This window comes from Triturus cristatus, chromosome 2_2, assembly GCF_964204655.1.
Source record: "Triturus cristatus chromosome 2_2, aTriCri1.1, whole genome shotgun sequence".
Taxonomy (NCBI): domain Eukaryota; kingdom Metazoa; phylum Chordata; class Amphibia; order Caudata; family Salamandridae; genus Triturus; species Triturus cristatus.
The window spans coordinates 893,024,707-893,096,795 of record NC_140582.1 but is presented as its reverse complement, the minus strand read 5'-3'; positions in this window follow the sequence as shown (position 1 = coordinate 893,096,795).

The following is a 72,089-nucleotide window of genomic DNA, read 5'->3' as shown; positions in this document are numbered from 1 at the left end:
GGCCAATCCTGACCTCAAGGAAGCCATTGATATAGCGGTAGGGATTGAGCACACAGCTGATTGTATTAGATATAAATGGCCGCACACTGCTCGTCATACCAGCAAGTTGCCCCATGGAACTATGGGCGATGTAGTAGCGACGGCGAGTACGCCTATGCTACGAAGTGTAAGAGTAAGTATGTGTCGCATTAGCCATCCCTGGACACGTGTTTCGAGGTAGTTGCCTCTCGTCAGCAGGGAGTAGGTAAGTGTAGAGGGGTGCCGTGTAGACTGCCTGCAATTAAAAGTAGGTAAAGTACCTTTCAAGGCGCGCAGGTGCCGGTCAAAGACTCGTCAGTCCGGTAGCTCAGGAGAGCCGTAATGAATTAGATATAAATGGCCGCACACTGCTCGTCATACCAGCAAGTTGCCCCAGCTGATTGTATGGTTGAAATGAAGGGAGAAGGGGGAAAAACCATGGAGGTCAATGCCATAAGCAAAGATCACAAAAATAAGATAGCTAACACCTTACCTCAGAGCAATAAACTCAAGTGTTTTAGGTGTGGGAGCCCAACACACCTAGCCAACAACCCGATATGCCAAGCACGTTCTGTTGTATGCCACAAATGTGGGAAAAAAGGACATTTGTCCAGGGTTTGTCACGATCAGCGCTCGAAATCGGTGCTGGAGATCGAGCCCCAATCATTTCCTGATCCCAAGTTGTGTTTTCAACTAAAAGACACAAACAACACGGACAAATTTCCTTCTTGCAACATCACTCTTGATAACAAAACCCTAACGGTCTTTGCCGATTCTTGTTCCCCATACACCCTTGTTGATGTCCAGGTATTTTCTCAAATGTTTCCCTCATGGGAAGAAACTGTACAGCCCCCTGACATTCAACCAGGAGGCTACAATGGGGACCCCATACCCCTAGTGGGCATGACCACCAAGGAAATAGGGTTAAAAGGGAGGAACACGGTGGGCAAAATTTACATTACCCAGGAGGGGTCCAACTTGTTGGGATGGAAACACCAGAGAGAACTCAGGATCAAGTTAGATCCCAACAGTCCAGATCAGGTCCTATTAGTGGATCCCTCAGTTGGAGGGAAGGATGTTTGCAATGACTTCCCTAAGGTGTTTTCAGATGACCTAGGACTACTTAAGAATTATCAACATTCCATTAAATTAAAATACAATGCTAAGCCGGTAGCACACAAAGCCAGACCCATACCACATTTAATGCACGAGCCCCTTCGTAAGGAGTTAGACAGATTGCTGTCTTTTGGGGTGATTGAACCCATAAAGTGTTCACAATGGTTGGCCCCCATTGTTCTTACCACCAAGGCTACCAGTAAGGATATCAGGCTATGTGTAGACCTCAGGGACCTTAACCAGAACATATGGGTAGACAGGCACCCTCTTCCACGTATCCATGAGGTACTTACCCTTATTAATGGGGCGAGTTGTTTCAGCGTTCTTGACCTATCCTCTGCCTATCACCAGGTGGAGCTTCATCCCAACTCACGGCATCTCACCTCCTTTGAGACACCCCTGGGGGCATTCCAATTCCTTCGCATGTCTTTCGGGTTGGCTTCCGCTGCGGCTGCCTTCCAGAGGATCATGCAGCATGTTTTGAAAGACCTTCCCAGAACTCTCTGTTTCCAAGATGATATACTAATCTACGGGAAGGACTTGACTGAGCATAATGCCACTCTCAGGATGGTGTTGACCAACTTGGAAAAATCTGGCCTCACTCTTAAAAAGGAGAAATGTCGCATTGGAGTGGGATCGGTTGAGTACCTGGGGCACACCATCTCTCAAGATGGTATCAAACCTAAATTAGACCTAGTTGAGGCGATTCGCGACACTGTGTTTCCCAAATGTGTACAAGATCTCAAGTCATTTTTGGGCCTTTCTGAATATTATTCTAAATTTGTGCGTAATTATTCCTCCATAGTTGAGCCTTTACGCAAATTGCTCAAATCCAGAACTTCATTTGTCTGGTCTGATGCCTGTCAGAGGGCCTTTGAATTTGTTAAAGAAAGCATAATTGCTGCCCCATCGCTGGGTAGGTTTGACCCTCACAAACCCACAATCCTGTGCACAGGTGCTAGCAATAAAGGGTTGGGGGCCAGTCTCACCCAAGTGGGGGATGGTAAAGAACACATTGTAGCTTTTGCCTCTCGAGCTCTAAAGGGTGCTGAAATCAACTACTCGGTGGTGGAGAAAGAAGCATTAGCTTGTTTCTGGGCAAACAAACACTTTCACTTCTTTCTGTGGGGTATTCCTTTTACGGTGAAAACGGACCACAAACCACTGATGTTTGCTTTCACTACCAAGGGAGCTAACAAAACCACCCCCAGAATTACAAGATGGATATTGGGTCTAGAAGGCTACAATTTTAGTGTGAAGTACATGCCAGGTCCTCAAGACACAGTTACTGATTTTCTGTCACGTTCTCCATCAGAGGGAGAGAGTTTTCCTGTTAGTTGTGAATGTGATGATGTAATACTGCAACTTACCTGCTTAAAAAAAGAAGAATGGAATGACAGTATGCAAGCTGATGCAGAAATGTGTTCGATCAAAGAGTTCATCAAGAATGGTTGGCCTGGAAACAAGAATGACATTCCAACAAATTTATGTAAATTCTGGGATGTAAGAGTAGAACTGAATATACAATGAAATGTGGTTTGCAGAGGGGAGAAGGTGATTCCACCGGAGAACTTAAGAGAGAAGATTGTGGGACTGGCACACGTAGGACACTTAGGGCGAAGTCTAACCAAGAACAAAATCAGACTGGAATATTGGTGGCCAGGAATGGACGCCATGACGCAACAGGTTGTGAGAAATTGCTTAGACTGTAGCCGGAGTGACAAAACTCACCAGACCCGTAAGCCCCCCCTCTCCCCCATCGAAGTGCCGGATCGACCATGGTCAAAGTTAGCCTTAGACATCATAGGTCCTCTCAACCAGAAAACATTGAATGAACGCTTCATTTTGGTGCTGGTGGACTATCACTCACGGTGGGTGGTCTACAAATGTGTCCATCAAATCGACACAAGAATCCTCATACAGTTCTTAGAAAATGTATTATTGGAGGAAGGGTTACCTGACACCCTCATAACAGACAATGGAGTACAATTCACTTCGGACAGTATGAAAGAGTTTCTATATCACAGGGGCATCAATCATCTCAAATCTGCATTGTATTGTCCCCGTGCAAATGGGTTAGTGGAAAGGATCAACCGGTTGTTCAAAGAGTGTCTGCAGAGGGCAGAAGTAATGGGACACCAGCAATCTCGGCATTAATGGACATGGTTTGGGCCTACCGTACTTCTCCCAATAGCGTTACTGGGGTTTCCCCGTTCACCTCCCTCAAAGGAAGGATCCCGAAAACGAATCTCACTCCTCCTGCAGGGTCAAGAAAGGCCACTTGTGAAGTAAATAGAAGTGAAATCTCAAGAAGAGTAAAAGAACACCAAGTCAAATACAAGGTCAGATATGACCAGACCAAGCATGTAAAAAACAAATGTTCAAAGAGGGAGATTGGGTCCGGGTGGATATACCTAAAGCACGCAGGAAAGAGGCGTCCAGATTTTCGGATCCGTGCAGAATATCAAGAGTAGGAGAGAATGTTGTCCATCTCGACAATGGCCAAACTTGGAGCATGGACAGAATCATCCCTCACGGACAAGGTGGTGTTCTTGACAATGGGAGTAACCCAGAGACAGAGTCAGAAACTCTTGGTCCCAGAAGATCTCTGAGAACAAGGAGCTCACCTACCTGGACCAGAGACTATTGTGTTAAATGAGAGTTATGCTAACTTTCCTCCTTTTTCCCCTACAGGTTTTGTTATTCCACCGTATTGCATTGTGTTACTGCTTTGACTGTGTCTCTCCCCTCTATCCTGTTTTACCCCTTGGGCTTCCGGTCCTCATGTATCCCTCCCTCCGCCTCTCTCTCTTTCGCCCTATGCAGGGAGGTGTGTTGTAATCTCATTCACTTGGTACGTTCCGTTCCCCCCTCTCCTTCTCACCCCCTTGGTTCCACCCCCTCCCTGTCACGAACATTCCAATGTGCCCTCCAAGTGTTCTGCTGGAACCTGTGGTGGTGTATGGACCATTAAAGAAGAGTTACCTCCTTACCTGCTTTTGGTCTTCATTATAACAGGAAACCTACCAAACCCACACATTTCTGAAAACTAGAAACCCGGGGGCTTCCAGGGAGTTATGGCTTGCATGGATCCCCCAACATTTCCTTACCCAGAATCCCCTACAAACCAAACTTTTAGGTGAAGAAATCACTTTTTTCACACATTTTTTTGTGGGAAAGTTGTGGCATCACCGGGCTCACACAAAACCAGGTGGTTTTGAGATAGGCAATTTTGATGTCGCCTCACTACGTTTTGGGCCCTTGCCTGTCGCGGGTACTTGGGCCTCCCACACAAGTGAAGCACCATTTTTATTGGGAGACCTGGGGGAACGTTGGGTGGTGGGAAATTTGTGTGAGCCCGGTGATGCCACAGCTTTCCCACACAAAAATGTGTGAAAAAAGTGATTTTTTTCAGCTAAAATTGAGGATTGCAGGGGATTCTGGGTAAGGAAACTTTGGGGGATCCACGCAAGCCATATCTCCCTGGAAGCCGCCACAAGTCTAGTTTTCAGAAATGTGTGGGTTTGGTAGGTTTCCCTGGATGGCCACCGAGCACTGGGCCAAAAACCCAGGGGACCCCCCATGCAAAACCAGGTGGATTTGAGATAGAGTATTTCGATGTCGCCTCACTATGTTTTGGGCCCTTGCCTGTCGCGGGTACTTGGGCCTTCCACACAAGTGAGGCACCATTTTTATCGGGAGACCTGGGGGAACGCTGGGTGGTGTGAAATTTGTGTGAGCCCGGTGATGCCACAGCTTTCCCACACAAAAATGTGTGAAAAAAGTTACTTTTTCAGCTAAAATTTAGATTTGTAGGGGATTCTGGGTAAGGAAACTTTGGGGGATCCACGCAAGCCATGCCTTCCTGGAAGCCCATGGGAGTCTAGGTTTCAGAAATGTGTGGGTTTGGTAGGTTTCAATAGATGGCCGCCAAACTCGAGGCCACAAGCCCAGGTGACCACCCCTTGCAAAACCAGATCATTTGAGATAATTAGTTGTTTATTTCTGCAGCGTGAAAATTTTGGCACAATATTGCAAGGAAAATGTGACAGACATTTTGAGGTTTGCAGGACATTGTGGATAAAATAACTTGTTGGGATTCACAAGAGAGACATCACCATGTACTCCCATGGGTTTACAACAATATCTGCAGTTGGTAGGTTATTCTTAGATGGAATGTACACCTTGGCAGAGAGACTAAAAAGACAAAGATTCCTGTACAGCCATCCATTCCTCAAACACACACACATACTGGTTGGATTTGGCACGAGGGCGAGTGATGGTTCAGTATATAAAATTTTATTAACAAGAGATTTCGCAAAAATGAAATGTACTGTCATTAATGAAATGGACAAAAAACTGAACCAGTGACTCACAGCTCGTGAGCTGTAAAGCCACGGCAAGGCACCAACCGCTTTTTCAGGCCATTCACACCCTTTTTAAACGTGATACACACAAGACCATTCACACCACCAGGCACAAAACCAACACATCACCACCTTCACAAAAAGGGACAAGGTACACCCTGCTTCAGAAAGTCAAAAAAGACAAATATTACTGCACAGCCATCCAATACTTAAGCACACACTCATACTGGTTGGATTTGGCACGAGGGTGAGTTATGGTTCAGTATATACAATTGTATTCACAAGGGATTTCACAAAAATGAAATGCACTGTTAATAATTGAAAGGATGAAAAACTGAACCTTTGACTCACAGCTCGTGAGCTGTAAAGCCACGACAAGGCACCAACCTCTTTACAGGCCATTCATACACCTTTCATACCTGTGACACATACAAAACCATTCACACCGCCAGCCGCGGGCCCATCACATTACAACACTCACACCAGCAGACAGCACCATTCAAGGGCTCATCACTTTCACATGCCCACATTCCTGACACAGCAACCACACAAGCTGATGGATTGCGTGGAGTGGCGCTCAGCTAGCAGAGTGTGTAGTGACCAGCAGCAAGTCACTACTCACACACCGCCTGCCGAGTGCCAGTCCACGCACACTGCCAGCCAAGCATCAGTCCACGCACACGGACAGCCAAGCGCCAGTCCATGCACACAGCCAGCCAAGCGCCATTCCAAGTACACTGTCAGCCAAGCACCAGTCCACGCACAACGCCAGCCAAGTGCCAGTCCACGCACACCACCAGTCAAGCGCCAGTCCACGCACACCACCAGTCAAGCACCAGTCCACGCACAACACCAGCCAAGTGCCAATCCATGCACACCGCCAGCCAAGCACCATTCCACGCACACCACCAGCCAAGCACCAGTCCACGCACAACACCAACCAGGCACCAGCCTACACACTCCGCCATCACATTTAGGATTTTTTTAAACAAGAAAGAAAACACAAACAAATTGCAAATAGATACAAATCTACTAACACAAAATCTGAAACTAAATACATTGCACTAATGCCAACCTTGAAACAGAATAATTTTTTTTAAACAGTACAGACCAGGCAGGTCACTTTACCACTCATGGCATGATCCCAAAAATTATTTTGCATGTGGTACGCTCTAAAACAAGCAGGCACACACAGCCCAGGGTTAGAAGGACACTCGGGTAGAAAAGACGAGTCTCCTTCCGCAAACCTCATCGCCAACAGAGTCTACATCTCCTAGTGGGAAAGTCTTTTGAAGATGTGGGAGGAATGTAATCAGGAAAGTGGCGATCTTTCATCAAGCCACGTCCTCCACCACTCCAACTCTAGGAACACTTGCCTGTTCCACAACAACAAGGCTGCCTATCACAGAGTGCTGAAACTGAACAAATACCAACTCTGATACACGAGAACACTCCTTGAACACAACAAAAGCATTGAAAGTTGCTAAGTTGAAGAGATGGATGGCCAACTTCTTATACCAAACGTAAGCCTTGCAAATAGCAGTGTAAAGTTCCAACGTCTGATCAACACCACCCATGTGCTTATTGTAGTCTAAAATACACACAGGTTTGTGCACTTCAGCAATCGTACCCCAAAGAGGCACAGGTGAAGTATTCTCATCATGGATGGTAGTCAGCATGTACACATCCCTCCTGTCCACAAATTTCACAGCTAGTAGTTCATCACTACGCAAGGAACTGCACTGTCCCATCTGAAGTTTTTTGCAAACAAGCTCTTTTGGATAACTTTTACGGTTAGAGCGGATTGTGCCACGTGCAAAAGTGTCCACTTTAAACAATTCCTTAAACAATTGCACATCAGTGTAGAAGTTATCAAGGTATAAATGGTGGCCTCTGTTAAACAATCTTCTAGCAAGATCCCACACAATTTTCTCTGAAACTCCAAAAGTGGACGGACAACCAGGGGGTCAATAGTGAAATCCCTAGCAGTGTACACACGGAAATTAGAAACACATCCAGTCCTACTCTAAGACAACATGTACAACTTAATTCCATAGCGTACCCTCTTGCTAGGGATGTACTGCCTAAAAACCAAACTTTCCCTGGAGTATAGATCTCTGAAAATCGATCTAAAAAGTGATCAAGAACAGGCTGAATCTTAAAAAGACGGTCACAGTCAGGGTGAATACGTGGCAACGCCAAAGAATTATCAACAAAATGCAGTATACATAGCAAAAGTAAATACTGCTTGCGAGTCATAACTGCAGGAAATATGGCTGTTGCCATCAAGGGACTGGTAGACCAATATGAAGCCAGGGACGGCTTCCTTCTCAAACCCTTCAATAAAGTCAAACCCAAAAACTTCTTAATCTCTTCCAGATTTGTGGGAGTTCACTGGGTAGCTCTAGAGTGGGGCCTAAGTTTGTCACTGTTGTCCCTCAAAAACTGTTCAGCATACAAATTAGTCTGCTCAACAATCTCACCCAAAAATACATCATTCATAAACAACTGACAAACTGTATAGGCAGAACATTTTCACAATCTACTCTACACCCTGCATCACCGCTAAAGGCAGGCAACACAGGCTGCACCATGTTTGGATCAACCCAGAGTCCAGCACTTCCAGTAGGAATCCTAGCAGCCTCAGGCTGCAATCCAGATGCCTCTTGCACCATCGGCACAGCAGTATCTTCCTCTAAAACAGGCACTTCATCCGCACTGAGAGTAGGTTCATCCACAACAAGAGTAGCTTCATCTGCTCTGAGAGAACCTTCATCCTCTGATGATTCCATGTGGAGAGAAAACTCACTGCCAATATCTTCCCCTCCCTCCTCTCCCTCAGATGCACTGTCAGTCTCATAATCCTGCTCAGAGGAAGATTCAAGAAGCATACCAACCACCTGCTGAGCAGTCATTCTACGGCTAGCCATAATGCTTACTAATAAATGTAACTTGTCAAACAAGTCAACAACAACAACCACTTTGTAAAATAAGTAATAAACAAAATGCGCCTTTATCAGAAACACATATATACTCCAAAACGATACCACTCACTTGCCAGAAGCAGCTAAACTCACCACCACCGACTCTCCACAGACACAGTATGGATCAACAATATCCCACTAAAAAAGAAAGAGAAAAGAAAATTACACGTAAGACCATGCAAAACACATTGCAAAGAATTTCATGCTCAAAACACTAACTAAATATGCTGCCATAATGACACCACTTACAAAACAATTCATTCATACATTACAATATTACTCATTTGGAGTAAATACAAGAAAAATGTTTTTCTTACCAAAAAAATGCAACTACGCAAAGCTGCAGAACAACCACTGTCGAAACCGCAAACAGGAATCAAAAGCTTTACACTAGAATAAAAAGGAGAAAAAAACATTTCAATCACATATGCAAATAATGCACCAGTCCACACACAATCCACCAGCCAAGCTAAGGGGTAGGTGGACCTAAGAGTATAAATTAAATATTCACCCCCGTAAACGGGGAGCAACCCTTGTCCTTGAAGCCACTCCCCAACACAAAATTTAAAAAACCCTGGTGTCTAGTAGCTTCTGCCCCCCTTGGGGGCAGATGGGCCTAAAAACATACTGCTATTCTGCCACCCAAAGAGGGCAGATATGGCCACAATCATCCTCCCATAAAGGGGAGCGACCCTTGCCCAAGGGGCCACTTCCCACAAACAAATCCCTGGTGATATAGTGGGTCCACTTTTAAAAAAACATGGCGAGATCTGCCCACCAGACACAGCCACAAACATTGCCCCCAAAGGAGAGCGACCCATGACCAAGGGGTCACTCCCCACAAATAAATCTCTTGTGGCCTAGTGGCTGCACAAAAAAAATAAAAGCCAATCTGCCCACCCAGGGGGACAGAAATGGCCAAATTAATGCCACCCTTGCCCAAGGGGCCACTCCCCACAAACAAATCCCTGGTGGTCTAGTGGGTCTAATTTAAAAAAAAAAACATGGTGATCTGGCACCCTGGGGGCCTGACACAGCCACAAATATTGACCCCAAAGGAGAGCGACCCTTGCCCAAGGGGCCACTCTCCGCAAATAACTACCTGGTGGCCTAGTGGGCCCAAGATTAAAAAATTGCGAAATCTGCCCCCATGGGAGCAGACAACCAAAAACATAGCCCCCAAAGGGGAGTGACCCTTTCCCAAGGGGCCACTCCCCACTAAATAGTGCCTGGTGGTCCAGTGGGCCGTTTTTGTACAAATATATGCAAAATCTGCCCCCCAGGGGGGCAGACAAAGCCAAAATATTTACACCCATAAGGGGAGCGACCCTTGCTTAAGGGGCCGCTCCCCCAAACAAAACTGACTTGCATAAACTAAAAAACATGGCCCCCAAAGGGGAGTGACCCTTGCTCAAGGGGCCACTCCCCACTAAATGCACCCTGGTGGTCTAGTGGGCCGTTTTTACTATAATGTAGGCAAAATCTGCCCCCCCCCCCCAGGGGGGCAGACAAATTCAAAATTACTGTGCCCATAAGGGGAGCGACCCTTGCCTAAAGGGCCGCTACCCTAAACAACAAAAATCAATCAACATTTAAAAAGAAAAAAAAATAATCCCTGGCGCTAGTGGGCATTCCTGCTGCACGATCGCATGATCAGCGTCACGGAGGTGACAGAACACAACCATCAACTGACCCACAATTAGACCACCGGGAATGCAGTCAGAGTGTCGAGGAGGCCAATGGAGAAGGCCAAGAGGCATGATGTGAAAATCTAAACCAGGCATAAAGCCGCTGCCAACAGGAAGGCAGCAACGGCAATAGAAGGTGTAGGAAACAGAGGCTACAGTCAACAGTGTGGAGACGGTGCAAGGAGTCGGGAGTGCAGACACAGCTCGGGAGGACCTGACACAACATCAACAGGGTGAGTAAAGAGTAGGGACTGAGGGGACGGCGGGAGATGGGCACAGTGGCACAACGATGTGTAGCACACTGCACACCCACAATGACCCTGGATTGTGTCCCTCATCTCCGTGGTACACTGCAGCACACACACATAGCAATAATAGAACATCAACATTGACGACAATGTGGTACAAAGTGCCACCCCAACACTACAGAACAGGGGACACAACTGGGTCCGGACACACGCAGGAACAGGCCTACTACATCTGACAGAGCTGGAAACTGTGAAATGGAAATGTACGCGTACAACCTCACATCCGTCATGTAGTCCAAACGTACATTGTCCCACATCTAAATCCTGCACCTCCAAAACAGTCACAATGTACATTGTCATACAGTCTGCATGTAAACAAGAACAATACGCCAACATACATGTCAACACAATGTCAACATGCATATCCCCTTCACATTGCAGAGGGGCACACAACACCTCCAGCAGAGCACAGAAAACCACACATCAGTGATGCCGGAGAGGACCACCACACCCTCAACACTGACGCACTACAACAGCCCTTGGATATCCCACCCAACCCACCACCAGGACCAGGGAAGCCAAGCTACTTAGAGGAGAACCCAGCCCCTGCAACAGACCACACAGCATGAAGCACCCGCAAGCACGGCAGGCTCACAACACTTCACCGACCCACACATGGCATGTCCGCGTCCGCTGTACACAGCACAATGTAATGTCGTAGGGCCCAGGGCCCTCATGCATACAACAACATCACAGAGACACACGGAGATATCATGTTGAACTGATTATGGGCACATGAGCCCGGCCCCTTTATTGGCAGGGCCACATGTACAGTGACGCCTGAGCTGGATGTGTGTGGGATGAGTATAAGTCAACCCACACAGAGTGCTTGGTGCAGGCAACAACTTAAACAGTGGACACCAGTGCAATGGAAAAAGAAAACACCTGCATAACAGAGTCAACTGCTGAGCAACATGGAGGGAGCCGGAGCAAGTACAGAGGTCACCCAACATACAAACAGAAGTGTATGTGAGTTTCAGTGCGCTGAGGTTGGGGCACTAGAACTGAGCGCGCTCATGTGAAGAAAATTTCTAGGATTGTGTCCCTTCTGGACATTCCTGATGCAGCTGCAGTTGGGGGGGTGTCACACCTGCATCGCCTTCCTCATCGTCGTCCCAGGTCTCCCACACTGCCTGAGGTGACATTGCTGCACGGGCTCTCCACAGCACATAACCAAAACAGTAATGGACAATGATTTGTGGTGCACTGAGTTAGTGGCACATAGAGTGCTGAGCAGGGGATCAGGCGGAAGATGGAATTCACGACAGGTGCGAGCAACTCCGTTTTGACACTGGCAGTTGGCGGTTGGAGTTGGTCCTGGCGGTGGTGGCGTGTGCCCCCTGCGGTGATGTGATGTCCGAGCCGGTCAGGACTCGATTTGATGTGTGAGCCCTGGTGGGCCGCAGTTGAGGCTAGAGGCAGTGGACAGCACAGGGTCACAGACACATGGCGTTGATGACCCCAAGGCCATCGCCTCTGAGACCATCCAATATCTCAGAAGAAGGGGTCCTGGACTTGACCAGCACAGAATTAGTGGCCCTGGATGCACAGCGGCCGGCACAGGCACCCCGCCACAGGACGGTGACTTGCAGTGCACTGAGGTAGGGCCACGCGGGCTGGGCGGGTCCTCATCGATGTCCGAGGTGAATGTGGCAGAGGGCTGCATGGGACAGTGGAGGGTGTCCTCCAGGGCATGATGCAGAGGGCAGTAGCTGCCAAGAAGCGGCAAATGGAAGAGTGGAATGATGGAGCCTTGTCTTCACCACCATTTAGATATCAGCAACATGACGATCATGACAACCACCAGTCCATAGACCAAAGTTCAACCAGAAAGTGTCCATGGCTGCCGGGTAACAGACTTAGTGGCATCGGGGATTGGGAGGGTATGCAGTCTCCTATGATGTCAGTACAATGATATGCACTCCGCCATTGCTAAATCTTGACTGCAGTGTAGGCCGGAGGCAGCGGTCGGCAGTGGGCCACAGCCTCATGCCGTAGGCTTGTGATGCAAAGAGTTAGTGACACCAGGGCAGTTGTCGGTAGTGTTCAATCAACTCTGTAACGATGATCCTTTTTTCCTCCCAAATGCAACACGTCATCCTCTTACACCTTTCCTTGCATGCAATGATATGTACTCTGCCTTTGAATAATCAATGTCCAGTTCCAATTCTGTGACCTACTCGAGTGCAGCATAGGCCGAGAGCAGTAGTCCGCTTGGGCGCACAGAATCTTGCGTTTGTGATGTATGACTAAAACCTGGTGGCACCACATCTAGGGGTGTATAGTGACATACACTCAGCCATAATTGCTGTAAAATGCAATGGTGTAATCAAGACTCAGTTCCAAATGTGTTTCCTACTTGTCCGCTGTGCATGCCGGTGGAGTACCTCAACAAGAAAGGAGGACTGCGGGCCTGGGTTGCGGAGGCCGTAATGGTCTGAGGTGGCTGTCAAGGTCACAGGCCTCAGTCTTGGAGATTGCACCAGCACGTGGTGGGCCCTCTTTGACACACGCTGGTGTCAGCAGGTGGGCATTGAGGCCTGGGTGCGCAGGGGCGGGCAGGACTGGTTCTGGGACCAGCGTTCCAGGGTGCAGCATGTGCAAAGGATCGCTGGCAACGCCACTCACGGCGTCAGCCTTATGGCGGGGTGAGAGGCACTGCCCTGGCAGAGATGTTGGGCATTCCGGAAGAGGACCATGCCCAGAGTTACATGCCTTTTATTCACACCCCTACACTGGCCTGGTGTATGCCAGGCCAGCCCACTCCCTGTCACGTGTACGGGGGAAGTAACCCGCTACATTTCCGTGATCTACCCCACTGGCTGGGGTGACATGGTTGCGTCCATTGTCCATTACACTCCAAACAGCAATGGTGTGTGTCGGCATGGCTATGTGTGTGGTCTGCATACTGAAGTCTGGCCAGCATATCCATGCCACACTTGGCATTGTGTACAGTCTCATTCATCGGTCACTTGCCTCCTTCGCACATGCCTGGTCACCACCTCTTCCGACCTTCTGCTATTGTGTGGCCGAGGTGCCATGCCGTTGATGGCTAATGTACATGGCTAGCCAAGGTTCCCACAGTGAGTTGTGCTGTCGTGTCTGGTGGGTGTGCATGTTGTATGTGAGCTTGTGACGTGTGCATTTCCTGTGTTGTGTGTTGCATGATTGTGGAGTTGAGGTGAGTGGTGTGTTCATTTGGTGTTGGCCAACGAGCAGTACATTTCCCTAGGTGCCATCCTGGTGGCGCTGGTTGATGTACTATCAGAAGGTGTAGGAATAATGGACACTGCCTGGGTGGTTTGTGGCAGCGTTGGCGAAAATTCCCGGTGGTTCACTATTGCCTGCACATTGGTGGGATACGTGCGCTTTCTGTTGCGCTTATTGTGTGCAGTGTTGCAAGGGACCACTAGTAGGAAATATGTGCAGTCAATTGCCCCTGACACGTGTGGGAAGCCAGCTGTGGCGTACACACCTTGCTTGGTCTCCAGCTGTTCCTGCGCAGTGTGTGGGAAGTATGGATAGTGGGTTACCAAGCTGATGGTGTCATCCATGACGGTTGTGAGGGACTTGGATTGGCCTGGCTGTGTGACTCCTCCGTCTCAGGCAGATGTTGGTTGGAGGGTACCAGAGGCCAACACGTGCAGAACAGCCAGCAGCTTTGTCTGAGATGGGCAATGGTGGTCAGGATGCGGAGGAGGGATGTCCCTTTGAGCATGTAGTGGGCAATGACATTCTCTGGTGTTGGGTCTGTGAGGTTGGTGCATTTTCGGAGGGTCGCTGTCTTTGTCTGCGCTGCCTCACTGTTGGTCCAGGGGGGGGAGGTGGGTGTCCGGAGGGGTGGGGGTGGTCCTGGGGGTGGTTGTGGTGGGTGTTAGGGCCCTCTTGGGTGTCCAGCCCGCATGTTCTGTGGCTCCATGGCATCTGTTGGTCTTCAGGTGTGACTGTGGGCTGGGCTCCGTTTTGTGGTGCAGGCTGTCGTCCGACTTTTAACCAGGTCAGGGCAGGTGTTAATTTCCTGCAGCTAACATGCCTTATAGCATGTTTCGTGGTCTTTTCGCTGCTCTGGCTGGTCATTGAGAATGTCGCAGAGTGGTAGTGTAGCTGATTTTTCTTCGGGAATGTCTAGTCTGCATCTCATTAGCGATAGTTGCGGGGGTCATCTGTGGCAATGCTTTTTGCGGCTGCTATCACAGGTAAACTGGTGCTATAGGCTGTTTGCAGCAGCTTGTGAATGGGGTGATACATTTATCACAACTTTGGCTGCGATAAAGTGCCGTTAACTTGGCGATAGCTCCTTGAGAATATGCCCCTTGCATTTTTTAATAAAGCATAGCTATTAACAATTGTAGACATGGCTTTGTAAAAAATGTATGCTTCCTCATGTAACATTGTTAATTATGTCAAATTATGCCATTTTTTAGGTTCCCCTCAGCCAACCCGAGTAAAATGATACCTCACTTGTGTGGCAGACCAATGAGAATTGGCTAAAAACTTGTTTTTGAAAAATCTTTAGCACTTAGAATTCGCTGTGCTATACCCTTAATCCATATGTTTTTGGCTTATCATGTTCACAGATCCTTTGCCCACCCACACAAGTGAGGTATCATTCTACTCGGGAGACCAAGGGGATCGCTGAGTGGTAGGACATTTGTGCCAGTATGGTGATCAAACACAAAAATGTGTGGAAAAAGTGATTTCTATCAGTAAAATTTGAGGTTTGCAGGGGATTATGGGTAGAAAATCGTTGGGGGATCCACACAAGCAATACCTCCCTGGACTCCCCAGGGTGTCTAGTTTTCAGAAAAATGTGGGTTTGGTACCGTTCCCTAGATGGCCGCCGAGCCCGGGGCCAAAAACCCAGATGGCCCCCCCCCCTTGAAAAACCTGGTCATTTTGTGATAGGTAATTTTGATGCCTCAACAATACGTTTTGGGCACTTGCCTGTTGTGGGTACTTGGCCCACCCCCATGACTGAGGTACCATTTTTATCGGGAGACCCGGAGGAACTCTGGGTGGTAGGAAATTTGTGTCAGCCCGGTGATCCCAGAACTTTTCCACACAAGATTTTGCGAAAAATTAGATTTTTCAGCTACATTTGAAGTTTGCAGGGGATTCTGGGTAGGAAACGTTGGGGGATCCAAGCAAGCTGCACCATCCTGGACTGCCCTGGGTATCTAGAAATACAAGAGCAGGGTTTTAGATATTACGGTATGCGATGGCGCCCACAGTGTCTACGTCAAAGTTTGGAGCTAAAGAGTAGAACGGTGCAAATAGGACGAGGGGAAAACAAACCCTGAACCCCTCCAGTAGACCGAAGTCTAAAATAGGAAATAACATAGAATGCCTATGCACACGTTAAGAATAAGTACTGTATCCATACAGAAAGTAATGGTAAGAACAGCAGTGAAAACACAAAATACAGAAATCCAAAACGTTTCTTATTTTTTCTCTTGGTTTAATATGATTCCGTTGCCCAGCCAACACGTGTTTCGTCCGGGTGTAAGACCCACGACTTCTTCAGGGCATCAGGCACAACATGAATGGTTATTGGATCTCTCCGCCGGTTATACTTCCGTCCCGGCTGCACGGGAAAATACAGTGCAAGGTTCACTAATTAAAATTAGTTACACAAGGGTGAGTAACCCAAGTGAATCTGGACTTGTAAGACGAGTGCGTCAAAGAGTGCACCACTGCACTCTTTGACGCACTCATCTTACAAGTCCAGATTCACTTGGGTTACTCACCCTTGTGTAACTAATTTTAATTAGTGAACCTTGCACTGTATTTTCCCGTGCAGCCGGGACGGAAGTATAACCGGCGGAGAGATCCAATAACCATTCATGTTGTGCCTGATGCCCTGAAGAAGTCGTGGGTCTTACACCCGGACGAAACACGTGTTGGCTGGGCAACGGAATCATATTAAACCAAGAGAAAAAATAAGAAACGTTTTGGATTTCTGTATTTTGTGTTTTCACTGCTGTTCTTACCATTACTTTCTGTATGGATACAGTACTTATTCTTAACGTGTGCATAGGCATTCTATGTTATGCCCTGGGTATCTAGTTTTCAGAAATGTGTAGGTTTGGTAGGTTTCCCCAGATGGCCGTTGAGCCCGCGGCCAAAATCCCAGGTGGCCCCCTTGCAAAACCAGGTAGTTTTGTGATAGGTAATTTTGGTGTCTCCACAATACGTTTTGGGCCCTTGCCTGTCACGGGTACTTGTCCAACCTCGAAAGTGAGGTACCATTTTTATCGGGAGACCTGGGGGTACGCTGGATGGTAGGAAATTTGCGTCAGCCCGGTGATCCTACAACTTTCCAACAACCAAATTGGAGAAAAATTTGATTTTTTCAATTAAATTTGAGGTTTGCAGGGGATTCTGGTTAGGAAAACGTTGGGGGGGGGGAGTCCACGTAAGCCATACCTTCTTAGACTCCCCTGGCTGTCTCGTTTTCTGAAATGTGTGGGTTTGGTAGGATTCCCTAGATGCCTGCCGAGTCCTGGCCAAAAACCCAGGTGACCCCCCTTGCAAAACCAGGTCGTTTTGTTATTGGTAGTTTTGATGTCTCCACATGTACATTTTTTGGGGTGTTTCCTGCTGTGGGCACTAGGCCTACCCACACCAGTGAGGTACTACTTTTATCGGGAAACTGGGTGGTAGGAAATTTGTTGTGGTCCAGCAACCCTACAACTTTTTCACACAGAAAAGTGAGGAAAATGCGATTTTTAAGCTAAATTTGAGGTTTACAGGGGATTCTGGGTGGGAAAATGTTGGGAGATCCACGCAAGCCACACTGCCCTGGACTTCTCGAGGTGTCTAGTAGTCAGAAATGTCTTGGTTTGGTAGATCTCCCTGGATGGCTGCTGAGCCCAGGACCAAAAATGCAGGTGACACCCTTGAAAAGCCAGGTCATTTTGTGGTAGATATATGGACACCTGTGTTTTTGGTCCCAGACTTGCAAACATCTAGGAAACCTAAATAACCCAGACATTTCTGAAAACTAGACCCTCCTGGGAGTCCAGGGAGGAATGGAATATCTGTGTGGGAACATTGTGGGATCACTGCATGGCACACATTTTATACCATTCAGCGTTCCTCTCAGTCTCCAGATAAAAATTATACCTTACTTGTGTGCATGGGCCAAGTGCCTATGACACGAAAGGGCCAAAAATGTGTAATAATTGAGAGGGGCCCAAGGCGGGTCCAGAAGGGCAATTTGTTTATGTTTTTAGGCTGCCGCTACTTTGGGCACCCACACAAGCGAGGTATCATTTTTCTCACCAGACCAAGGGGAACGCTGGGTGGTAGGAAATTTGTGCCTGTGCGTTGATCCTACAACATACCCACACAGCAATGTTAAGAAAATGTGACTTTGTAAGTAAATTCGAGGTTGGCAGGATATTCTAGTTAAGAAAAGGCTACGGGATCCATGCAAGACACACCGCCAGCCAAGAGTCAGTACACACACACCACCATCCATGCACACCACCAGCCAAGTGCTATCCACGCACGCCGCCAGCCAAGTGCAATCAATGCAGACTGCCAGCAAAGCGCCATCCACGCACTCCACCAGCCAAGCTCCATCCACGCATTCTGCCAGCCAAGCACCTTCCCTGCACACTGTCAGCCAATTGCCGGTCCATGTACACTGCCAGCCAAGTGCCACTCCACGCACACTACCAGGCAAGCACCAATCTACACACATCGTCATCAAGCGTGAGTCCACACACACCATTAACCAAGTGCAAGCCCACACACACTGCCAGCAAAATTCTAGCAAAAGGTCAGGAAATGCAGAACGTCAGCCAAACTCCAGTTCACACACACACAAACTCTCCCTGGTTTCTAGTGATTTTCAGGCCCCCGCTTGAGGGTAGATGAGACTAAAAATAAAACTGAAACAACCAAAATGTGTGCCTTAAAAATGGGGAGTGACCTGTGCCTATGGGGCTTCTCCCTGACATGCCCAGAAACATATCCCTAGTTCCTAGTGGGCTTTCCGCCCCACCTAAAGGGGCAGATAAGGAGATATTGCCCCGATCTGCCTTTCAGTTGGGGGGAAGAAATACTTTTTGGGGTGTGGAGGCATTAGCATGCCAATTTCGGGCAGCCCCCACCCCTATAAGTACATTTAAGTATTGATATACTATATATTGTACAGGCTTGACCACCAGTGTATCTGCATGAAACTGGCCTGTTGCAGCATATATAAATTCAAAGATCGCCCTTAAAGTGAAAAAAACCTCAAAGGCATATGCAGCATATGAATTGACCACAACTGTTACTGCATTCCCCTCATCAGGTGCCTCTGCCTCTGAGACATTGTTTGACTGCTCTCTTGTAGTTTACTCCTATCTGAACAGGAAGGGCCATTTTTAGTGAACATATTTAATAAACATGAGATTCTAGTAGTAGAAACCACAAATTGGGAAAAAACACTTTAGACATCCAAGCTTGACAAGCCTACAGTTAACAGGTGTTCCTATTTCATCTGAACAAATTAATAACTATTATAATAAACATCTCTGTCTATTTGTAATAATATATTTTGAGTGTGAAAAATCTGAAGTTGATGATGTGCGCCAAATGATGCAAAATCTTGGGCATGCTCAGAGCTGCAGGGGTCAGATTACTAACTCTCTGATGCAAGGACTAAGCTCAATGCACCAACATTCAATTAAAAAGCCAGTGTACTGCTGTTCTAATACAAGACCACTGTGCAGTTTTATTAAGTACATGTTTTGAGATTACCATCAGTCCATGTCGATAACTTAAGGGATACAGTAGCAATCCAAACAATCTTTTGTTTATGATTAACACACTCAAAGATAGCACTAAGAAACAGGGACATGTAGTTTAGAATATTTATTTTAAAATCCTCAGTCTAGTGCATAAAATATTTACAGTAATCACACAGAATGCAAAAATGAAAGCAATTAAGCATGTAACGGTCAGCCAAAACAAGACAAATATTTCTAACATTGATAGCGAGGTTCTGACATCTGAATGCCCAAATGCTGTTTCTGAGTGCTATGCTAAAGCATTAGGCAGCAAAATTGCCTTTTGAATATTATAGTTTCTTAAGTTGGATCACATAGCAAGCCCCTGAATAGCTGGCTTCTACTGTTCATAAGTGGCACTGCCGTAGGAACAGACTAGGCGCTCTCAGTGGAGGACACCTTCTAAATGGCTTCTGAAATCAACTTTCTGATTCAAAGATGGCTCCACAATCTAGAATGAACTCTGGCAATAAAGATAGCGTGAAGACCTCTCCAATGTTTGTACCCCGGTGTTTATATACTGTTTGACCACTGATGTTATCTCATAGTTAGAAAATAAGAAAGGATTTGGAGACAGTAAAGATTCTCTAAAACTAAACTAACATAGCACAAAATGCATCAGATCTATCCACATGTTGACATTAAAGACCTCCATCTTTGTAAACAATAAGCTTACACTATAGAGGGCTATCTTGTACTGGCCATAACCATTAATATAAACAAAAAAGTTGTCAACCTACAGGGTTGTCGGCCATGATGATGTCAACATTTTTTGCATCTGCTCAAGTAACGTAACGGATATCCCGTCTACCGTATTACAAGTACGTTATATTCTATGGCACTTGTAATATGGCAAATGGGATATCTGTCACATTTGTGACATAGAACCCCATCTGCCAAACTCTAAATCAGGCACTGAATCTCTATAATGGACTTAAGAATTTCAGAGTGGACACGCCTGAAGCTGTATCCAACTAATTTGTCCTGAAAATGGATACCTTTTGCTATGAGGTGTCGCTGAAACTCCAAAAATATTGGAAGTTACAACCTTCCAAATTTTGTGGAGCGGCTCCTTTTACTCGATGTTGAGAGTCCCAGGATACTTCAGGGACAGCAGCTTTGTGCTGGGGCACACTCCAGTAGAGGCAACCAGCAAGACCTAGTCCAGGTCCAGTTGTACCTGTTAGCTGTCCATTCCAGGAAAAGGCAACTTGTAGCTTTTGATGTCCCATTAGCCAACTGACCCTTGGAGTCCATGTCTTAGTCCTGGGTACAAGTTGTAGCAGGTCCAACTGTTCTGGTCTCCACATGGGTCAAAGAAAGCAGGCCCACTCCTCTTCTGTTTTGCCACAAGAAAGAGTTCTGAGGAGCTGAGATTGTGGTGCTACTTTTATTCAATTCACTATCCAGTGGTTGAGAGGATTCCTGGATGCTCTCTAACCAATTGGCACATTCTTTTATCCTTACTGCAAATGATCCCATTTATCACTATTTTCAGTCAAATCCAACATGGGAGAACGTGTCATGCAGGGAGCTTGTGGCACACCTCAAAGGCATATGCAGCATATGAATTGACCACAACTGTTACTGCATTCCCATCATCAGGTGCCTCTGCCTCTGAGACATTGTTTGACTGCTCTCTTGTAATTTACTCCTATCTGAACAGGAGGGGCCATTCTTAAGGAACACATTTAATAAACATGAGATTCTAGTAGTAGAAACCACAAATTGGGAAAAAACACTTTAGAGATCCAAGCTTGAGAAGCCTACAGTTAACAGGTGTTCCTATTTCATCTGAACAAATTAAGAACTATTATAATAAACATCTTCGTCTATTTGTAATAATATATTTTGAGTGTGAAAAATCTGAAGTTGATGATGTGCGCCAAATGATGCAAAATCTGGGGCATGCTCAGAGCTGCAGGGGTCAGATTACTAACTCTCTGATGCAAGGACTAAGCTCAATGCACCAACATTCAATTAAAAAGCCAGTGTACTGCTGTTGTAATACAAGACCACTGTGCAGTCTTATTAAGGACATGTTTTGAGATTACCATCAGTCCATGTCGATAACTTAAGGGATACAGTAGCAATCCAAACAATCTTTTGTTTATGATTAACACACTCAAAGATAGCACTAAGAAACAGGGACATGTAGTTTAGAATATGTATTTTAAAATCTTCAGTCTAGTGCATAAAATATTTACAGTAATCACACAAAATGCAAAAATGAAAGCAGTTAAGCATGTAACGGTCAGCCAAAACAAGACAAATATTTCTAACATTGATAGCGAGGTTCTGACATCTGAATGCCCAAATGCTGTTTCTGAGTGCTATGCTAAAGCATTAGGCAGCAACATTGCCTTTTGAATATTATAGTTTCTTAAGTTGGATCACATAGCAAGCCCTTGAATAGCTGGCTTCTACTGTTCATAATTGGCACTCTGCCGTAGGAACAGACTAGGCGCTCTCAGTGGAGGACACCTTCTAAATGGCTTCTGAAATCAACTTTCTGATTCAAAGATGGCTCCACAATCTAGAATGAACTCTGGCAATAAAGATAGCGTGAAGACCTCTCCAATGTTTGTACCCCGGTGTTTATATACTGTTTGACCACTGATGTTATCTCATAGTTAGAAAATAAGAAAGGATTTGGAGACAGTAAAGATTCTCTAAAACTAAACTAACATAGCACAAAATGCATCAGATCTATCCACATGTTGACATTAAAGACCTCCATCTTTGTAAACAATAAGCTTACACTATAGAGGGCTATCTTGTACTGGCCGTACCAATTAATATAAACAAAAAAGTTGTCAACCTACAGGGTTGTCGGAAATGATGATGTCAACATTTTTTGCATCTGCTCAAGGAAATAACGGATATCCCGTCTACCGTATTACAAGTCCATTATATCCTATGGCACTTGTAATATGGCAAATTGGATATCTGTCACATTTGTGACATAGAACCCCATCTGCCATACACTAAATCAGGCACTGAATCTCTATAATGGACTTAAGAATTTCAGAGTGGACAAGCCTGAAGCTGTATCCAACTAATTTGTCCTGAAAATGGATACCTTTTGCTATGAGGTGTCGCTGAAACTCCAAAAATATTGGAAGTTACAACCTTCCAAATTTTGTGGAGCAGCTCCTTTTAATTGATGTTCAGAGTCCCAGGAGACTTCAGGGACAGCAGCTATGTGCTGGGGCACACTCCAGTAGAGGCAACCAGCAAGACCTAGTCCAGGTCCAGTTGTACCTGTTAGCTGTCCATTCCAGGAAAAGGCCACTTGTAGCTTTTGATGTCCCATTAGCCAACTGACCCTTGGAGTCCATGTTGTCTTAGTCCTGGGTACAATTTGTAGCAGGTCCAACTGTTCTGGTCTCCACATGGGTCAAAGAAAGCAGGCCCACTCCTCTTCTGTTTTGCCACAAGAAAGAGTTCTGAGGAGCTGAGATTGTGGTGCTACTTTTATTCAATTCACTATCCAGTGGTTGAGAGGATTCCTGGATGCTCTCTGACCAATTGGCACATTCTTTTATCCTTACTGCAAATGATCCCATTTATCACTATTTTCAGTCAAATCCAACATGGGAGAACGTGTCATGCAGGGAGCTTGTGGCACACCTCAAAGGCATATGCAGCATATGAATTGACCACAACTGTTACTGCATTCCCATCATTAGGTGCCTCAGCCTCTGAGACATTGTTTGACTGCTCTCTTGTAATTTACTCCTATCTGAACAGGAGGGGCCATTTTTAGGGAACACATTTAATAAACATGAGATTCTTGTAGTAGAAACCACAAATTGGGAAAAAAACACTTTAGAGATCCAAGCTTGACAAACCTACAGTTAACAGGGGTTCCTATTTCATCTGAACAAATTAACAACTATTATAATAAACATCTCTGTCTATATGTAATAATATATTTTGAGTGTGGAAAATCTGAAGTTGCCGATGTGCACCAAATGATGCAAAATCTCGGGCATCCTCAGGGCTGCAGGGGTCAGATTACTAACTCTCTGATGCAAGGACTAAGCTCAATGCACCAACATTCAATTAGAAAGCCGGTGTACTGCTGCTCTAATACAAGTCCACTGTGCAGTCTTATTAGGGATATGTTTTGAGATTACCATCAGTCCATGTCGATAACTTAAGGGATACAGTATCAATCCAAACAATCTTTTGTTTATGATTAACACACTCAAAGATAGCACTAAGAAACAGGGGCATCTAGTTTAAAATATTTATTTTAAAATCCTCAGTCTAGTGCATAATATATTTACAGTAATCACACAGAATGCAAAAATGAAAGCAGTTAGGCATGTAATGGTCAGCAAAAACAAGACAAACATTTCTAACATTGATAGTGAGGTTCTGACATCTGAATGCCCAAATGCTGTTTCTGAGTGCTATGCTAAAGCATTAGGCAGCAAAATTGCCTTTTGACTATTATAGTTTCTTAAGTTGAATCCCATAGCATGCCCTTGAATAGCTGGCTTCTACTCTTCATAATCGGCACTCTGCCGTAGGAACATACTAGGTGCTCTCAGTGGAGGACACCATCTAAATGGCTTCTGAAATCAACTTTCTGATTTAAAGATGGAGTACAGTTAGGAAGGAACATCAGAAAATAGAGTCCATGAAATCTTTCCTTCAGGTTTCAGTAGCCTTTTATTTTTTTCTTATTTCAAATTTGCTGATTCTTCAACGAGTTGCTTCAATCGACAATACAAAATCGATTTCTAGATCACAGTTGCATTTCTGCCTTTGCATTTCGTCCTTCCCTTAGGACTTCATCAGGGCTGTAATAATAAACAAATAAACAAACAATTTACACCTGATTTTCACAATATACCAAAACCATGTGATGCAACAAACATTTAGTTTAAATGACCTGATTCTAATACAGACACTTCCTATACTAATGATATATAGCACCCCTCACCAAATAAAAAAGGCAACAGTGACTTCTATAAACTTAATAAATTAACAGTTTCCAATAAACTATAGTAATGATTGTTAAACTTCACACACCTTGTATTTTAGAGAGACGAATTCTCTTCTTTTTCTAAACATCGCATACTTTGTGTCATAAATTTGCGGCGCGCAACCAGATATTTGTAGTCAATGGGAAATGAAACATGTATTGAAAATTCTCTTCTCTATTTAATGAAATATTACTGGTCCCTAATTAACAGCGTGCCCCCAAATCTCTGTGATGGATGAGGAATAATACCTGTCTTAAACATTAAAATCATTGATAGTTTCCAATTAAGGCTACTCAAGAACTCCTTACTTTTATATTAACAAAGGTCGCACTAACCTAAATTGATCTTTGAAATAGAAACGTCTCACACCTAATTCCTTATTAAGTCTCTAAAAAATAATAAGAAAACAAAAGGTCCCCACTGAATTAGTACCTAGCAGTATTTACTAAAATCGGGAGGTGAACAATGGGAAAGCTCAAACCTACCTTGAATTCCATCAATTCTCATTTCTCATAATTTCTTCAATACTCCTCTTTTCACTATGTTCAAAAGATAATCACTGTGTAAAAAATCAAAATCCAAGAACCAGATAATTAATCACAATACTGCCACCCAAAAATATTATTCAACTAGACTGTTTTAAGCTAAAGTCATCCATTACCTCAACTACTGTCATTCGAGATTTCAAAACATATCTTAAAAATAATCAATTATTATTTCTCTGGAATGGAATTATCCCCAACTCGGTCTCGAACACCCAAACTTCCAAATTTTTCACAAGGTGTAACACAAAATTTTTCCACACCTACCAATTACGCCACTGATCAGACTTATCCACTAGTCAGTTCACGGTTGAAATATCCCATCAACATTTTATTCCCAAAAACATACTCAATCTGTTAACTGACAGTCAAGAGTTCGAAACATACCTTGAAAATAATCAATTATTATTTTTCTGAAATCCTTCAGTCCTCCTCCTTTCACTAAGTTCAAAATCTTTCACTCTGCGACAAAAAAAGCACAAAGTACCAAAGAAAGACTATTAATCCCTCCACTTTTAATAAAGATAATGTTATATTTTACTGTTATGAGTTCAAGATATCCCCTAACAAAAACTACTAGCAGTCAACCTTCCCATAATCTTACTCACCTATCAATCTTATTTCACAGCGATCCTCTCTCCTGCCACCGGCCCGATAAATCCCAAGCGGTGATCGTCTCTGGATGCTATTCCCTATTTAAACCTGCTTACTGACCAATCACATTAAAGCAATGAAATTTGTGCCAATCACACTCTAGAAATACTATCCCACTGATTACCATACTGCTGGCTGCTTCCATTCTGGTCACCCATCGTAAACCAGCCTAATAGATACCTTTTACAAACTACATCATTAATATCAATCTACAACATTAAAAAACCTTTAATATATGATGATATAAACTGAAAAACACCTAAAATGTTAAATCTCCATTACTTGAACAAAAATCACAAAGATGGAATTATCCCCAACTCGGTCTCGAACTCACGAATTTCCAAATTTTCACAATGTGTAAAACAAAGTATTCCACACCTACCATTTGCACCACTAGTACGACTTATCTGATTCTCAAAAACATGCTAAATCTATTATCTATACTCAACTTATGTACTCAATTATTTAAAACATGTATATCGACTGCCCAGTAGCGCCCTAATTACTATACCAGTCTAGAACTCACGACCTCCAAATTTGTATTAACACCATATTATCTCAAGGAGCTAACATACCCCACACGATCTAAGCCTGTTCTTAAACAATCTATTATAACAAATGCCCGACAACAATATTCCATTCAGACTGTGATATCACATAGGCTTCTAATTCTCATGAATAAGATCTAGCACATATCTTAACTACATTTTTATCATAAATTACTTTATAAAAAATATATATAGCAACTGAAATAGCACACTAGAAATAATTACTATTAGCATCTCGCATTGTATATCGACTACCCAGTAGCGCCACAATTACTATGCCGGTCTAGAACTCGCGACCTCCAAATTTGTATTGACACCATATTATCTCAAGGAGCTAACACTCACCACACGATCCAAGACTGCTCCTAAACAGTCTAATATAACAAATGTCCGACAACAATATTCCATTCAGATTTTAATATCACATAGGCTTCTAATTCTCAAAAATAAAATCTAACAAATATCTTAACTGCATTATTATCATGAATTACTTATAAAATATATATTTCAACTGAAATATCACACTAGAAATAATTACTATTGGCATCTCACATTAAACACAAACTCTTGATGACCCAATGTTTTGGCAAGATTATAACAGTCGATATGAATACAGACTTTAAATCTTGTCTAATTAATGTTGCCTAAGACACTGTAGCATAAAGCCTGAACTCGTCCCAGTGTTCAACAACATCACATTGTCTGTACACACTCTAAAAGGTGAAAACTATGTGAGGAAATAGTGCAACTCAGAGTCAATGTTCAAACCAAAATACACCGCTCTACATCTACTAATTCATCTGTATTCTTGCTGTCTCAGACGTAACACTAAGTCTCCTCCTCTTGGTCCTAATACAATTTTCGGCACACCATGAAATTTAAATGATTTATTTTCACTGTGCTCAGATTTAATATGTTGGTATAAGGGAGACTGCACATCCTCATTCATGATTGCCCGTCTATGCTCTAGTTTCAACATCCTCTTAGTACTCCCAAAATACACCTTGGAGCAGTTACAAATGATCACATACACAACACCTGTGCTATTACAATTCATAAATTCATTAATAATATAAGTTTTATCTGTATTATATTTGAATGATTTAGTTTGATTAAGGCCAAGAGCACAGATATTGCAATTATTACATGTATAAAAGCCTTTGGGTGGAGATGGCAACCAATTCGTGCCCTCATCCTGTAGCTTCTTTACATAGCTTTTCGAAATCATGCTCCCCAAATTTGGACAGTTTCTATAAGTGATTACCAGTTTTTCCGGAATTACGCCCACTAATCCAGGCACACCTTTTAGTAGACTCCAGTTTTTATTTAAAATCTGATTAGTCTCTCTACTGCACGTCGATATAAATGCAATCCTGTCCTTAGCTTTAGACTTCTTAATTGTTGTTAAAGTGCTCTCTCTTGTAATTTTCCCTATCTTACTTCTTGCTTGAGAAAGAATTAGTTTGGAGTAGCCTCTATTTAATAAGCGGTTTTGCAATTCATCTAAAACTGATCTAAAATCATTTTCCTGACTGCAGTTCCTTCTTAAGCGAACCATTTCTCCATATGGAATTCCCTTAACCACTGGTTTGGGATGAGCACTGTCTGCTCGTAAAACTGAATTAGTCGCTGTATCCTTCCAAAATAGTCTGCTCTGAATGGAGTTGTCACATATAAACAACTCAACATCCAGATAAGCAATTTTTCTTTCACGGTGACACATAGTAAACTGTACACTAAAGTCATTGGAATTTAGATAGTCAATGTATTCTTTCAATTCCATTACTGTACCCCGCCAAATCATCAGAACGTCATCTATAAATCTGCCCCAAAAGACGATCTAGTCTATCCATTGTGCTGCTCATCTTGACCAGGCATGCTCCCTCTCATACCAACCCATGAATGGGTTGGCATAATAGGGAGCAAACCTGGATCCCATTGCAGTCCCTCTTATCTGATGGTACCATTCACCACCGAACAGAAAGAAATTATTATTTAGAATTAAGTCACACATTTCCAAAATCATATCTGAATATTCTGAATGACTAGCACTTCTCTGACTTAAACATTTTTGCAATGCCTGTCTCCCACTGTCACTCTTGATGCAAGTGTATAACCCTACTACATCTAGGGTTACTAACATTAGACTTTTGTCCCATACAATATCTTGAAGTTTATTCAAAATATCAGTAGTATCCTTAACGTACGATGGCAAATGTAACACCAGTGGTTTTAAAAACAAGTCCACAAATTCTGATACATGCTCAGAGATACTACCCATACTTGACACGATAGGTCTTCCTGGTCGATCGACCAGAGATTTATGTACCTTAGGTAATACGTATATGAAGGGATGTACAGGATGAGTCACATTAAGATATTTAAATTCCTTTTTATCAAGTAACCCTGCTTCCTTCCAATCATACAGCTTTCCTGAGATCAACCTGCTCGCCTCTGGAATGGGATTATAGGATAGTTTTAGATAACAGTTCTTGTCGTCTAATTGTCTCTTCACTTCTGCAACATAGTCAGTTTTATTCATTAAAACAATATTCCCACCCTTGTCAGCTTTCGGTATAACTATGCTGTTATCCTGTTTTAAACTTCTAATGGCTCTTATTTCATCAATTGTTAGATTACTATGTGGGTTAACTCTACAGCTGTTGTTCATCCTCCTATCCTCAAGTTTATGTAACTCTTCAACAGTCCTAGTTACAAACAGGTCAATTGCTGCATATTGTGCTCCTTGTGATACAAACTTTGATGCTGGATGTAAACCACTAGTACAGTCATAATCCACTGGTACATTTAACATACTAGCTACATCATTTAAACTAAGATGATCACCTTCTGTTAGTGCCATAAGTAACTGTACATGTTTCAGAATCTCAATGGACATCCCAGACACATTTTTTGAAATATTCATATTTCTAGACAAATTGAGTGTTGCAAAAAAACTCTTTAATTTCGGCTTTCTGGAAAATGTATACAGGTCAATCTCTAAATCAGTAATATTACATGAATTATCAGGGCAAAACGCCAATCCTTTTTGCAAAACCGCAAATTCAGAACAAGTTAATTCTCAATCAGAAAGATTAATCACTTTAAGATCATCTCGCACATTAGTTTCCCCAACTACTTCTTCTGGGTTGTGTCCTGACTCCTCGTGCCTATTCTTGCCACCACTACATTTGCGCCTGCTGCGCCTATTTCTGGCATGGCCTTTCTTCTTCCTCTCTTCATTTTCTGAAGCTCCTCGAAAAAAGAGAAGCATATATTAGTATGAACTACAACAGGGTATATCATCATATATTAAAGGTTTTTTAATGTTGTAGATTGATATTAATGATGTAGTTTGTAAAAGGTATCTATTAGGCTGGTTCACGATGGCTGACCAGAATGGAAGCAGTAGTATGGTAATCAGTAGGATAGTATTTCTAGAGTGTGATTGGCTCAAATTTCATTGCTTTAATAGAGACGATTACCGCTTGGGATTTATCAGGCCCGCGGCAGGAGAGAGGATCGCTGTGAAATAAGATTGATAGGTGAGTAAGCTTATGGGAAAGTCGACTGCTAGTAATTTTTGTTAGGGGATATCTTGAACTCATAACAGTAACATATAACATTATCTTTATAAAAAGTGGAGGGACTAATAGTCTTTCTTTGGTACTTTGTGCTTTTTTTGTCGCAGAGTGAAAGATTTTGAACTTAGTGAAAGGAGGAGGACTGAAGGATTTCAGAAAAATAATAATTGAATATTTTCAAGGTATGTTTCAAACTCTTGACTGTCAGTTAACAGATTGAGTATGTTTTTGAGAATAAAATGTTGATGGGATATTTCAACCGTGAACTGACTAGTGGATAAGTGTGATCAGTGGCGTAATTGGTAGGTGTGGAAAAATGTTGTCTTACACCTTGTGAAAAATTTGGAAGTTTGGGTGTTCGAGACCGAGTTGGGGATAATTCCATTCCAGAGATATAATAATTGATTATATTTAAGATATGTTTTGAAATCTCGAATGACAGTAGTTGAGTTTATAGATGACTTTAGCTTAAAACAGTCTAGTTGAATAATATTTTTGGGTGGCAGTATTGTGATTAATTATCTGGTTCTTGGATTTTGATTTTTTACACAGTGATTATCTTTTGAACATAGTGAAAAGAGAAGTATTGAAGAAATTATGAGAAATAAGAATTGATGGAATTCAAGGTAGGTTTGAGCTTTCCCATTGTTCACCTCCCGATTTTAGTAAATAATGCTAGGTACTAATTCAATGGGGACCTTTTGTTTTCTTATTATTTTTTAGAGACTTAATAAGGAATTATGTGTGGGACGTTTCTATTTCAAAGATCAATTTAGGTTAGTGCGACCTTTGTTAATATAAAAGTAAGGAGTTCTTGAGTAGCCTTAATTGGAAACTATCAATGATATTAATGTTTAAGACAGGTATTATTCCTCATCCATTACAGAGATTTGGGGGCACGCTGTTAATTAGGGACCAGTAATATTTCATTTTCAGAACAAGAAGAGGGATCTTTATTATAAGAACATAATAATTATGTATGTATTTATGTAGACATAAGTTCATATATCAGGTTACACTGGTTCAATAAGTAACGTTAGGGAATGTGATTTTCTAACATGTAAGAAAGGGAGATGGATGAATTCTTTTAAACTAAATGGAGAAGAGAATTTTCAATACATGTTTCATTTCCCATTGACTACAGATATTTGGTTGCGCGCCGCACATTTATGACACAAAGTATTCGAAGTTTAGAAAAAGAAGAGAATTATTCTCTCTAAAATACAAGGTGTGTGAAATTTAACAATCATTACTATAGTTTATTGGAAACTGTTCATTTATTAAGTTTATAGAAGTCACTGTTGCCTTTTTTATTTGGTGAGGGGTGCTATATATCATTAGTATAGGAAGTGTCTGTATTAGAATCAGGTCATTTAAACTAAATGTTTGTTGCATCACATGGTTTTGGTATATTGTGAAAATCGGGTGTAAATTGTATGTTTATTTGTTTATTATTACAGCTCTGATGAAGTCCTAAGGGAAGGACAAAACGCGTAGGCAGAAAGGCTGTTGATCTATAGAAAATGCAACTGTGATCTACAAATCGATTTTGTATTGTCGATTGAAGCAACTCGTTGACGAATCAGCAAATTTGAAATAAGAAAAATAAGAAAAAAATAAAAGGTTACTGAAACCTGAAGGAAAGATTTCATGGACTCTATTTTTTGATGTTCCTTCCTAACTGTACTCTTTTATTGATTGTGGTTTTGATGACAGTGAACCACAGGAAGTTGAGCATCTAACATTTTTCATTTGGGTGGTACTGTATGTGTTATTTGCGCACATTGTGTTTCCTTACTGTCATTGTTCTCAGAGTCTTGATTTAAAGATGGCTCCACAATCTAGAATGAACTCTGGCAATAATGCTAGCGCGAAGACCTCTCCAATGGTCGTACCCCAGTGTTTATATACTGTTTGACCACTGATGTTATCTCATAGTTAGAAAATAGGAAAGGATTTGGAAACAGTAAAGCTTCTCTAAAACTAACCTAACATAGCACAAAATGCATCAGCTCTAGTCACATGTTGACATTAAAGACCTCCATCTTTGTAAACAATAAGCTTACACTATAGAAGACTATCTTGTACTGGCCATGCCCATTAATATAAACAAAAAAGTTGTCAACCTACAGGGTTGTCGGCCATGATGATGTCAACATTTTTTGCATCTGCTCAAGTAACGTAACGGATATCCCGTCTACCGTATTACAAGTCTGTTATATTCTATGGCACTTGTAATATGTACATTCGTGACAGAGAACCCCATCTGCCAAACTCTAAATCAGGCTCTGAATCTCTATAATGGACTTAAGAATTTCAGAGTGGACAAGCCTGAAGCTGTATCCAACTAATTCCTCCTGAAAATGGATACCTTTTGCTATGAGGTGTCGCTGAAACTCCAAAAATGTTGTAAGTTACAACTTTCCAAATGTTGTGGAGCAGCTCCTTTTAATCGATGTTGAGAGTCCCAGGACACTTCAGGTACAGGAGTTATGTGCTGGGGCACGCTCTAGTAGAGGCAACCAGCAAGACATAGCCCAGGTCCAGTTTTAACTGTTAGCTGTCCATTCTAGGAAAAGGCCACTCGTAGCTTTTGATGTCCCTGTAGCCAACTGACATTTGGAGTCCATGTCTTAGTCCTGGGTACAAGTTGTAGCAGGTCCAACTGCTCTGGTCTCCAAATGGGTCACAGAAAGCAGGCCCACTCCTCTTCTGTTTTGCCGCAGGTGTGAAAGAGTTCTGAGGAGCTGAGATTGTGGTGCTACTTTTATTCAATTCACTATCCAGTGGTTGAGAGGATTCCTGGATGCTCTCTGACCAATTGGCACATTCTTTTATCCTTACTGCAAATGATCCCATATATCACTATTTTCAGTCAAATCCAACATGGGAGAACGTGTCATGCAGGGAGCTTGTGGCACACCTATGAGTGTGTCTAAGGTTATGCACAGTCCCTTCCTACGTAACCACACCAAACTGGTTCTGCGCCAGCTCCCTCCTCCACTGAGACTAAGAAAAGAAGGGCTAAAGTGTATTTTGGGATCAAAGGTCCCTGTTCTCCAAGCTTTCATTATCACTAACTAATAAAAGTACAGGTTTCTTCCTGGTCCCTTTGAAGTTAGTGAATTTCCTGGACCAATCTTATCTGCTCTTCTTGAGTTATGCTGTGTCATATTCCTCACCCTAACCATCCTACCAGGCCCCAGCCATTGGCTCAGCCCAAGCCATTGCCTATACTCTGTGAACAGTATTTCACACTTTATCCGATGCAGAACTGACAGACCACTAGCAGGCAAGATCATAATAATTAGCCCACTAAAGTTTCAGCCAGACACACCTTATAAAATGTACTTTCCTGTATATTTATTAAAAATACAACTGCACTATTGGTTTGGATATGTAAGAAATAATAAAAATAGAGCTTTAATGGACTTTGTGGCTTGACATAAACTAGAAACACATAATTAGCATGTATAGCTTGTCTTTTAGAAAACATACAACACTTATATAGTGAAAGTAACTTTTCGGGACCAGTCACTGAAGGAACATAAGCTTTTTACGCAGTCCATTTTCAATTACTAGGCAATTCACCTTTTTTACAAAAAAGGAAGGTGCACCAGAGAAAAGTCCAAACTGGAGTAAGTCCTTATAATTCCTTTTAATTTTCATATGTTTTTCCATAGAATAAAAGATCAGCCAACGCGTTTCGTTCTTTGAGATAAGAACTTCTTCAGGGCAGTATCTGTAAGTAGTAGGGAAAAATGAAAACGGTCATCCAAAGGTCTGTAATTCATATATCGCCGTGTACTCAGAAATAGGAGAGTTTCTTAATATAGGTTCAGATAAATAATTTCTGAGGGATTCCAAAGTACTAAAGTAGGGAGGTGCTGTGCAATACAAATCACTTCACGGCGAAAGATACTGATGAGTCCATATTCTCAAAATCCCATAATAAGCATTCGAGAGTATAAAATGTGCAGCTCCGCACACCAATTCAAATGTGAGGAAGCATGGGACCGATATCGTAGTCCGATCGGCAGACGTGTATTCACCTTTATCAAGACCTCCTGAGGGGTCACTTATGTAATATTTGACTGTAGGTTTCATCCCAATCAAGTAGAGGTTATTTCGACAAACCTGCCTGTAGGTTTAAAGCTATGGCAACCAGGCCATACAGCTATGCTTGAAACCATGCTTTTCTTGTCAGCCTTGTGAATTACACATTAGGTGCAGCAATCACAGGTAACATTTAACTTTCTATTCCTTGTGGGTATTTTCCTTCACCATATTCCATAGCCTCACTGGAAAGTTAGGAATGGCATTTTTTGATTAGCACATTTTACCAAATTTTAAGGGTCAGACAACATACACTGGGGACTGGACAGCACACAAAACCAGCAGCATCAGCCCACAAACTTGGGGATGACAACATAAAATGGCACTTTCGCCCTGTTATCTTTTGTTCATCTTATGTTATGTTATTGAACTCTGGCATCTTAGCACTAACCACAATTGATTTATAACATACTTTCTGTTGAGAAGTTAAAAAATTAAAAGTGTTTCAATTTGTGCCTAAAAAGAGATAATTTTATAATAGGTTTGTTGATGTGGATTGTTTTTCACACAGCATTCACTTCGACAGAAAACTAATATCCATCACATCTGTTTTTGACTATTGGGGACTGCAGTAAAGTAGCACTTATAGAGTGAACGTGATGCAGTAAAATGTGAAATTTCAATTTAGAGCTGGGATCATAGTGATCCTTCGGGTGATGTAGAATAAAGTAGGTATTACTCTTTGGCCTACCAGAAGCCAATCAGTAGAGGCCACGGTACAGGAAATAATCTTCATTACTACTAAATATAATATTGTTATAGCATCACCCCATCGGTCTTGTAACCCAGACAGATGAAAATCAAGGAGGCCATGGTGAACACTGTTCAATAACGGCCACATTAGATTGCCCTCTGAGGATAGGCAATAAAAGACAATATGTTATGTTGTTCATTTTCAGGTAACTTGGGAATTATAGCAAGGTCATCGTCAATCTGAAGCTCCAGTTTGTTTTCCTTTGCATTGTGCTGAATATATCCTTAACAAGTCTTCAGACCATCTGTTCAAAGTTAAGCAAAACCTTTTAGCACCAACATCAAACATACTTGTTTTTTAGCCTCTTTTACTTCAGTTTTGCAGATAACAGTTAGCAAAACTAGTGTTTGATTCTTCATAAAAAGTTCCAATGTGCAAAAGTTAAGCATTAAAGAATGATGTCACTCCGTATTGGTGAAGGCAGCAGGAAGGATAGGCACTGGTGTATAATCCAGGAGTTTCGTGAATCGATTTGGTCACGCTCTACTCTCTGTGTCCCACTGCCCCAGGACCACTTCCAACAAAGCTACAATATATACAAAAGGAACGTGCAGTTCATAGTTACTTCAAAAGCAAGGTGCTATCCAGTTTAGATGTCATAAAATAAGAAAGTCTTCAGGGATTTTCATGTTGTATCTTCAATTCTTTGTTTATTTCATAGTCCATTAATTCATCCAGCAAACCTCCATTAATAAAATCCATCCAACGCATTTCATTCTAGGTGGACATCATCAGGGCTGTAAATTTGGAAAACAAACGCGTCACTCAATGTTGTACCCAAACCCTCATCGAGATAGAAACATATATACATTTCAGATCACTCCAAAAACAAATTCATCCGCCCCCTGCCTAGATCCATTCTATCCAATCCTCTAAGACAGAAAGCAAAGTTCACGTGTTAACTTTTAAAGTATTATGTCATCAGATTTCAGCCATAGTTTGGCCTCATGGCCCACACTATATGTTCCCATTTTTTGTACAGACATTCAAGGTCATCCCAACCTTTTCCTAGATGTTATCTTATCAACCACCATTCCCTTTCACGATGTCTTAATTGATCATCCTCCCCCAGAATGCCTGATCTGTCAGTTCCTCAACATGCACCCAATATCCTCCAGTAAATGTCAAAGTACCACTCCCCTCCAGCAAAAGTCAAAGTTCCATTCCCATATTTCCTTGATAATAACCTCTGGAATTCGCAACGATCACTAGTCCTGTTGCGTCAGTAAGACCGTGACAGTTAAGTTGTACATCAAGGTGCTCATCTACAACAGAATGAAACCCAGCGTTGCACCTTATGCACCAATTTCGCGTTTGAACTCAATGTCTGCTGTAGCTGTGCTGAATCCACCAGCTCAATAGGCTAAATATTCTTCTCCTATCCTTTCATGACCGAAGAAGCCACTGGAAATGCCCATGCTCCACCCATGAAGGAGCCTTTTTCTTTTTGATTAGGAGACATATATATATCTTACCTACTGGCGATCGCCAGTAGGTAGTTATTAGTTAGGACCAAGTTTCCATAGGAAGAGCATTTTTGTTTTGCTTATAACTTTGGCGTCTTTTGATGAATCTTCATGAAATTTTCTAAACAAATTCTTTGTTCATATCAGCTCCTATGTTGAAAGTTTGGGGGTGATTCATCAAGGGGGGTCTAAAAAAAAGGAGGTCCCAAAACTTGTTTTCTCCATGTTAATTTCCATAGGAAATTTTAGACAAGGCTACAGGTAGAACGGGTGAACTGAATTACCCCAAATGTGGCACGGAGAAGGGTCTTGGTCTAGAAAGCATGCTTTTGTTTATTTGGTGCAAATCCTTTCAGTAGTTTTTGAGAAATATCGAAATTTACAGATATCGGTATTTGGGAATTCTGCCTTCTGATTGGCTGAGGGGTTACGAGCACAAGCTTGCTGCTTATTGGCTGTGAGCGGTGCGAGCGGTTGCAACTAGGAAGTGTTGGCAGCCATTTTGTGATTCCGTTGAAGCGAGTAAGGGGTAAAAAGGGGGAAAAGAGAAGGAAAGAGGAGGGTACGAGCGCTGTGAGGTCTGTGGGGTGGTTAGGGTGTGCTACCCAGGGAGTGTGAAGCGATGTATTCACCACTACCGGTGTGAAAGTGCTGTTTTGCCCACAGTGATATGGTGCTGCGGTGAGGTGCCGGTACACTCGGGGATGAAACCGTGAGCTGATTGCTGTAAACTGATGTGCTCTGGGCACTGTAGCATACTGGCCGCTGTAGCATAGCTGTGCAAGTGGTGTTAGTATGGGTTTAGACTACAGCGGGAGTGGGAAGCAAACTACTCACCCCTACCGGTCTGAAGACTCAAATGGAGTGTTTTAGCAAGCAGGAATAACGAAATAATCATGAAGAATGGAATGCACAATGTTGCAATGCCACAGAAGACAAATGGTGAAATCAGGTGAGTTTGAGAAAGTGGCTGTGTGGGATAAAGCCAGAGAGTCTGCAAGTTATATAAAAAGCGTCTTTATTTCAGTGCAATAAATGGAACCACTGGTGCAAGAGCTAAGGCATCCAGCTGAGGCAAACTCCAACGGCTTCTGCTGTATTCAAACCTAAGCTTCGGCATCAGTCAATTCCACATTACATGTTACAGTTCCATGTGACATAAACAATACCTATTAGAAATGAATGACTGTAAATTGTAGACTGAAAATAAAGGTAGGATACGATTACCAGACTGTGCCAACCAGTTCCTAAACAATGCCGTTTTTTTTATCTTGATCGCCAGCTCGTGAGCAGAGGCTGAGGATGAGCTTTGTGTGAAAGGGCTTTGTGGATAACAGGCAGGCAGAGAGACATGTGTACAAAGAATAGATATGGTTTCAAAATGGATGTCGGGCAAGTAAATAGCATATTTGCATAGGCCATACATCATCCATCCCTGGTTAGTGTGGAGAGGTAAGGGCAAATAATGAAAACACAGTTCAAATGCCTAAGCATACTTAGAAAGTTATTACATGAAAATAGTTCAACTGAAGTGTATTAAACAATTTAATATGAAAAAGTTTTTTAAAAGTTGGAAAAAATCAATCCAAGAATAAAGTGAATTTCTTACAAGTCTTGGAGATTGCACGCTGGGAAGCTCTTCAGCGGCTTGAGATGCGTAATGTTCCAAGAGGCGATTGTTGCCCTTGTGTGAGAAAAGCGAAGCAATCCAATTCATATCCTCGAAGGGACAGTAATGTTCCTTGAATGTTGGCAGGCAATCTGCGATGTTGTCAAAGGTCGCACGTTGCAGGAGATCTTTTGCGGCTGCACGGAAATCCCATTCCGCCAGGATACCTTTTTGCTTTGCATCCGCCATTGCTCCACTGCCCGAACAATCAAGTTCATGGTTTTCAAGATACTCCATTCCCTGCTGGATATCGGGAGCGTTTGCTGGGATGTTGGCAAGGCATAGATGCATTCGCCAGTCGATTGGGCAGGTTTTGCAATAAAAAGATGGTTGCACGCAGATTGTATATGTGTAAATAAATGTCATGTTGTAGCTGGCTCCGAGAATAGATAGAGGCAGGCAGCCGAAAAGTTGTTCAATTTTTTCATGGTATTGATGTAGCTTCGCATAGAGGCGTATTCTGTCGGACATGCTTGTTACCACAGGGAGCGCAGCCATTTTTAACACACTAAAATAGCAGTAGGATGGCCGCAAACAGAGCGAGAATTATGGGCACTGTTGCTGTTATTCCAGAGATGATCGAATGAATGAAGTCTGGTATTAGACTAAAAACAGTTTGAAAGCCTGTGAGAAGGCCGGAGGAGACAGTGTTAAAAAAGTGTGCCAAACCTTAAATGTCAGATGTGTTGAAAATTGTGTAACAATTCACAAAGTGTAATGGGAGGTTCGCATTTAAAAGGGAGTGTATTTTACTTGAAGTTCGTGCTATCTGCAGTCGATAAATTACTTTTGGAGAAGTGAGGGGCACTTCTGTTTGAAACAAAAGCACTTTCAGTTTGCTCCATTTAATAAAATCTGTTTTCAAAGTAGGTATTGAAGGCCAAGTTGAACTTTGGGAGTTACTTTGTGTGGGTGGGAATAGAGAATGCCAGAGGAAGTTATCCAGTTTGAAACAGTAAGGACATACGGTATGCCAGCTCACATTGCATAGCAGTCCATGTTATTAAGAAGCAGATAACTGCCGTTAGAGAGCTATGTGAATGTTGGTCTGATTGTCGGAGTTGGCGTGCTTTAAAGAAAGCACTCAAGATTGGGGGCTGTAAGCTTGAAAGCGTCGTGCAGTTGGACATTCTTACATAGTAATGACTGACTGCCATTGTGGTCACACTTTTCACCTGTGAGAAAAACGTCAGTATTCTCTTTAAGACAGCGATATGTAAACGGGAGAAACCACTGCTCGTAAATAATCGAGCTACCTCATATAATCACATACACCATGACAAACAACATGTACACCTAGCAGACACAACAACACTACGTACTGTGGGAACCGTGGCTAGCCATGTACACAAACCAAACATAGCACCTCTGCCACACAATGCAGAATGCGGGGAGAGATGGGAGCAAAGTATGTGCAAAGGTGGCAAGTGATTCTCGATTATAAAAGTATACAATGCAAAGTGTTGAGGGGATGTGCCGTACAGACTTGAGTATGCAGAGCACAGACATGTACATGTCAACATACACTGATGGTCTATTGAGTGAAATGGACAGTGGGCGCAACCATGATAGTACAGTCAGTCGGGAAGATTATGAAAACATAGCGCGTACGTGCCCCCTCCTGCCCAAAATATTTAGCGTAGTGGGCTGGCTCGGCATACGCAAGGCTAGCATAGGGGTATGAAAAAAAAGGCACGTTTCTCTGGGTGTGGTTCTCTTCCGTAATGGCAAACATGTCTGTCAGGTCTGCGCAGCTTACACCACCATGAGGCTGATGCCGTGAGTAAAGGTGGCTGCAGGAATAATGCTCTCAGCCTGCTGGTACACAGAAACCGTCATGGCCGCTGTGACACACATATGCCCCACAGTTTACCTTTCGACTCCGCCGTATGTGAAAGAGGGCCCACCATGTGCCGGCGGAAGCTTTTGGGCCAAGGTCTGTGAGCTCAGAAGGCTCCTGAGATCAATGCTGGCTACCGTGACACAGGCAGATAGCGCCCAGACTGAGGCCCAGCATCGTGGAGTGATATGTATACTACTAACACAGTAGTCCAACAGGCACCAACAGTGGAATGGTGTCTTGATCACACAATGGACGATGTTAGAACTGCATCTGAGAGTGCAGATGAAGGTACTCTTTTTGACCAGCTGTAACCAACTGTAGGTCCCAACAGTGGAATGGTGTCTTGATCCCACAATGGATGATGTTAGAACTATATCTGAGAGTGGAGATGAAGGTACTCCCTTCGACCAGGTGCAAGCAACTGTAGGTCCGAACAGTGGAACGGTGTCTTGATCCCAGAATGGATGATGTCCGATATTACTTGCTGCTTGGTTTTCACAGAACTCCCTCTGTTTCATGGAAGACTGTGCTCACTACTGCCTTCAATTTACACTGCAGACAGCAGTGTTCACAATTCAGATCGAGTCGCTATTGCAGATGACGCAGTCCTGTAGGTAAAAGGCATTGCTCCAGTGCGCTCTGTCCGCACCACGTATACGCATCATCGCAGGGTCCGCACATGGTTTTTCTTGCTTCGCGTATGACAAACTGGGCAGCTCAAGTCAACGCCACGTGGCTGTGGGCCCTTGCTGACCGTTCTCTGGCCTACACTGCAGACAGCAGTGTTTGCAATTCAGATCGAGTCGCTATTGTAGATGACGCAGTCCTGTAGGCAAAAGACATTGCTCTAGTGCCCTCTGTCCACACCACGCATACGCATCATCACAGGGTCTGCACACAGTTTTTGTTGCTTCGCGTACGGCAAACAGGACAGCTCAAGTCAACGCCATGTGGCTGTGGGCCCTTGCTGACCGCTCTCTGGCCTACATTGTAGACAGCAGTGTTTACAATTCAGATTGAGTCGCTATTGCAGATGATGTAGTGTTGTTGGCAACAGACATTGCTCCTAGTACGGCCCGCCCGCAGCACGCATCATCGCTGGCTGTGCACATGCTGAATGCTTTTGATGTGGCTATCTGAGTGCACTAGACCTGATGGACCCTTTTTGATACAAACTTTTTGTGTATTATTTCAGATCTACTGCCTCTTTCTCAGTATACCACAAGTTATGGTTCCTTTACGATAGAATCTTTTCTGTATTTTTTCACATCTAGTGTCCCTACCTTACTGCAGCACAAACTATTGACCCATTTAATATTGAATCACACCATACGTCTATGACTTAACACAGGGCCTGGCAGCGTGCACTCGTCGCATACGAGTATATGAGAGCAAGCAATAATCTAAAATATTTTAAACATTTATATATTTCAGAAGGAAGGATGCACTCAACTGGTGTTCTCTATTAAGCTTGAAATAAACCTTCATTTACCTCAAGACATTTCCAGCATTATATTATTTCTCCCTTTTCAGACACTGAGGTAGTTGCACCAAAATCGGCGGAGCAGGTACTCAGCCCGCGATGATGCCATCATGGTATCAAGACACTGTCCCCGACCGGAGACCTGCTGTGCCACCCTGAGAGAGGCACTCCGAAGTCGGAGCTCGCACCGGCACATCATTGGACACATCGGTGGTGGCAGGTGAGCAGTGAAGCCTCGGTGCGCAGGAGCTGCAATTGAGCACAGTGCGGGGGAAGGGGCTGGGGTGCAGCAGCCCGGGTGCACAGGTGCAGGCAAGCGATAGTGCCGTAGATAGTAATGTAATCTCTGGCCTCATTCATATCTCTGTTTCATTTTAAGGACTTGCTGGATTGCACTCTTTCTCACGGACCCCAGCATCCCACACACACGGGTGACGGGAGGAGAACAGTAAGGGCTGGGTGCAGTAGGCCGACGCTCTGTCCCCTCCTCCCTCTGTTCTTTTGACTCTGCCTCCCCTTCTCCCTTCCACCCACTCGTTCTCTGTTCCATTCTCACTTTCTGACTCCTTTCTTTTTTCTCTTTTCTCTTGGACATGGCACACATACTTATGTTTCTTTTTTGTCTTGCAGGTTTTGTACGCTGCTTCCGGAGGAGTCCCACCCATTTATTTTATGTTATGCTGTTGTTTCTTCGAATAAAGTTGCATTTCCAGTTATTTGTGTTGTTTTGATAAAGGTTATTTTTTTTACCAATAAATAAGTGAGTGTATGGGTCTTCTTTTTCTGACAACACTTGTCTGTAGTTTATTGTGAAAATCGGCGGTTGATAGGAGGTTATGAGGGAAAACATTTGTAATTTTGCGGGCACCTACCAAATATAAACCATCAGACTATTACATAAATGAAGCCTGGGTAATTCTACAACTGCAAGGGTTCTATGAGTGTATTACTTTATAACACAATGAGTACTGCCCGTGTGATTACAGAACCAATAAGACACTTCCTAGGGCCACCGAGGCTTCAGGGATTGGCAAGGCCCACCCTGCATATTTAAAGTAAAGGGTGGCGATCCCCGGACTTGAGTTAGCCTCGAAGCCCCCGAACAATTAGTAAACAATACCCGGTGAGGTACCCATCCCCTAGGCTGTGAAACGTCTCTGTGCCCTCCCACGCCTAATTCACATGTGAGATTAAGGTCCCCAGTGCTGCAGAGACCCCGCAATATAATAATAGGATTGGCCCCAGAACATTACCCACCAGGGGGCTCATTTAAATGAACAGGTGAGACCCCACTTCATTTTCTTTCCTTCATTTTTACCATCCAGATCCACTTTATTGAAGCGATGCAAGCTTTTCCTCTTCTCGCTTCAACGCCATGCTCCCGCCCTGTAATAGCAAACATAAATGGACCGCGGATGCACACCCCGGGACATTGTACGAGATGCGCCAGGGAGGTGGCGCTCCATAGGGCCATGATGCATTAGTTACCACATAACTACAGAATTAGTATAAACGCATACTAACACTACTTGCACAGGTGTAGTACAGCGACCAGAGTGTAGTGAAGAGGCAAAGGAAGCCCAAAATCAACAAATATAAATCCTACCAGAGGTCAGATGACATAGTTCGATGAGCCGACGACCCTGGGATAACAGCTTCACGAAGAAAACGGGTCTTCAGCAGAACGCAAGGAAGCTCAAAATATTAGTGAGTGCTGCCTTCTTTTTACCTTCTCCCGCTCATCGCCAAATGTATGTAGTGAAGAGGCAGACAGCAGTGGATCCGATAAGTAGATTTATTGTAGTCAAAGAAGACAGCTTAAACAGCCACCAACAGGAGCATACAGCAAGGCAACCGTCTTCTCCAGCACCAGGTACAAACTCCCCAAGATTCCCCTCATGACAGCCCTACATTCTAACATTACATACTTACATTCTAGTAGAATTACATACTAACATTCTTCTATGACTTACATTGGAATACTACACAGAGCACATGACTTTACAGCAATGAGCTCATGGTTTCATCCACGAGTCTTGAGACCGGCAGGGGTGAGTAGTTCGCTTCCCACTCCCTCTATTGTATAAACACAAACTAACACTACTTCCACAGGTATGCTGCAGCGCCTAGAGCACATCACTTTACAGCAGTGAGCTCACGGTTTAGGCTCACGGTTTCATCCCCGAGTCTTCCGACCAGTAGGGGTGAGTAGCTCGCTTCCCACTCCGTGTATTGTATAAAGACAAACTAACACTAATTACACAGTTATACTACAGCGGCCAGTATGCTACAGCGCCCAGAGCCCATCACTTTACAGCAATCAGCTCGGTTTGATCCCTGAGTCTTCACACCGGTAGGCATGAGTACTTTGCTTCCCACTTCCGTTATAGTAGAAACGCACTGTAGGGTCAGTAGTTCGCTTCCCACTCCCTGTATGGTATAAATGCCTACTAACACTACTTGCACAGGTATGCTACAAAGACCAGAGCACATCCCTTTACAGCAATGAGGTCACGGTTTAGGCCCTCGGTTTCATACCCGAGTGTAGCAGCATCTCATCTCAGCACCATTTCACTCTGAGCAATACTGCACTTTCAGACCAGTAGGAGTGAGTACTTTGCTTCGCACTACCCCACAGAGGTTACAGTGCTCCTATCCTCATGATTCCTACTATTTTCACCCTTTTTTCCCCTTACTCGTTTCAACGCAATCACAAAATGGCTGCCAACACTTCCTAGTTGCAACAGCTCGCAGCCAATAAGCAGAAAGCTCGTGCGTGTAAAGCCTCAGCCAATCAGATGGCAGAATTCCCAAATATCGATATCTGTAAATTTCCATTTTTCTCCAAAACCTACTGAACGGATTTACACCAAATAAACAAAAGTGTGCTTTCTAGACCAACCTTCTCCCTGCCATAGTTGGGGTAATTCCGTTCACCCGTTGGACCTGTAGCCTTGGCTAAAGTTTCCTATGGAAATTGCATGGAGGAAACAAGTTTTGGGACCCCCCTTTTTTCTTGTCTCCCCCTTGACGAATCACCCCCAAACTTTCAACATGAGAGCTGATATGAACAGAGAATTAGTTAGGAAAATATCATGAACATTCATCAAACGACGCCAAAGTTATAAGCTAAACAAAAAATGCTCTTCCTATGGAAACTTGGTCCTAACTATAACTATCTACTGGCGACCGCCAGTAGGTAATATATATATATACCTCAATCTACACAGCGAGCACACAACAATCCCTTCGGCGCTCAAAAGCAGGACATTCCACCTTCGAACATTTATCTGAAAATGATTAATTTATGCAAACAACCATGTGCAGCAGCAGTGTGTTATGGCCTGCGCGTTTCAGCCATAGCCTTCAGCAGGGCCAAAGAGATGTATGTGCAGAGAGCCTGTTTAAAGGAGCAGATGCCCATACACATATCATTGCTGGGTTTCTTCCCTCCTAAGGTGTGACAAACCATAGTCCAAGCTTCAATTTTGTCCACATTGGACTATGGGAACGCCCTTTATTTGGGCTCCAATAAGGCCAGTATCAAGCGCCTGCAGAGGGTTCAGAATGCTGCAGCTCGTCTGTTAGTAGCACTCCCAAAGTCCTGTTCAGTTGCCCATCTACTCCCCAAGCTGCACTGGCTGCCCATTGAAAAACGCATCCAGTTTAAGGCACTCTGTATGTCGCACAAGATCTTGTCCCGTCAGGCCCCTTTGGGACTGTCTAACTTGCTCGAGTTTTATGTTCCGTGGCGCCTATTGAGATCGGTGGGCCGTGCACAGGTCTGTATTCCCCGTGTTCTTAAAGCTAGAGCAGGCGGCCGCTCCTTTCGTAGTCTGGCGGCAAAACTCTGGAACTCATTGCCTGTTTCCATCAGACTAATCCAGAATCATCTGGTGTTTCGTAAAGCCATAAAAACCTGGCTTTTTCCCGGCCTTCTTGATTAACATATCATTTCTTTCTCCTGGGCATATGTCTTAGGTTTGGGGTCGCGCTGGGACGCCCTGTTGTTGAGGCAGCCATGCGCTCTACAAATCTGACTAATAATAATAAAAATACACACTCCTAAAAAAAACATTATTTACACAATTTTTGCGACATGGCCTTGATACATGAATTTTTTTATTCAACATATTTGTGATTGAACACAGATTATTTTCAAAAGAAGCAAAAGCAAGGCAGAAAGATGGTAAAGTACCACTAACACCGAATGTGCATCCTGAACACTGGCATTGTTCACAATCAATTATTATACTTCCTTATATACATCCCGATAAGGGTCAAGGTTTCCCTATGTCTCGACAGTATAGCTAACTTGATTTTTCTCAATTACATCAATCTGCTAATTCACAAATATGAAGAATAAGTTTGCACAATTTAAACAATTACACTCAGATCTATTCACATCACATTTCTATGAATAACAACAGAAATTAATGTGCACAATGTTTTTCTCAAAATCTTATTTTCACTGGAACTGAAAATAAAGATGAAGATGGAAAACAGAAACAGTCATTCCCTTTCTCTTGAATTTCCTACTGGGGTTTTACAATGATTTTTAAATATATCTCTTTCTTGGCAAAAGTGCCAAAATATCCTTTTGTAGAAAGTTAATATTGCAAAAATTAAAGACAGATTTCCAATGCCTTATAGCATCTCATCAATAATTATCTCAAATCCTAATAAGATGCTGGTCAAAGTATGCCACATCTTATAGCATAATGACAGAGCTTTATAAAATATTTTATAAAGTGCATAGTGCTAAATATGCCATTTGTGTTTCTATATAGAGAAGAATCATAAAATACAAAACTTCACAAAGATGAAGAATCATTGCTCAATGTTGATACCTATTGGCAAATTTAAAGTGCCATGTGCTTACAGGAAAATGTATTGGAAACCCTAAAGTGCCTTGTGCTTATGTTATGATCAAGTCCTTATTTAGAGCATCCACATATATTGCATAATATTTATAAATCACTATTGCACAATGTAAATATAAAAAAACAGATTTAAGGTGCTCTATGTTTCGAAAAAGTCCTCATTACACCAATCCCGAACTAGATTTTAAAGTGCCGTGTGCTGTCCATATGGTAAATATTCCCAAACTCCATAAAGTGCAAATGATTTCATATCCGACACTAAACCATTGCAATAGCAGCTATTAAAGGTTTTAATGTGCTATGTGTTCATTTTGATGATTAATTTTATATAAAAAAGAGAGAACATGATACAGTACATGATGTTTCTAAATTTTCATTGCACAGTGTCGATATCTATTATATCGAAGCTAAATTTAAAGTGCCAAATGCCATCTAGACCGATTCACTCCACAAAGTTCTAATAATTATATACCACACACTGGTCATAGTAATAGCAGCTTGTAAAGATTTTAAAGTGCAATGTGCATGTTTTGATGATCGAGCTTCCATCTAAAAGAGATCATCATGCAGTTCATGACATTGCAAAGTACAGGAAAGCCCCAGTAAGCCCCACACAGAGGGATAGCTGAGAGGTGGTCGAAGGCCACTCCCCCTTTCTCCACCACTCTCCAAATGTAAGTGGTGGAGAATGGGGGCGTGGCCTCTGATGACCTCCCAGCAATCCAGCTTTGTGGGTCTTACTGCCGGTAACAGGAGGGTTAGTTGGCCCCCAAGGACCCTCAAGAGCCAAGGGAACTTCAACCGCCTTCTTGTAGTGTGCCACAAGGCGCATTTGCAGAGTGGTGGAGAAAGGAGGCATGGCATCCTACGATGTCTCAGCAATCCCGCAGTGTGGGACTTACTGGAGGTAACAGGAGGGGTAGATTGGGCCACAAGGACCCTCCAGAGCCAAGGGGACTTCAACCTCCCACTAGTAGTGTGCCACACTGTCTGTTTGCATATTGGTGTAGAAAGGGGGTGAGGCCACCAACAACCTCTTAGCAAACCCACTGTGTGGACCTTACAGGAGGTAACAGAAGGGGGAGTTGGCCCCAAGGACCCTCAATAACCAAGGAGACTTCATCCGCCTAATAGCAGTGTGCCACAAGGCACATTGGCAGAGTGGTGGAGAAAGAGGGCATGGCCTCCTAAGATGTCTCAGCAATCCCGATTTGTGGAACTTACTTGAGGTAAAATGAGGTGTAGGTGGGCCCTAAGGATGTACTTGGGGGCCAACTACCCCTCCTGTTACCTCCAGTAAGTCCCACACAGTGGGATTGCTAAAAGGTCTTTGGAAGCCACGCAACCTTTCTCCACCACTCTGTTAATGCGACTCTACTCATGGTGGATTAATGGTTGGGGATGAAGTCCAATTTAGTCCTGAGGGAACTTAAGTTCCAAGAAGCCCTTCTGTTACCTCCTGTAAGTCCTACACAGTGGGATTCCTGAAAGCTAATCAGAGGCCCAGCCCCCTTTCTCTTCCACGTGAACACTTGTGAAAATACCATAGAAATTCACTGAAAAAAACATAGCTCACGGGACGTTATAGTTAGCAAATACCATTTGAAGAAAAAAACTTAGAAATTCCCTAAAAAACAAAGGTTACAGGGATGTTATAGTTAGCAAATACAATTTTAAATAACCTTAGACATTCATTGAAAAAATAGAATTAAAGTTAGGCTGACATGTCACTCATACAAAACTAGACAAATTCAGCTGCTATAGTTACCTGAGTTAACTATAACTCGTGCCCCCACAATGCCCTACTTATGACCTCACATATTACAAGGTCAGTGACATCACAGATGATATCTCTGATGACATCTCAAATGACATCACTGATGATATCTTAGGTTACATCATCCATAGCATCTCTGCAGCAGTCACTCACACCCCATAGAATCTTTGTATACACCCACTGCCACTCCCACACAACCACTCACAAATCCATTCACACACCCACTCACTGATTCAAAGATCTGCACACGCATCCACTTGCTCACCCATACTGCCACTAATATACCCATTCACTGACTAATACAGCAATTGACATATCGACTCATACACCAGTACAGGCAATATCACACTGAGTGAGTCACCCATAGAATAGCTCACGCTCCTAGATACAACTAGGGGTTGGCAGAATTTGCAAAATTCACTTTCGCAAATTATCGCAAAAATGTTAATAATCTCCGCAAACACGCAGAAATATCGTGACGATGCAGAAGTTTTTTTCCCGCCCGTTCGCGGTATTTTCTGCATGGTCGCGGCTCACCAACTTACCCATGCGGTTGCTCGCGGGTGTGGCCATCTTGTTTTCACTTGTCTCGTGGTGCATGATCGCGAGAAGAAAGACGTGATCGCGCGACGAATGACGTTACTGCGGGCACGAACTGTTGCGAGACAGCACAAATGGCTACCAACAATCCAACATCTCGTGGAGAACGCGACCGGATCGGGAAAACTTGTTGGCGAACGCGGGGATTCAGGTAAGGCGATCACGCGCACGCGACAATGTATTATTTTACAGCGCGAGCAAGCAAAAAAGTTCCGGTAAAATGCGGATTGCGGAAATTTTGACATTTTCGCTCTCTCCGCGGAACGCGAAAATGTCAAATTATCGCATTTTCCGCGAGCGGAACGGAATTTTAGCCCAGGCCTAGATACAACCCATATGGTCAATCACAAAGCCACTGACTCACCCAAACAGTTGCACACAAACCCAATTACTCATGCAAATAGTACCACATACTCACTCACCTATACAGTTAGTGACAGAAGCATGCACTCATCCATATGGCCACTCTCATATTCACTCACTCATGCATACTGTCACTTATATACCCTGTCACTCACCTATACTGCCTTTCACATACCCAGTTACTCACCCATACTGACACATGCACTCAATCACCGATACAGCCATATAGATACTCACTCATGCATATGCTTCTCAGACATGCACACAGTACCCCATATGGCCACTGACTCACCCACTCTCTCATCCATACAGTCACACACACCGTGAAACAGACAACCACAGAGGTAGCCAGATAACCAATCAATCACCTATATAGCAATTCATGTACCCACTAACACACTCATACACCCACTTAAACATCAACTGACAGACATCTACACTCATTTACACAACCAGTCACTCACCTATACATTCACCGAGACACCTAATCACTCATTTATATTTTTATTTAGAAAGTTTTGTGTGGCGCGAACAAGATCCCACAGGGTATCAGAGTGCTTCACAGTAGTGTGGTGGGGACAAAGTAAGGGAACATTGAGGTAAGAGGGCTAACATGATGAGCTAATAGCATTTTACATAATTACTAGCAGAACATACCTTAATACGGTATGGCAAAACATTACTTAATAGGTAAGGCCAAGAGACATAGACAATACAACTGTTAGGAAAACAACCAAAAGGGACATTTCGACAACAGACAAGCCATACTCAATTAAGGCAGTGTGAGCAGAACTGCAGCGCTGCGGACTGGAAGTGGCCAACGGGCGAGCCAAATCCTTCTATCTAGCCGGAAACGAACAATGGGTCTAGTCTCGACCGAAGCGAGCGAGGAGGGACTGCTGACGACAGTGGAAGAGGAGGAACCAGGAGGCATACAGGCAGCTTTCAAAGGCAGTGAGAGCGGAAAGAAGGAGGTGCAGGAGATGGAGGCGAGGTGTGCGAAGGACGAGAAAGAAGATGAGCAAAGTGGGATGTGGAGCCAGCGGAGTATCTTGTGTATGGCGACCAAACCCAGAGGGCTGCAGAAGGGAGAAGACGACCCAAGTCTCTACACCACGGCCCTGGATACGGGTCGTGGCTTACGGCAAGTACCACTCAGGGGAACTTTTTGGTGGGGGTGGTGGGGGTGGTGGGGAGGCATGGGGAGCTAGAGCACATGGGTGTGGTTCCACCCGAGCACCAATACAATCCTTCACAGTTCCCCTTCCCTCCCACTACGTGAACATTGGTGATGGTAGTGCTGAGAGAACAAGGGTAAACCGAAGCCCGGTTTTAACTAACACTGGGCAGTAAAATCCGCTCCGCTTGCGGAATTTGTGGAATTTCGGCAATTCCGCATTCAGTGGGGAACGCAGAATTTCCGAAAATTCCCCAATCCGTGGCGTAGCGGAATTATTTCCTTGTTCGCGCTTTAAAAATGCGTTTTCGGCGATAGCGACTTACTGGGATCCCCGCGTCGATGAGTTTTACTATCCATTTGCGTTTGCCATTAGATTTTGGTAGCCGCCCGCGCGATCCCACGAGAGTGTGCTATCATGAACACGTCATTCGTCGTGCCAACAGACACCGTGAGAGTGTGCGATCGGGAACACCTCATTCGGACGCCATCGGACATTCGGCGGAAGTTTGGTGAAGCTCGCGATGCCGCACACGCAAAATTTGCAATCTGGAGAAGAAGAATATCTCGAGCAGCATAAAACCTTCTCTAAAATGATGATTTGGATGAAAAAAACTCCTCAGATTGACATTTGGCTATACTTTTTTGTGCAAGGAGTCCTTTTTAAAAAAAAAACTTATTTTTGGAGAGGAAGGAAGTGCCACAGATTCTCCAGCTACCTTTTCCTGCCCAGCAGGCTCCTCCCAGTGCTTTGTCCAACTCCTGTTAATTTTTCATTTGGATTTGGAGCTGGAAGGATCACTCTGTGTGTCTGCTGCATCATATATCATTGGATTTGAGGACTTTTCGATTTGAGATTTTACAAGTAAGTTGTTGTTGTTGTTTGTTTGATTGGGCGTTGCAGTTGCTGTAACTACAATTTTGGTACTTTTCACCATTTAAAAAAAATAATAATATTGTGGGTAGCCAGTAGGCCCAAAGCTAGTCATGGGTGCATAATGGTGTGTGTTGAATTATTATTATTTTAAACATCATTTAGGGCATGGATGGCATTGGATTGAATTGCAAAATGTGTATTTTTGGGGGCATTTCCGTTTTTGGGTGTGTGATGAATAAATGCCTTTGTTGTGTGTGTGTGGTGTGTTATGCACCCTGCACACCTTGTTTAGCTCTGTGGATTTTCGTTTTTGCATTTTAAAGCTGTGTTGTTTAGCATGCCTCCTTTGCCTGGCTATTATTATAGGCCTGTTTCAGTTCATTTTTTCCAGGCTTCCTGCTTGTTGCTTGTGACCGTAAGTGTCCATGTGGCTGGAGGCCATTTTGTGGTGGTAGTTATAAGTGTGCTGCTTTTGCCATACAGGCCTGCATGTGTTTCATTTGTTCCTTTTTGGCCTAGGCTTCTTGTTGTTGTAGACCCAGCCATGTGGTTGGTGGCCATTTTGAAGCCAGGTAGTGTGTTTTTGCCATAGGCCTGCATTGCCTGTCCTTGCTTTCTTGCTGTTGTTGTGGGCCTGGCCATGTGGCTGGTGACAATTTTGAAGCCAGGCAGTGTGATTTTGCCATAGGCCTGCAAGCTTGTGGCCTAGTCTGCCAACAGGCCTTTTATCCAGTAGGCTCAGAGGTAGTCATGGGTGCATGAAACAACAGTTTCTGTGTGTCTGTTGAATTTAAACATTATTAGGGCATGAATGGCATTGAATTGAATTGCAAAATGTGTTTTTTTGTGGTATTTCACTTTTTTGGTGTGTGTTAAATAAATGCCTTTGTTGTGTGTGGTGTGTTTGTTGTGTACCTTGCACACCATGTTTAGCCCTGTGAATTTTCGGTTTTGTATTTTATTGCATTAAATCTGTGTTGTTTAGCATGCCTTCTTTGCCTGGCTATTATTACAGGCCTGTTTCAGTTCATTGTTTTCCTGGCCTCCTGCTTGGTGCTTGTTTTGTGACTGTGAGTGTCCAACTGTCCATGTGGCTGGTTGCCATTTTGTGGTGGTACTTTAGTAGTGTGCTGCTTTTGCCATATATGCGGGCATGTCTTTCCTATGTTCATCTTGGCTTACTGCTTCCATCCATCCCCTTTGCCAGCTGCAGCACCCTAAATGACATGATGAGCAAATAATTTAATGCCAATCAAACACATTCCACTTCCATTACATTTGTATTTTTGTTCTTCTTCTTTCCTATCCTTCCTGAGTGCACACAGTATACCATGAACGCCCTTGTTGTCAGAGTCTCACAAATGGCTACACTGTTATGTTTTTAATAACTTAAACTGACTTAATAAAATGTATTTATATAACACTAACAAGTGTGACCACCACACACTAAGTTATATATTATATTTGTTTGTTTGTACTAGTAGTAATTGAACCACAACAACAAATGCAACATTTCACTGATGTTCTTCTCCTGGCTACTTTGCTTTTAGGTGCACAAAAAGACAGAGCAGAAGGTGTCATCATCACCCGTTGTACTGCCAGACAGAAGTCCTGCTGCGCACAACGTCACGTGACGTGTGGCCACAGACATCTCTGCAACTTGCGCAACAGCGTCCTGCTGACATCTGAAGAAGATGGCCCCCCAAAAAGTTACCAGGTCCTCCAGTACCAAGAAAGTTGCCAGTGAGAAGAAGGAACAGAAGAAGGAAGTGGCACTTACCAAGACTGGTGTGACGTCCACAATGTTTTGGGGAAACAAAAGATTATGCCTGCAGAAGCGGTTTCCGGGGACCAAGCTAGGAGCAGCACCTCCGCATCAGCGGGCCCACCCCACCAACCTAGGCCCAAGCCCATGAGTGTCGCAGAGGTAGCCAGTCTACTAACGAGCAGTGATGTTGAAATGTCATTATCGCAAAGTAGTACCCAATCAACGCATGCGGAAACTCAGCAGATAAGTGGGTAACAACAGCCGCAACAACAGCCCACAATAGTAGTTGTTCCTCCTGAAATAGGGGCAGTACAGGAAATCAAGCTTCCTGCAGACGAAGAGGAGCAAGCCACTCTTTCAGAAGATCCCTTGTCTTCCAGATCCCCAGCAAGGAAAAGGAGGGTTAGTCCATCAACTTCTTCTTCAAGCCCTGCTTCTTATGATCTATATGCCACTTGGAATCCACCAGCTCAGTCTGAGAGTGATGCACACCACAAGACAAGGCTAGTGAATAGGAAGGTTCCAGAAAGCCTTAGAGTTATGGAGGTAGACGTAGAAGAGGGGGATGATGATTGTTAGAATGGGGAACCTCTGGTTGGCACAGGTAGGTACTTGTGACAAGCAGTGGTCCCTTCTTCTATTCAGGGCGAGAGAATTACCCCTTCAGAACAACCCCTGCTCACCCTATAGGTAGTGTGGCGCGAGCAGTCAGGGCTAAACTTCAGGGCGCTAGTCAGTTAAGCATTTATGATCACACACAGTAAACCACAACGATCCCCCACAAATGGACACCAGGCGTAAGTTGTATCAAAAATACGGATGCTTTATATAAAAGATTCTTGGTTACGCAGGTATGTACAAGACCATCAATAACGGTTGCGAAATGGAAGCCACAAGATGATAATTAGGCACTGTTCTTTTCTTTGGTAACTTCTTTGATCACGAGCGCTTCGCAGGGCTCGGTTCGAGTTGGTCCAGTCACGATGATGCGCAAGGCACCCGGGATACAGTGATACGGGGAAATCAGAACGTTGCGGACCCCGAGTCCGATAGAAAGTTCACTGTACCTGGGAACGTGCGATGTGCTTGGACGAGTCTTCGGGGGAGATGCAGGTTCTGCACCTCGTGGGTCTCCGGATCAAGAATTCAGCGGGCAGCTCTCGGTAGACAGGTGCGGCCCAGGGCCTCCGACACGGACTGTGCGGGAGGTCACTGCGAAGGGCGGCACGGTCAGACTCAGGCTGGGAGGTGAAGCGGGGCGGCCGGATACGTTACGACGTACGGGCGGCCGTCCGAGGCTTGATTTCACTTCCCAATTAGAAATCCGGCGGGAGGGCGAGAGGGCACCAGGCACGCTCCAGTGGCAGGCAGGTGACAGGGAAGCGGGGCGGCCAGCCTCGATGGGTCCAGAGCGACTCAGGTAGAGCGGGGCTCTCGGCGAGGGGAGGCGGCCAGGCTTCTGGGTGTCACGGCCCTAGGAGGGGTGGCAAGGTGCGCAGAGCACTCCGGCGGGAGAAAGCACACGGCTCGAGTTCTCAGACGAGCGGAGACACGGTGAACCCACTGGTCCTGGGGTTCAGTTCAGGGGGCAAGCTCTTCTTCCAAGCCCTTGGAGATAGTTGAAAACAAAGTGCAAAGTCTCTTTCAGTCTTTTCCTCTCCTTCCTCAGCAAGGCACCTACTGCAGGCCAGTCCCTCAGGTCAGGGAAAGTTACTCCTCCTTCAGCTTCTTCCAGGTCCTTCTAGTCGGGCAGAGTTCCTTTGTGGTTCAATCTGGATCTGATCTCTTAGGAGCCAGGCTCCTACTTTTATACAGGGATTCTTTTGTTCTTTAGCGCCAGGGGGCTTGGGCCTGGCTCAGTCCAGTTTTGGAGCACTCTGTTGTGGTGACTCGGCTTGTTCCTTTCAGCAGCAGGGCAGAGACATCAGCCGCTCCACAGGGGGCGGCGCCGGCTTTGTGGTGGCAAGGCACAGGTCTATTCAAGAGTCAGGGTGTACTCCTCCCACCCATCCTGGTGTAATCTCTCTACCCACCACCTGGCAGCCAACCTGTCTCCTGGAATCCCCCAGCCCTGCTCCTGTACTGTTGCTAGGCAGAACACACACCCACGGCAGAGGCGGACTGAGATGGTCAGGCACGCAAAGGCTAACTTTCTAAAAGAAGCATTTGCAAACCCAGGATATTAAAATAACCTTTACTAAAAGATGTATTTTATTATCCCGAGTTCAGGCATACTAAACATGACTTTCTACCATGCTCTCTGAGTCCACTGGGGTCACAGCGTGTAGCGATCCCAGCAGCCCATTCTGGCCTATGGAGAGCAGGTAGCCTTCAATAGTGAAAAACGAAAATGGCTGTAATTCACTATTAGGACATGCCACACACACCAGGGCATGTCCTACCTTATGCCTACAATGCACCCTGCGCTTAGGCCTACCAGAGGGGTGACTAACATGTAGTTAAGGGAAGGTTTAGGGACTGGTAAGTGGGGACACTTGCTCAGTCAGCGCGACGGTACGAGACCGCGCGCAGGTTCTGCAGTGGCAGACCCTAGACACATTTTACCCCGCTGCTTCGGTGGGTGGCACAACCAGTGCTGCAAGCCCACTAGCAGCATTTGGATATACAAGCCCTTGGCACCCCTGGTGCACTCTACTAGGGACTGATAGTAAACCAAATAAACCAAACGTGGAAGTCAATTCACATAATACATTTTACCATAGGGAGCACTTGCACTGTGGCACTGGATGGCAGTGGCACAGTGCCCTGAGCATTTAACACCAACACAAACACATTGAGGCACAGACAAAAATGGAAGGGTGACCCACGCCAATGGTGCCAGGTCTAACAATGATGATGATGATGATGACGAGCTAGTCATCATGAACATCACTCCCGGCCCAGAGGAGCTGGAGACCAACATTATTACCCTATTCAAAATCGCTGAGATGGATGTAGCACGGATACCACCAAGATAGGTAACACCCCCTCCAGCTTCGATATTTGCATTTGCTATGGCCTTCAGGGACCTACATCAAGCTCAACCACCACCTCAAAAGGTAGTGGTACTGTAAGTGCACAGAGTCAAATTCCACGCCCACCCTCCAGTTCATCTGGCATTGAAAGTGGCACCTCCAGCAGCACCAGAAAGTACACCTCCCCAGTTTGGGACTTCTTTTCGGTTAGCAGTACGGAGGAGAACATTGCTATATGCTCAATTTGTCGACACACTGTTAGGCGGGGTAAGCTTGGTACAAACTATGGTACTGGAGGCCAAGCAAGTCATCTAAAAAAACACCACATCATCCAATGGGAGGCTCACCTACTTCGCTTACAAAAAAGAAAAACTGCACCCATAGCTGTTGGTTCGGATGAAGAAGTAGAAGAAGATATGATCGAGGTGGAAGGTGAACAAGAGGGAGACATTGCTATCCCTGTCCCCAGCAGTGTAGTGGTACCGCCCACATCCTCAGCAACATCTCAGTGGTAAGAAGAGTCATACTCAGAGTTAGACTGAGACACCAAGGCAACCAAGAACTGCTATGAAAAAAAGTACGTCATTGAGCCTAACTGGGTTCAAGAACACAGCTGCACCACAAGGAAAATATTCCAGCCTACCATTGACAGCAGGCTTAGGTCGGAGGGGCAGTACAAACGCAACCACCCAACGGCACGTTTGCAGAATGCGAAACTGGCTAAAATGTTAGTGCTGGACCTACTCCCTTTTTCTTTTGTGAAAGGGGTGGGTTTTCTTAAATTTGTGTCAGCCATCTGCCCTAAATGGAAGGTTTCCAGATGGCAGAGTTGCTGTTCCAACAGTACATCATGATGTGCTGAAATTGCTTGGACAAGCTTTGCAGCAGAGTGCTGTTCACAGTATCCATCTGACACCAGACATGTGGACAAGTTGCCAAAACACCGATTACATGTGCATCACTGCACACTGGATCTCTTTTGTAGAGGTTAAAGAAAAGATATCTGAAGCAGGTCTTGTTGACACTGCTGAGATTTTTAATGCTACTCTGAAACATGCAACTGTAGCCATGTTCGCCATGGAGAAATCTCATACTGCTGCAAACATTTAGGAAGAGTAAGGTCTTTGAATAGCTGCGCCCAAGAGGGCTTAGCATTGGATTTGTTGCCACGGATAATGGCAGTAATGTACTTAAGGCCATGGAGGATGGTGCCTATTTCAGGGTCCCGTGTTTGGCGCACTGCATAAAAATTATTGTTCAAGACTTTCTGAAAAAAGAGGCCATAGTCAACAACTTATTGACCACCTACCGAAGAATATGCACACATTTCAGGCATTCTTTTAAAGCCCGGAAGCAGCTGGGGATCATTCAACATGAATATAAAATACCAGTCAACATACTCATCCAGGAGGTGGCAACTTATTACATGCTTGACTGTCTGTTTGAGCAGTACAGACTAATGAATGAATATGTCATGCAAAGATGGGATGCTACTGTGAAAGGCATGACCCTTCAGATGGATCAATGGTGCCTAGTTAGATGCCTGACAGAGATGCTTCTTCCTTTCGAGGTCTTCACACGTGAAGTCAGCAAGGAGGACTGTACTATGGGCCAAGCTATCCATTGTTGCACATGCTACAGCAACAGCTGAAGGAAGTGCCTGAAGCGTACATAGGTGTGGAGGAAAAAAATGAAGCATATCAGTTGGTGGAGAGCTTATCCTGTCGCTTAGCTGAAAATACAAGGGTGCAAACTAAGACTGTCAGAAAAACATTACATTTGTGCCACAATTCTGGATCCACGGTACAAATCGACACTGAACAGTAAGACATTAATTCCTTTTTCAGAAGTGGACGTTGCCCGGTACAAAATTTGGATAGCTGAGGTAGCCTTTCACTTTGAAAATGAACGGCTGGCAATTAGAGGCCCGCTACTCAAACCCACAACAAGTACTGCAGCAGGGCATCCGGCGTCAAGTTCCACTTCAGAGCCAGGGGGCAGTGCATTTGACTCAGAACAGTCACCAACACTATCAACAACAGCAAGAACCGGATCATCAGCCCCAGTAAAATCGTCACAGGATTGGTATTTACAGCGAGGGCTTGCTAGGTCCAGTGCTGATCCAAACACAAAAGAGGCCAAACAAACTGTAGCACCCCTGAACATTGAGCCGATGGTCCAGGCCTATCTGGATGACCTAACAGAGGTATACATTGATCAAAACCCATTGTGGTATTGGTATGGGAAAAGGAACCAATGGCCTGTGCTCAGCAGGCTGGCGATAAACTATATGGCTTGCCCTGTCGCAAGTGTCTCTTCTGAACGTGTTTTCAGTGCTGCTGGTGCCATTGTAACAGTGAACAAGACCAGTCTCTCATCCAAAAACGTGGAGAGGTTAACCATGATCAAAATGAATCAGCACTTTATACCACCAAATTACATAATACATGAATCAATCCAGGAAGATGAGGTCAGCAACTTAGGTGACGGAAGTAGTCTTTTAGATTATGATTACCTACTTCTGGTTGAACCACCAGAGTTTGAGGATGAGCTATACTTCCCTGACAACTAGGCTTGAACTTCTTACTTTCTTCCTCCCTTATTTACTTTTATTTGTGTGTGTGTCTGTCTTTCTGGTTAGAAACTTTGAATCACAACAAATCCATCTCCACCGTCTTCTAGTCTTTTTATTGCCATATTGCAGTTGCAGCTGTCTGCATTTCACTGAAGTTCACTCCTCCGAGTCCTGCTCCTCTATCCTCCTGACTCACCCTAAATCCATTTCCTTCAAGCCAGATGATGGTTGGCTGTAGAATAGAAGAAAAAAGAAACTGTTGCCTTGTTGAGTCCCTCCAAAAGAAGTGGAACATGATGACTACTATAGCTATCCTCCTTTCCGAGCCGAGAGAGACTGCCCCTTATTAACTTAAGATGAGAAGAAACAGGTAGTGAGTGATGGCATGCATTGGACGCTGACTGAGTGATTTGTGTTGTTGCTGTTTGTTGTGCATGAAGTGAATTTATTGTGTACTATCATTTAATCTACACACTAAAAGTAACTCAAGTCAATGTTTCCCTTCTTGATTTTTAATAACAAAATTGTACTTCTACTGCAGGCTGATCCTTTGCATTTTTAATATGGAATGTGGATTCGCTCTGTACACTGCACACTGAGTTGGACAACACCATGATGATGACCAGAGTGATATATTATCTTTGCAGTCACTCCATAGGATCGGAAATGATTGATGGAATAAGTCACGACGATTTTTAATGAGTGGCATAAAAGGTGAACAAGTCAACAAAAACCACAGCAGTGACAGAGTAGACATGATGTATACATGCCGCCACTGAAAGTATTCTTGTTGCACTCCACCGTAATTTATGCATTTTGCTTCACCTTGATTTTTTAATATCCTTTTTGTTTTTCCATCAACAATTACAGGCCGGCCCTTACCCTGTGCTATACTAGGAAAGAAACTCACACTTACCTTACCAATCCACATCCGTGAGGCAGGCAGTGGCGTCACCCAAGATTGATGAATGGAGCGTCCATGGAAGGGAGGACCAAGAGGAATGCCGAGATGCAGCTCCCCAATTTGACCAGGATAACAACATACAGTAACAGTAACAGTATCAACATTCATCATCTTTTAAATAATTTGATTCATTTTATATCTTTAATCATTACGACTGTGTGTTGTTGTTATTATGTTTGCGCTCTGCTTATTATAATTCATCCCTACAGCTATTTTTTAATTTTCCTTGCTATCTTTAAAAGTAAGCCCTGTACAACAGAACAGAAATTGTATGTAATTTGGGTCTCTCTGAGGGCAGACTGCAAGAAATAGCCACATACTGCTGCTGTGTACTGTCTAATTGTCTAGTAGTAGTTAGTAAGTACTACTTATCATTAACCATCAAGCTATCAATATCATCATCATGCATGCATTTCCTTTTTCTCCCTTAACAGATTTATGGATATGGTCGTATGCAAGATTGTGTTTTGTTGTTTGTCCATGCGTAGTGTTTTTCTTTGTCCAACCTTTCCCCAAACCCCCCTTCCCAACCATTCATCAAACCCTAACCCTCTTCTCCTGGACTATGTGATTTTTTGACATGTGACTAAATTAAATGTACACCAATAATTGATCACATGCTTGCTGGGGCGGATGTGGCGAAAGCAACACTAATTCAATTTCAAGGCAGGGCGAGGATCTTCTTCTGCTTGCCCACCCATGATCAGTATATTTGCAAGGTATTTTTTTTTCCAAAGGAACCTAATCTATCATCATTAATTGCCGGCATCGATTGCATTTGTCATCCTCCTACACAGCACTAAAGGTTACGCTTGTGTCGAGTGTAGGCCTAGTCGAGTGACTCGACACAACTACAGTTTGTAACTTGTTGTACTAGTCTATCCCAGCCACTATTATGTATTACTATATTTTGGCATATTATTGTTGGCAGTAACTTCTGTACTGTACTTCTTGTACTACTCCTCTCACAGTCTCTCTCAGGCGACTGACTGTCTCATTTTCTTTTTTTGCAAATGTTACTGCCAGTGTCTACTACTACCACCACAACCATGGCATGTTGGGAAACAAACCATCATCATCACCATGCAGCCATCGCTGTGCCTAAGTTAAACATCAAGCACAGGTAAGAGAAGAAGTTTGGGGGAGGCATAATTAATAATGGAAATGTTTTAATTAGTTCACACACCCCATGAGTCCAGTTGCAGAATGCATAGACTAGGAGGAGAGGCTGACAGTACAAGTAGGACAAGTCACTTAGTGAGGTGTACCACATCTATCTGTTTGTGTCTTACAAAGTCAGCCGATTATTTAAATCAAACACTGGCTGTGGCCCTGCAGCAGCAAAGAAACAGTGTGACGTAAAACTGTAACCCCACCTGCAAAACATTTACAACATGGTATGTAAAGTATAAATATAATTGAATCCCCTAAAAAAAATAAACTATGTAAAAAATCCCCAAAACTACACCTTGCCCACCCCTCTCCCTAACCCCAAAGAATGTCCGAAATGAAAAAGTCCAACCCATTGTCCATGTCCATTATAAACCCCAACGCCCAATTCCCACCCACCAAAAGAGGCAATAAAAAAGGGGCAATCCAAAAGGGTCACAACTCATCGACGGGCTCGCCTCTCCAGGACCTTAATTCGCTCCTCTAGGCGGGCCACGCGGCACTTTAGTGCGTGACAATTGCATCCACAGGGAGGGACAGCAGTGCTAGATATAGAAGTGCGTCGGCGGGCGATTGCCAGAGGGCGGCGCCATAACACTGGTGTAACACAGGCCCCCACAGCCCCCATTGTGCGGGGGGCCCCAAGCTCCAGGGGGCCCCCTCAGCACAGCCCTCTGGCTGTAGAGCTCCTGGTTGAGCCCAGAGAGGGCCCCCCAGGTGCCTTGCAGGGAGGCCCCCTCAAAGTTTGTTACATCAGTGGGGCCTGGCTGGGGCCCGGGGCATTGGAGGAGGCTGCAGCTGCTGCCGCCTCCACCTCCTCTTCCGCCAGAACCACCAGCCGCCGGTATTCTTCAAAGATGGCCTCCAGCTCCCGGTGCCGGGCCATGGCTGCCAACTCCTTCCTGGTTGTTTTTTCTTGGGAAGAAGGAGCTATATCAAGAAAGAAAAAAATACTATTGTTGTAACCAATACTCTTAGTAAAACAGTAACACAAAATTAATTCAACACATAGTGGCACAGTAGCCCTAGCAAGCACAGTACATAACATTTGTGGTATGTATCTATCCTCCCACTTATACTAGCACTATGGACCCGAGTACACAGTACACCAGTCTTCTTCTTCTCTCTTGTTTATTACGTAATTATGTAACCTTGTTGTAGCCACCATGCCAGCTCTGTCAGCTTCCACACAAGACAACCATACTTGAGTCATGAGGCAGACTCACGTTAGTTTTATTTACTACTGTCTGCAGGTGTGGAAGCTTGTATCCTTTTCTTTTCTGCCAGTCATTAATATTACATCTTACATGTCCTTCCTCCTTCCACCCTTCTTTCACTTTTCGTTCAACCGATCCATCAAGGTCATCTGATCTGACTTTTAGTCTTCTCCATAAAACTTTCACAGCTGAGTTGAAGTCAGATAGAAGATGCCATTGGTTACTCAACACTTCCGCCGCTAATGCTATTGCTAATGCTAAGTAGAGGGTGTCTTCTCCAACTGTTCACAAAAACTTCTTCTTACTAAGTCTCAACAGTACATTGTACACCCTTGCAGCGAGTGTAATGTCAATAAGTAAGGAATATAACTTATCACCTCCCACCATTGCTGTTGTCTCACCCCCTGCAGTTCCTGCAACTGCTGCATCCCCTTCTCCTCCTGCTCCCTCTGTGGCTGTGTCGCCATCGCCGCTGGCTCAGGCACTGGTGGTCGGTAGTACGCCTAGAAAAAACATTACACATTTTTTAGATGCCATATACACATGCCCATATTTATTCTTTTTCACTAGCAAGATTGAAAAAAAAGGTAATACATACATATACAACTTACATCACTAGTACAAATAGGGTACTAGAGTACAGTAGACACTAGTAGTGTTATTTAAGAATGTATGATGTTACAACACATACATTTACAACGCATGCCTTTACAACGCAGATTTTACATCGCAACATCCTTTACAACGCCCACATTGCCACTACAACGAATTTTTGAAAACTACACTTACAACGCATTCCATTACATCGCATCATACCTTTACAACACATACCATTACAACACATACCGTTACATTGCATTTAAGGTAAGTGTTGGATAGTGTAGGGGTACAAATTACTATTCTAACTTCAGGGGGTGCTACAGTAGGGTAAGTGTTGGATAGTGTAGGGGTACTATGCGTTATAATGGTATGCGTTGTAATGACATGCAATGTAATGCCTACATTGTAGTGACATGCGTTGTAGTGTCATGCATTGTAGTGACAGGCAATGTAATGGCTGCATTGTAGTGACATGCGTTGTAAAGGATGTTGCGATGTAATGACTGCATTGTAAATGTAGTGCGATGTAATGACTGCGTTGTAAAGGTTATTTCCCATTATATCATGGTCCCTAGGGTCATTCTAGTCTTTGTTAAGTTAGCTTGAGTCGAGCAACCATTTTAGCTTTGTGTCGTTTATATTTACGCACGTCACCTCACAGCTTTTTGTGTAAGATGCCGTTGAGCCCACATGAGCTCATAGTACTGCTACTGTCTGAGTGCTGTGGTCGCAAAAACAAGCCCCTTTGTTATGGAGTTCTGGTGGTCAGCCAGTATTTCTTAGCCATAGCCATAACATGCTGCACTTTTGGCATGACTGCGAAATGCTTGCAATCATAGTACTGCTACTGTCTTAGTGCTGTGAACAAGGTCGCAAAAACAAGACCCTTTGTTATGGAGTTCTGGTGGTCAGCCAATATTGCTTAGCCATAACACGCTACACTTTTGGCACGACTGAGAAATGCTTTCAATATACTAACGTGCACCATTTTTCTCATAACAGATGGAAGATTCCCTTCTATGAACCGGAGCTTTGCAGAGCTTATGATGTAACCAGTACTTCTAGGTTCTTCTAAGGTGAGGGATCCCTCAGAATTGGCTCTGAGATCTTCATTTATAATTTTATATAAACTATATTCCTACCAAAGGGAGGGTGGTTCTTCCACCACTGTTCAGTTATCATCATGATTGATTTCCCCTTTTGTCTTCTATGGACTTGTAGTTGTAACAATGTTTATTGTTTTAATCTTATGCATTTTGCTGTTGGTGCTGGCTCATATACTGCAATATAGAACAATGTACAGAGCTTGTTTGTTGAAAATAAACTTTTTGAACTTACCTAGACTCTGTGGTATTTGGTGTGGACTTAAACAAGTGAGTGGGTGAAAGGGTGTGAGAGGTCGGGAGTTTAGTGTTATGTTCTGGGTTGTCTAATCATTGGGTATCTTCGGGGGTTCGGGGAGCTATTGAGACACTATAACTAGTCAGTCAGGGGATTGTGAGTGAGGACGGTGTGAGGAAGGTCCAACCTCTTATCACAAATGTCCTATTTTCTTGTGCCTAGTTCTGTATGTGCAGAATCCCTACAACAGTAGTAGTATGTCCTATGTATCCTATCAAAAATAGTATAATATCTGGTTGGGCATTTTGTTGGTTGGATTGTCGAAAAGCCTCAAGTGGCTAGAGCGATTGGTGAATCTTAGTTTTATTTAAAATCTTTTACATAAAGAGTAGCAACGTGGGCCAGCTTAGCTACACATGAACTAATAGTAGTAGTACAGAGAGTTATAGTAGAGGCAGTTAGAGGCAGGGATAACAAGAATTTAGAAACAGATTGTCTAGATCGAAGAAGATTTAAAAAAAATAGAATTAGGAAATCAAAATATTAGTACAGAGAAAATAAGGTGCGGTAAAAGTTAGGGAAGTATAATTATTAATATTAACAACAGGAGGACTTACTGGGGCCAGCAGCAGAGCCCTCGGTAGAGGAGCGTCCCTGGCCCTGGGAGGCATCTTCTCCAGTTTCTGCCGACTCCGACCCCATCTTCTTGCTTCTGGGTCCTGGTCATGAAAGATGTAAGAAAGAAAGAGACAAACATGGATGATTGGTGTGAAAGTGAAACAAATAAAATATTTTTTAAAACGCTCAAAAAACATTTTTGGAAACAACAATTGCAATAAAATAGACCTATCTAATCTGGTCCACTAGTATTGCGAGATTCGCGGTCCGTCTTGTTATTATTTATGAACTCTAATCCAGTGTTCTATTCTGATTCCAGAATACTAACTAGGCCTAAGTACCACCTGACATAGCCCACCTACTCCAGACGGGCCAATTGTTCACTAAGTCTGCATTTCCATTTATTTTAGTCCTCAAAAATGCATAGATGGAGGACACGTGCATAAATTTTAGCGTACACCAAATTTTTGGTCGGTTGCTGCTGATGTTCTGCTAGTGATAAGCCTATTACCACTCACCAAACAAACTAAAAAAAGTTCTACTAAGGACTGGGGTAGGCAGCACTCAGGAACACATGACGTGACAAAGGATGCGTCACGCAGACCACTAAAAAATTACCTACTAATAAGTAATTAAACCTATCAATCCACCATTATCTCTTCTTAGTGGCAGGAGGATAAAGGAAGGACTAGAGTCTCTCTAGCATTACCTAACTTAAGTTCTCTAAAGTAAACTCTTACATAAACATGCCAAGCGAGAACAAAGCTGCAAACAAGTAAGATTAGTAGCGCCGAGCACCTATGTCATAACAATCACAGAAGTTTTTTAAACGTAATTTACCTGCAATTTAAACAGCAGCATTCTTGCTGTTCGGAAAAAAATATATATTCGCAATATACAACACGGAGCAGAAGAACACAAAGTAGTAATATTAAATAGCTACTCACCAAGCCCCGGGACCTCCACTCCTAGCAGGTCCAGTAGGTCCTGCTCCCGGTCCAGGATATCGGACTACCTGTGCATCAACTGGTTAGGGATGCGCCGGACCCCAGAGCAGCGAAACACTGCCCGGCGAACCTTTCCCCACTGCTGGCGACACTCCCTAAGCCCGTACCTGGATCCAGGCATGCTGTCTGCTGCCAGGGTTAAGGGGAGGTGGCGCTGTACAAAAAAAACAAGTGCGGCCACCTCCACCTCACTAAATAAGTCCCATGCCTGCACCCCGTGTGGACACTGCCTTCCGCAAGGAAGGCGGTCTCGGCTGCGAGCAGCCTTGGCCTTGCTCTTGGACTTGCCCACACCCTTGGCCATGGTTCTGGGACTCAGGGGGCAGAAAAGAAAAGGGAGGTATTCGAAAAGTAAGTAACAGAAATGAAAAAAGCAAGTTATAGAAAAAGAGTGAAAAAGTAGTAAAAAAGTCACAAAATGTAGAAATTAAGTCAAAATATAGAATCAGGAAAATAGAGCGATAGATAAGAAATAAAAAAGATAAGAAAAAGTGTACAGAAACAAAGAATTGCAAAGATAGAGGGAGGATGGAAAATCAGGCACAGAACCATAGCAATAGAGTAAAAAACAAGATTGCCGCGCCCATTGCGACTGCATGGGCAAGTTTGCGCAATATTTCCCCCGCGAGCATGCAAAAAACATCGCAAACACGTAATACGCATTCCCGAACAGAAAATACTCATCGCGAACGGGCAGGAGCACGTAATACGCGACCCGGAACAGGAAATAACCATCGCGAACGGGCGGGACAAGTGAAAAACAAGATGGCCGCACCCATTAGCGACCTCATGGGCAAGTTAGCAAGATATTTCCCCTCGAGCACGCAAAAACACATGGCGAACGGGCGGGACAAGCAATTCCGCGTGTTCGTGGAAGTTCTGCCTGCTCGAGGAGATTTTTTACTGTTTCACAGAACTTTGCTCAACGCGGCTACGCAAATTCTGCCCACCCTTAATTTTAACCCCGACCTGTTTTTTTTTATTTTTCTTACCCGCACCAACATCCAAGAGAGAGCGAGAAACCCCAAAAGCCCAGAAAACAGCAAGACCCTGAGGAGCCGAAGACGATTCCTGAGAAGAAAAAAGGAAGAGACTGTCTCCAACTAGTTTTTGTTTTGGTTACCTAACCTTATTCCAGAAAGTGAGCACTGACACTATTGAGTGGTCTACTATCCCCACAGAAAAGGCCAAGGCTCAGAACATAATAAAAATAGGTGCATCACACCACAGCGTCCTGTGGTCCATCTTGTCTCTTGAGCACCCCATTCCCTACAGGCAGGAACTTGTTCATTAAGATTGTTTTTACTTCATGTTTGAACGCCGCTGTATAGGGCATTCTGCGAATTTCCGGCTGGAGAGAGTTCCATATCTTAGGTGCTGCGCCCGAGAAGGCTCTGAATCTCATTTTCTTTTTGCGAAAAGTCTGCGGTTTAAGTATCAATGAGTTTGCACTTCTGAAAGATCTAACACCACCTAATATTTCCAGTTTCTGAGCCAGGTATCCAGGTGTATTGATTTGGAGGGCCTTGTGCGTCAAACAAGCAATCTTCAAGTGTATTCTTACTTTATAGGGAACCACTTTAAAGCTCTTAAAGCAGGGGAAAAATGATCATTTCTTTTTGTGCCAGTGATTAGTCTAGCTGTGACATTCAGTGAATCCCTAAGCGGGGCTAAGGTATATTTAGGGAGGCCAGTGAGCATTGCACTTCCATAGTATAGCCTTGGTAGCACAAGTGCTTGTACCACCTGCTTGAAGTCCTCTTGGGGTGGAATGGTTTTAGGTTTCTAAGAATCCTTATGTGGAGATTCTCCCCCTTGCACATCATACTAATATTTTTCTTCATGTTCAACTGTGAGTCAAAGGTGATTCCATGAGATTTTGCTGAGTCAATGATAACCAGGGAGCAGTTGAATGCAGTGAGGTGTTTCATCCAGAGGTCGATCTTGAGGGTGTGCTTAGGAGGAGAAATTAGAAGGAATTGTGTTTCGGTCGTGTTCAGCAAGAGGTGGTTTTCAGTTAACCAATTTTGGATAGTCGTCAAGGAGGGATTGAGTGAGATGAAACCAGTACAGTCAGTCATGCACTCACTGAGTCATCCATACAGACACTCGTACACTCATTGACAATACACCTTAGTAATATATATTTAACACTCATACTTTTTTAAAACAGTCACTGGATGATGCCATCAGTGATGTAATTTGACATGTTACTTACCATGTCATGAGTGATGTAATATGTGAGGTTTAAAGCATTACATTGCTGAGGCCTGAGCTATAGTTAACTCAGGTAACTATAACAGCTGAACTTCTCAGGTTTTGTACCAGTGAAATTTCAACCAAACTATAACGTGCCTGTAACTTTTGTTTTTTTCACAGAATATATATATATATATATATATATATATATATATATATATATATATATATATATATTTATACACATACATAGGGGGGTGTGTGTGTATGTATATATATATATATTCACTTAAAAAACCATAGGTTTCACACATGTTATAGTTAGCTGGGCATTTTCCTCGTAAAAAACCAATGAAATTCCCCTGTTATAGTTAGTGCAGGCAACTATAACTCACGCGACCGTAATCTGCTGATGATGACTTCAGATATTACATCACTGTATTTACACATTTATATAGCCATGTCTTCTTCCTTTTTTTTTTAGCTATACATATATATATATATATTTTTTTTCAGAAAGACACATATGTCATCAGTGATGTAATATCTGACGTCATCATCAGCGGATTACGGTCGCGTGAGTTATAGTTGCCTGCACTAACTATAACAGGGGAATTTCATTGGTTTTTTACGAGGAAAATGCCCAGCTAACTATAACATGTGTGAAACCTATGGTTTTTTAAGTGAATTTGCAAAGTTTTTTAAATGCTAATTCCTAACTATAACGTGTGTGAAACCTATGTTTTTTTCAGTGAATTTGTACGTTTTTTTAAATGCTAAGTTACTTTACGCCGTTCGTGCCGTGCACGCACGGTGGGCACGCGGTGCGCCCACTTCACGCAGTTAGTGCCGTGCACGCGCGGTGCACTTTGCGCGCACGGCGCCCACGTTACGCGTTATAGGCCATGTTCGCACGGTGCGCTTCGCGCACCGTCCGCACACGGAGTATAAATGATGCACATGATTTTTAAGGGTTTTGCCATAAATTTGTTTGATTAGATATGCTATGCACGCAATCTGCGCTAAGCGCAGGTTGCGCACACGGGGTGACTGATATTGCAATTTTTTTGGGGGATATTTTTGGGGTGCGCGCACGCTGCGCGAACCTAGTGGATTTTTTTTTAATTTCAATAGTGCGCGCACCCTACGCGCACTCGGCGATTTTACATAAAAAAATTAAAATGTTTTAATTACTCTTGGGGGACCGCATGGGACCTGTTGACTCCTGCTAGGGGGTCAGGAACTGTCCAGCCTGCCCCCTTTACATGTTTTTCTCCTTTCTGTTTCACCCCCCTCTCAATGCGAGAGACAAAATGGCGGCCGACACTTCCTGGTTTCGACCGATTCGAATGTTTACTAAGATGTAACAACCAATCAGAAGTGCGCTCGCGGACTGCCGAGTGCGCGCACCCAGCGCGCACCGAGCGCGCGTACAGATATATATATTGATTTAAATGCTATTTTCTCAGAAAATACTAAACAGATTTACACCAAACCTGCAAAAGGCACCAAACGGACCTTATGGCTACCTCTCTGCCAAATTTCACGTAATTCTGTTCAGCCGTTCGGGCTGTAGCTGCGACTAAAGTCCCTATGGAAAAATGCATGGGGAAAATGTGTTTTGGGACCCCCCCTTTTTCTCGGCCCCCGCTTGACGAATTACCCCGAGACTTTCAGGGTAGGAGCGGAGCGGAGCGCCCCATTAGTTTTGAAAATTTCGCGAAGATTCGTCAAACGGCGCCAAAGTTATTCAAAATAGAATTTTCAGATTTCCTATGGAAACACGGTCCTAACTATAACTATCTACTGGCGACCGCCAGTAGATAATATATATATATATATATATATATATATTCACTTAAAAAACCATACATTTCACACACGTTATAGTTAGGAATTAGCATTTAAAAAACCTTGCAAATTCTCTTAAAAAACCATAGGTTTCACACATGTTATGGCTAGCTGGACATTTCACTCGTAAAAAACCATTGAAATTCCCCCGTTATAGTTAGTTCAGATAACTATAACTCGCGCGCCCGCAATCCACTGCTGATGACGTCACATATTACATCACTCATGACATGGTCAGTGGCATCACTCATGACATCACTGATGACATCATCCTTGTGATAGAGTGGCGGTCGCGCGAGTTATAGTTATCTGAACTAACTATAACGGGGGAATTTCATAGGTTTTTTACGAGTGAAATGTCCAGCTAACTATAACATGTGTGAAACCTATGGTTTTTTAAGTGAATTTGCAAGGTTTTTTAAATGCTAATTCCTAACTAAAACGTGTGTGAAACCTATGGTTTTTTAAGGGAATTTGTAAGGTTTTTTTAAATGCTATGTTATGTATGTTGTATTATACCTTGAGTACACACCAGGTGGCCAACTTGCCACCAAGGAACTCCGTACCTTTCATTGTCTTTTATCTTAACTCAGGGCAAGTACGTTGGACCGCTATTAAGCCCTAGCTGTCCCTCTTTTTGTTGAATCACTAATGACATCACTGATGACATTATCCACATAATCTCTGATGTACCCACTAACACCCTAATATAATCTTTCATACACCCACTCTATAAATACAGACTACCATTCTTGAAACCATAGACACACCAAAACCAGTTAGTACATACCCACTCACTGATTCCTAGTTCTAGACATACATTCACTCACTAGCCCATACAGTCACTCATACGTGCAGTCACTCATCAATACAGCCACTATTATATGCACTCATACAGATACTCACACACTGCCACTCACATTTAGAGTTACTCACACACTGAGTAAGTCACCCAAAGTGTCAATACCAATGCCAATTACTCACCTATACAGTTATACACACACCACCGCACTTATTCATACAGATGCTAACACATACTTACTCTCTTATATAATCAATGACACTAGCACACACTCATCCATACATTCACTCTCACAATCACTCACTCTCACATACAGTCCCTTATATACTCCAACACTCACATATACAGCCATTCACATATGCAGTTACTTACACATATACCACTGAGACATCCATTCACTCAACAACACTCAACAACACAGCCAGATGCACATTCACTCACCCATACAGCCCCTCACAGATACACTCATGAACCCATACACCCAGTGAATCACCCACTCACACATCCATGCAGGTAGTCACACAACACACAGACACTCAGACACCCATACAGGTACTCAGGCAACCAATCAATAACCAATCAATAACCCATATAGACACTCAAGTTCCTATTTGCCAACCCATGCTGCCACTTACCCACCAACTGATAGACTGAGACAGGCATTCACACAGATTAGTCACTCACCCATCATTCACTGGATGATGTCATCAGTGATGTCATTTGAGATATCATCAGTGATGTCACTGACCATGTCATATGTGACATCATCAGAAGTGCATTGCCAGGGCATGACTTATAGTTAGAACTGCTGAATTACTCTGGTTTTGTACGAGCAAAATGTCAGACTAACTATAACGTCTCTGAAACCTGTGGTTTTTTCCAGTGAATATCAAAGGTTTTTTAAATGCTAATTTCTAACTACATCGTCCCTGAAACATGTGTTTTTTTTAAGAATGTTATATATATAGGTATTCAATCTCCTCTCACTCTTACAAGGAAGGAATCAGCACTCAGGTTGTAGAGTGGAAGTATTTAATCTGCAAAGGACGTGATCCCCGCGTTTTGGCTCATCCAAACCTTGATAACAATATAGGATGTCATTGTAGTTTCCTTATTTAAATGCACAAATGCCTCCAGTTGCCAACATTAACAACGGACTACAAATTAAATTAATCCAAAAAGCTGGCTGCCATATTGGCCTGGTCACGATACGTAAATTCAGGAATTCATACAATAAAGAAAAGAAAACAAGTCTTAATATGCACACAATGTCTTTTCAGTATTTCTTGCCCTGTGTCCACTGCAACTGTATGTTCGTCAACGTGACTTGTTCATAATAAACATACTTATGATTCCAAACACCAACATAAAAAAGGACTTCACATTACTTTAAAGTGAAAGGCTATCGGCCATATTGATCTGGGCACTTTGCGTTTTATAATGATTCTTCAATGAAAGAAAATAAAAAAGGAGTGTTAATATACACACACTATCCCTAAATAAAGTTTTAGTGATTATAGTTCCATTCAATTCCCAGCTCATTTGAGATGTCATGAGTAATGTCACTGACCATGTCATCAATGATATAATGTCTGAGGTCATAAGCCGTGCATTGCGGTGGTGTAAGTTATAGTTAGCTCAAGTAACTATAACTGCTGAATTTCACTGGTTTTGTACAAGTGAAATCTGAGTCTAAGTATAAAGTTCCTTGGATCTTTGTTTCTTTCAGTGAATTTCTAGGTTTTGTTAAATGTTAAGTAAGATACCTATCACATTGGATGGTGGGGGTTGGAAGCAGGGCCTGGCCTGGCATTGTGCTGCTTCCACCCAAGCTTGCTGCTCCTGCCTCCCCTCCTCCTTGCCATCCATTGTCCAAGTCCATGCCCCTGCTCCCTCATTACAGCCCTGTGTGGCCGTTGTTCTGCCACTGGCCTTCCCGCCTTCTCTGAACAGTTACCTTGCTGTGCCATCCACTTTCTCCCTATCCTCTGTTTTCTGAATCCATGCACTAACATCCTCCCTACTGCCATACATGGTCTGATGTGCTGCCACTGCCCTCCATTTAGCATGATGTCCCATTCCACTCCTCCTGCCCTCCATTGCCCAATTCTATGTTCCATCATTGACCTCCTGCTTAGCCTCGATGCTTAGCTTGCTTCCCCTACTCTCCTTCACCTTGCCCTCCGATGTTGGTGTGCTCCATCCTTTTTGCCCACCATGTTCCATGGACCTGCCACTCCTATCTACTCTGAGTGTTCTGTTGAGCTGCCACTCTCCTCCCACCAGCCTAGCATTGTCAGATGACTGTAACCTGCCCCTGCCACCTCCACCCTGCTGTCCACCTTCCATGCCCCTATCCTCTTCCTCCTGTCTTCCATGGTCCACTTTACTGCCACACCCTT